Source organism: Ruditapes philippinarum, unplaced genomic scaffold, assembly GCF_026571515.1.
Source record: "Ruditapes philippinarum isolate M1 unplaced genomic scaffold, ASM2657151v2 ctg436_1_1_1_1, whole genome shotgun sequence".
NCBI classification, from domain to species: domain Eukaryota; kingdom Metazoa; phylum Mollusca; class Bivalvia; order Venerida; family Veneridae; genus Ruditapes; species Ruditapes philippinarum.
The window spans coordinates 8,454-69,401 of record NW_026856012.1 but is presented as its reverse complement, the minus strand read 5'-3'; the positions used below and the strand labels follow the sequence as shown (position 1 = coordinate 69,401).

Below are 60,948 nucleotides of genomic sequence, written 5' to 3'. Positions count from 1 at the left end.
TGCAAAGCATTTAACAAAAATAACTTTTATACATAAAGGAAGAGGACAAATGAAAGACAAATCTTACATACTTGCCTTATGGTAGTTTTGAAAATCAAACAGATAAATGTTCATTATTATTCCAGGTTATTTTCTTAAATTGTTTGACGTTTATATTATAAATTCTTTTAAATGTACGAGTATACTGATTTACTTCGAAAAACATATTACCAAAATACCAGTTTCATAAACACAATGTCTGTGTACTACTGTACAATCTTCCTTCATTTATTTCAAATTCTGATCTTAATTATTAACATGACAATTTGTATAATAAAAAAGATAAATAGAAAAACCCATTGTTTATTTGTTATCAATTTCAAAAAGAGAAATAGTAATAAGATAATCTAGTGTAATACTTTTTAGCAAATATATTTACAATATGTTGTATCTACTCATAATTGTCTTCATTTCTTTGTTTTTTTACGCTTCTTTCTTTCTCTTGATCTTGCGCCTTCATCATCAGTGCAATTATCGACGCCCGTTCTTGTTCTTGTAGGCGAAACACGATTCCTGTTACGTTGGGACACGCTTGAATTGATCGCTGATGCTTTTCTTGTGGGTGAAGTTCGCGCTTTTTTCTTCTTACGTGTATCTTTTTTAGTGGCTTTCTTGTAATCATTTTCGGAAATATCATCTTTCTCAAAATCATTGCCCCTACTTAAATCACTACCTTGATTGCTATCCACCCAAGCCTAAAATAGTAATGGTGTTTCAGTATAAACCTGTCTACAATATTAAAAAGACTTTCGCACTATTTTATGAAATGAACTTAAGTTAAGTCAGATGAATATTTTCAGAACTTTCCTTGAGTCACGCGAGTTATTTATCGATCGTCCGAAGTAAACTATAAAATCGAAAAACCATTATGGCAAAATTTAAACTTATTTTCATCTATTCACTCATGACTTTAAAGAAAGATTCGATGCTAGTCAAAAGTCACACATAAACTTATATCTTGCGACGCAATTATTTATTATTCCTTATATTCTTTGTGTACTTGCACATTATCAAAACCTATATTCTTACACATTCATTTTGCTTAACACATTGTTCTCATGTAAAATTGATTAACGTCAAAACAATGTTTGTTCAGACAGAAGTTCATTTTGGCGATAGTTATTTTCAAACATGTTCTTGAATTGTCTTATATTAATGTTGATTTAATCTTTAATAAACTTGTTGTTACCAAACATGCTCTGCATTTAAATCTAGTCATTTTTATCTCGCTTACCTGGTGTCTGTCATTTCTACGATATGGTATCTTAGGACCGGTTTCATTAGTTCCTGTTCTATGATCATCCTCTTGTCCACCTAACCTTTCTGGTGTGCGTCTGTCGTTGGACTCAGTGTCATTAGAAGAATTCTAAAAGAAAAAAAAATACATAAGCAAACGAAATATGTGTGAGTTAGTTTTGAAAAATCAGTAGCAATCTTGTTCAGTTTAATTATATTAAAAAAAATTAACATGATTATCAAGAAAATAGAATTATATTATACTGTGAGGTAACCTTGATCTTATTTCACTGACCCTTATTTGGTTATGAGACTGAAAAGGGGGTTTTCTTTTATTTTTATGTGAAAACATACTTCAAGTAATAGTTTTTTTTGTATTTTGATTGCTTTGAAGAAAAAAGAATATTTCTTTTACAATTTTTATTTGTCTCAAGTATTTTAACAAATTCTAAATTTATTTTTTTCCTTTTGGCATGACTGGATTTGAAATGATTTTATGTTTTGATTTCAGGAGCAATGCATCAATTTGACAAAGGTCTTCATCAATAACCTATTTTTTTGTGCAACGTTTCAGACGTTTCAACGTTACAAGCATTTCGAATTCCATGTTTTATGGCTTTTGGACCTTACAGTTCCTTTATTGTTATAAGACATTAAACTTTTAAAGATATTTTGTGAAATAAAAATGCGCGTGATTAAAAAAGATGTTACACATAAATGAATACATATACCAAAATAAACTTAGAACATAACTGTAGTAGACTGCGTTTACCGTAGCTAAATATTATGTATGTTACATTTAATATTTGAAATAATAGAGATATAAAATTACTGGTAAAACAATTGTCACTTATTTAACAGCCAGAATTACAAATTTATAAGTGTACAGTATGGTATGCTAATTAATTGTTTGACAATAATATATAATCTATATTAAATATTTGCATATTTCCTTACTCTATACGTGAATGTATTCATGTTAGCAAAAGAAACATCTTAAGTGAGCGTTCGTTCAGAAAGCAAGTGATGATGAAAGCAGGCCACTGTGCCATATGTCATATTTTAGAAATTTGATGTGCGGTAAAAAAGTTGTGATTTTCAATATCTGTATCAAAATTTTACAGATATGTATATTGTTACTTGTCTTTCTATTATCTTAACATTTTAATCAACTTGTGTCAAATAACGCCAATTACTCACCGCTTGATTCGTACGTCTTTGACGAATAATAAAGAAGACAAAACAACCAATCACGATAAGAAGAATTAGTCCCAAGATTATATAAACGACAATAGAGACAGATGAATCTGCAAAAAAATAATACCAAAGAAGAAAAAAATGTATATATATAAAAGTATTACCAGATTTTGTAATCGCAAATACAGTTACAGAATTTTAACTGTTTAGTACAAGTACTTCTTATAATAGCTAATTTAATTATAAAACGGTATTTCCCTTCCATCTTCTTTAAAATAATTTGATAAGGCCATAAGAATAGAATGACGAGTGGAAACCCTGATGTGTTTGATCTGACTCAAATTTAGATAAAAATAAAGGGATTTTCCGTCTAGAAAAAATTAGATTAAAATATAGAAAAGGAATATAATTTGTAACACTCTACTGACGCTCTTGTTTAAGTTATCTTTGTTTTTAGAAAAACAATTACATAAATGTATAGAATGTGGAACTTGAAATCTACATAATCATCATTTATTTGCACATCAAGGATAAATCTGAATAGTAGACTTCCTAAAAATGCGACAGGAGCAAACTATTAATTTTCGACTTTTGATTTTGATTAATAAATTAATACGAATTTATTGACAGGAATATCTGTATGAACAATATAAATGCTTTTTTGTCATTAATTTATTTACAATCATCTGAAGTTTGCAATACGTATCAAACCACCAATGTCACTAATAAACAGTCGCTCAATCACTCACATTTTATATGCTTGGTAAAACAGTGGAATCTGAAATTGTATAATGATTTATATATTTACCTTTAATTACAATCGTATGTTGATCAGACGATGCGTCTTTTTCTGATTTTGTTTGTGTTTGATTTGTACTTGTGCTTGAAATTATGTCTTGTGTCTCAACTGTTCTCGTTCCTGTTGAAAAATATAGGCCTTTTATTAACACAATATACTACAACAATAAAAGACAAACAAACAAACAGACAAAAACAAACAACAACAAATTAACAAAAAAACCAACATCATTAAAAACAAAACAAAATCAAAAAACAACAACAACGAAAAAAAGAACAAACAAAATTCATACAACAAACAAACAATAACAACAGCAACAAAATAATAACAATTATTATTGTTGTACGATGCTGTGATGTCACAATTAAATGTTTTCATTTAATTAACTTACCAACAGTTAGAAAAAATCCAACTAAAAGGATTGTTTTGATTATTTGTTGACCATTAAACATTTTGAAAACTTTCATAATCCATTTTAAAGAATACAACTAACTAAATTGAGCGTCAGTTTTTCTATACATCTGAATGGTTTTATATAATAAAACAGGAAGTGAAGGAATAATTCTTTTGTTTCTCTGATTTATATGTACGTATGATACATGTACTATTTAATAGGAATATAAAGATTTGTTAATTCGTTTAAACGAACCCTTACCTTTATATTAGTTCATTATAATAATGAGCAAATTATTATATTTGCAAAATATGGTTTATTGCTTTTATTTATGCTCAATAAAGATGAACGTGAGGTTTACAAGCTTACACAGTCCTGATTATATGAATTAAAACATATTTACATTTTATTCAGTTATTTTATTTAATATGTTTAAATATGATTTATTTAAAAAAATCTCTTACAGTATTGGCATTTACGCTTTTTTTCTTATTTCTGATAATGTTATTCTATGTAATAAAAATAGCATCGAAACACGAGAGTATCTGATTGGTACGAGGGGGCGTAGTCACAAAGTATAAATCAGATTGTCGAGTGTTTTCATGTTCTTTCTCTTTTATATCATAGTCAAACATAAAACACGTTCCCTGTTGTCACATTATGAAACCAAAGAAAAAAGTAACCAATAAACGAGCATCTGAATATGAATTTTTTGTCGCTTTCCTGTTGTTCTCTGCCGTCAAAATAAGACCCTTGCAAAAATGAGCCAATCAATGGGCATGCTCTGGAGTGCGGGTAACTAATACCTGCATTCCAGTTAACGCACTGTGCATTGTATATGTGTCCGATTTAACTCTGACACATTTTCAACAGAAAGGTCCCAAAACTATGAGGGTTGCACTTAAGCAAACACGGGTTATAGTATGGTGAATGTCTGGCGGGCGGGCAGGCGGGAGGGCTAAAAAAATCGTAACAGTTTTCTCAGCAACAACTTATCACAGCCTCTTGATAATTAGCATACATCATTGACAAATGGTTTTATACCGTGGGATTCGATTTCAGGTCTGTCGTTCATCCACTTCTTGTTTACCTACTTAGTAAGATTTTCAACATTCATGGTGAATGGTAGGAAATTTTCGTAAAAGATTTCTCAGCAACTACTAAACACAGCCTCTTGATAGTTGGCATACAGCATTGGCACATTATCCCATACCATGGGATTCTTTTTCAGGTGTGTAGCTCATCCACTTCCTGTTAACCCACTCAGCTAAATTTTCGACATTAATGGTCATTGGTATTTTTTTTCGTAACAACACAGCCTCATAAAATTTGATGTACAAATGCAACCCGGCCTTTTCTGTCTTTGACCCATTTTTTATTGTTTGACTCATCCTAGAAATGATCTTTCAAACAAGACTGCTTTATGAAAAAAAGTTAATATATAATATATATAATATGAGGTAATTATCATTGTAATGATTCTCTTCGAAAAACGAAAACCTATTTGTTATAATAATAGACGTGTCGCATGCCACAATTGTTTAGAATTTTGTTTGTTTTGGAAACGTCAACTGTGAAGGAATATATGAAAATATTGTTCACCATTAACGCCAGTAATCCCTTATTATGCTATTCTTTATTTTTTATTTCATTTTCTTTATTTTTTGTGTCATATTAAAGTCCTTTTCAGGTTTCAAAAAAGTTATTCTTCCTCGAGCTGAGCAATCCTTTGCGTTTTGCAATTTGGCGTTTGGTACAATGATATTGATTCATGTGATTTGTATGGATGTAAAATACAATTTTGTTTATTTTTGCTACCATTTTCTCAAATATGTCATTTTAAGTGTTATCTTCTCCAGGCGATAATAATCTTACATGTTCTTATTCTAGTGTTTAATGAATGAAGAAATATTAAAGCTTGTGTCATGTGCCTTTAAATTCAAACTATTGCATGGGCGAATATAACAGGAATTGTTCGTGTGCAACGTTCCATCTAAAACACATGTATCAAAAGTTTTCATATATTGCAGTCGAAAAGAAATTGAAAATATTTTTACATCTGTTTTTAGCACGAATCGTGTTGAACCGAATGTAAATGAACAATATTAAACTTTTAAATAGATGCTGACCCTATTGATACTAATACAAGGATTGTATTTATTTCAAATTCATTGCAAGAATATCTATAAGAATAAATATTATTAATATGTACAAGAAATATGACATATGACTGTAAAGAACAACACACTGAGCGTTGTTCAGGGGATGCAGCCCCGACAGTTTCATATCGGGAATGCACTAAGCATGCCGCATAAAGAAATAAACATGGCGTACATATAATAGCATACACTATCATGGTTATGACAAAGTCACGTTTTGTCGCCACGTGAAAGTTCTTACTAGCCCCGTGAACGTAATTGACAATTGACAAAATAACTGGTCCTTTGTTTGCTAACAATTATGGAAATAAAAGTGTAACTTAACAAGCCTACATTCCGATTATGTTTTAGTAATGCTTTGGAAAGACATGGGAATTTCCAATTTGTAATTGAACATTGAACAGATATATAACTTGGCATCAAATTAAGTTTGTCTTAATATTCTAGGGTATATAGAAATTGTATAATCAATTATACTCGTATATGTGTATAAAGAATCTTCTGCCAGTAGTTTACAAAATTATTGCTTGAATGATGGTAAGAAATGAATTCCAAAATATTTGAATAAAAGTAAAATGTTTGGATATGTCCCTACGAACACATAAAACAAGAAAAAACCATTGCTTAACGTTTCAAATCGGTCTGAGGATAGCAACATTACATCTTGTTCCGGAATATTTCATTTTACCTACGTACAATATTAATGTGTATAAATGAAAGGTACAATTCTTTCGATAATCGACCGTAAATTAGATTACAAAAACAATATAGTTTTACCATTTATAATTTTGATAAAACTATGTCATTAGATATAGATTCACATCCATTAACTTCATTTTAGCTATTTTGTTATGTATGAAAACGTTGCATTTTTACAATTCGGTACAAAGACATTTTCCTCGTATGGTTATATTTCCGTACAGGAAAATAACAAGAACAACAATAGTATTGTATTTGAGATTTAATACAGCATTCATTCAGGAAAAGATGTTGCAAGGAGGAAGAAATCGGGTCTGATAATTCTCATGAATGTTTGAGTCTGTTTATATCTTCTTATAAATTTATGATTATTTGCTTATACATTTATGTTTATTTTTTACTTGGGTCATGTATGATGTCATTTACTTGTCTGAGAAGACCTGCAGGTGCCCCTTCATGCATTAAATTGCAGGCATGACCGAAAACTCGTTAGTAGAACCATTGATGTCCTTAAGCTAGTTGAATAGCTTCCCTCCGGGCATGAAACAATCTAAAGTCCAATGAGGACAAGGGATTTGAACCCATAGGGTTAGGGCAAGTGGTTTGAGGTCAACGACTTTTACCACTCGACCTTGGAAATCCCAAATTTAAATCAAATGTTTTAATCACAAAGATGTTGATCTTTAATATATTTTATTATTGTTATGGTGTTAAACATTTGTTTCTTTAATCCAAGACGATACAGTTAAAAATTTATTTGTTTTAAAACTTCATTGCTTATTTTACCTTTGTGCACCCACCAGACATAAGGGAGTTAATTCCTGCATGCATTCTACAGTAAGGTCAAATTGAAATTATTACCGCAGCCAATTACACCTTAACAAAGTTTAATCTGAGTTTATCAGCGGGCAGGCAGTTGGGGGTAAAAATGCTATTCAGGTATAAAAAAATAAAAAGATAAACATGAATATGTTTAAGAAACCTTCTTTAACCTAGAAGTCATGTTGATAATTACTTTTCATAAATCATTTAGTTTGGCATTATTCTGAATCATTGAGGCAAATAACATATAGTGACTCTACGCTGATCATATGTTTCATAAGATATCTTTTGTTCCTATTAAAAGAAAGTTTAGTTTATGTGAACTACACAGATCAGATCAAAGATTATTGATTTAATATTGGCAATAAGCCATAAAATATTTAACGCTGATTTACAGAGCACAACTGTAACAATGCGAACTTGATTATGTTTTGTTCATAACAATGTAAATATACCAGATATACGACATATTCATTGAACCAACTTTCTCTTTACTGTTAACAAAAAGGGTTCGCATGTAAATAATAATATGACTTGTTCAATTTATCTTTATTATGATCAAATGTACATAATCAAGAAACATTTTAATAAACACACAATAAAAATAATCATAAAGGATCCATTTATTTGGATTCTATTCATAATCAGTGTTCACTTCAAAAAGTAGCAAAGGCAACGACGAGTGGAAATTTGGCATTTTTGACATCGTATCGTATGACTAAGATGGCAGCAATTTACCTTTAGAAGAATTTAAACTTTAACTTACTTTCATTTACATTCAATATGCTTATTAAATACTTCAGAGCTATTGATGGAGTCATACCATTCAGTATTATTTTTTAGACAAAATGATAAAAAGGCAAAACTTTGAACAAGGTGCTTGTTCAACTTCGTATGCATATTTTTTCGTGAACAAAACTTTATGATTCAAAAATTTATTTGATATCAACAGGTTATTAACCACTACAACATCACTACTTTTCGTTAAAATATACCATTAATCTTACCTCAATTTGCACACATTGTACAAGAATAAAAAAAACATCAAGAAGGTCAAAACAAAAAAGTGAATATAAGTGAAATTATACGTATACACACAATCAAAATATATACGAAATAAAAAAGGAAACAACAGCAAAGGAAAAAACCTACAAATTGCTTTCAAATATAGAACTTACTTAGAAATATATACAAGTATAAGCCGCTTATCGTGTCATTATCTCTTTAATACATTTATCAGACATGTTATCAATTGTTTTGATTAGATTGTTTTATTTCGTCTTCAAATTACATGTGCTATTTTCTTTTCTTTTTAGAGTGTCCCATACTCTCTTTTTTACGTTGCTTTTTACTCCTCTTTTTCTTTTTATATTTCTTTTTCGGTTGAGCTGATTTTTTTTTCGTGCACTGATGAGAAGCTATACCATAATAGCAGTCTAAAGGATAGTGTTCAATCGCATTTCTACACTGAAAGCATTTTAGTGTAATCAGGGTTCACTTATAATATCACAAAATTAATAAATAGAATAGAGTTCTATTATTATTTCAAGAGTTATTTTGTTATTTTTGTTGCATATTAGAAACCATTATCCATGTATTTGGTTTTTTTTAATCTGAACAAGTCCTGTCCGCGGACAGCGTGCTTTACTTTTCTCAGTTAATAGCAAACGCCATAAAATGTCTCATAATTCTACAAATTACTTGCCCTTGATGGCAGCAAATAGTTTTAGGATTATCTACAATGATGGCGTATATTTATGAAAATAATATTTACACAAAGTTTTAGGGGAATAGCTTTAACAGTTTTTGAATAGACCTAAACCTAAAGGTTAACCAACGCCGACGTCGACGAAGAGAGTGTTATGACAATTATTCAACTGTTTTTTCTCCGAAAAGTGGAGATAAAATTTCAGTGGTAATATTGATGTGTTAATATAATATTATGAAAATTTCAACAAAAACTACAGGCATTAATAATAGAAAGCTTGATGCACACGATATAGGCTTACAGTTGTATCAAAATGTTATAGAAAACATGGATAATGCACATTGATATTTTTATGCCTTTAGTTATATTTTTAAAATATATAAAAATGATTTAAATATTAACATTTTGGGAATAACAACTCACCGCTTGCTTAAAATATTTTCTTAGCATGAGATAACATGCCGGGATGAGAAGAATGATAACAATCAATCCAAGTAATATATTACACGACAATTAAAGTTTGGTGGACTCTGGCAAAAAAAAAAAAAAACAGTATCAAAATGTGAGATTATACCAATAATATGTTTACCCAATTTAAATATTTGCAAGTTTACAGAATTCACTCTCTATTACACCTAAAAGTGTATAAAGCTGTATATCTGCTATAGATATGTTACTTAATGGTTTTAAAGCGAATGACACGTGCACAGAATCATGCTAAATAGATAAAACCCTTCTGTTTAACGTTTTGGGGGAGTTTTCATGTAGACATATCGGCAAAACAAAAACTGTTCGACAAAACTAAAACTTTTCAATAGAATTCCTTAATCTTGGCATTCTAATATAATGTGGTAACAGAAACATTTAAAGTTAAAAATATGGAAGTCACCGTTCTCGGTTTTGAATTATCTGCCCCTATACTGGACCGTTTTGCTTAATTCAAGGGTGGATAATTCACCACGAAGGTATACAAACCTTGTTTTCTTTATATTATGAGTCATTGTATAAAATTACATGAAAGAATAAGAATTATATTAATTTTTGCTTCTTCTATTTTTCTCTAAAAGATTATTAAAGATTTTTTGTTGTAATCAAGGATGTAACTTACAGTTAGGTGAAGTTTTATAATGTGTATAATTATTCTTCCAAAACAATTTCCAAACGTCCAAAAATATATAAAATATGTACCCAAAATGTTTATATACATTCAAATCAAAAGTAGTATGTACTTTTTACAAATACAAGTTTTTGTTAAAATTTTCATAATATTATATTTACACATCAATTTTACCATGAATAAATTCATTTAAATTTTATCTCCACTTCTCAAGTATTAATTGAAAAAAAAAAAACTGGCGAAGACATTATCGAAAATAAACTAACTAACATTTCTTAAAGTGTTAAATTCGGTAAAATTTTTTATAAATAATGTTTTTTGAAACTCCCCAAATATTCTTTAAATTTTTCCCATTTGAGCACCCGTTTTGGGGGTGATATAAAACCTAAAAAATTGCACAAAATGGTTTTAAAGGGTTAAAGTCCCTTTTTTTAAAGGAAAAATTTTTTTAAAAAAAAATTTTCTTTGTTTATGAAATTTATATATTTTTATCAAAAACCAAAAAAGGAAAAAATATAATAAAACAAGAAAAGAAAGGGTTTTTTTGAAAGACGAATTTTCATGTTTTATTTTATCTGCTTTTGCCCGTAAAAATAATTAAAAAATTTTCTGATTCAAGGAGGACGGAATACACAATAACTGAAAATAGGTAACATCCACATGTTTTGGCTTAAAATGTTTTGTTATCATATCATATTTTAACAATATGCAAAGGCTTTTATGAAAATTCTATCGAACAGTTTCTAATCTGCATATATGTTTATAATGAAAATCTCGAAAAAAAAACGTCCTTTTTAAAGCAGCACGCCTCAAGATTAATGCTTATTTTCATGAAAATTTGAAAATGTAATTTAAAGCAATAATATCGTATTAGTAACCCAAAAGGGAAGCGATTTACACATTATCAAAGGCACTTATCAACCCACCGTTAATTATAAAAAGAGGTGAAAATTATGCAAAAATTGCACTTACTGCGTTAGTAACGCAGTAGAAATAAAGTTACACATTATGGAAAAATTAACCATTAATCGCTCATGTTAATTATTACTCGCTCCAGTCTTGAGTCTTTCTACTTTTCCAAAGCTCATAGTATATTTTCCTCAAGTTTAAATTTATTGAAATATTTTCGATCATCTGGAGTCATACTGCTTTAAAACAGAAGCATAATTATTGTATAAATATACTTTATAAAATGAGCTTGATGCCCTTTTAATATTTTTACAATACTTATAACTGTAGCTTTGGCAAAATCATTTGATCTGACAGGAAGAAGAAAATCTTTCTTTCAGGGTAATATTGCAAAATTAAGAAATACAAAAAAAACAAAAAAAAAAAAACAAATTTGTAACAATCATTCGCCGCCATAGGATATGTTTCGTGTTTAAAGAAGATAATTATATTAATGTATAGAATGTAGAAATTCAGCAACTGTCTGATTATCATTTATTTGCACATCAACGCTTGATCTGAATAGTAGACTTCCTAAATGCGGCAGAGGCAAAATTTACGTTTTTAATTATAAATAATTCTTATATAATAAATCTATACGGATTCAGTGACTGATATATATGTGTATGAACAATGCACATTTTTTTCTTTTTTAAATTCATTTATTTATTTACAAATATAAAGCTAGCAATACGGATCAAACCATCAAATTCACAGATAAACAGTTGCTAACATACATTATATGCTTGGAAAAACAACAAGAAGAATAAAAAATTCTATAATGATTAATATATTTACCTTCGATTACAATCGTCCTTTGGTCAGATGATGTGTCTTCTTCTGATGTTGTTTGCGTGTGTTGATTTGTAGTTGTGCTTGTGCTTGAAACTAAATTTTTTGTTGTCTCAACTTTTGCCGTAGCTGTTGAAAGATGTAACCCTTTGATAAAATATCCCCCCAAAAAATAACAAAAATAAAATAAAAATAAAAAGAACAAAAACAAATATAAAAAAATACAAATTAAAAAAAAACAACACCAAAACAAACAAACAAAAACAACAACAAAAATCCCCAAACAAACAAACAAAAATACAACAACAACAACATAAAAAAATATTAAAAAATTAATTAGAAAAAAAAACCCTAGACAAATAAACAACACTAAAAAATTGTTGTACGATGTCACAAATTAATATGTTCATTTATTTTACTTACCAACATTTAGAAAAACTCCAATTAAAAGGATTACTTTGATTATTTGTTGAACATTAAACATTTTGAAAACTTTCATAGTCCATTTTTAGGTATTAAACTAAAGTTTAATAGAAATGCAAATGTTCTTTACATCTGAATGATTTTAAATGAAACAGGAAGTCTTTTTCAATAATTCTTTCAATAATTCTTTTGTTTCTCGACTTATGCTTTTTACTTATATGAATATATATAATAATGTACATATATTTGCTGATTGCTGATTCGTTCAAACGAAACCCAATACCTTATTTATTAATTTATTATAATAAATGAAGCGAATTATTATTTTTTGCAAATATGGTACCTTGTTTCAATTCTAAAATAATATTTCATACAGAAGATCAACTTAACGTAAAAAAACTAGCATTCCTAACTATATATGATATAAAACATTTACATATTTACATTTTAAACAGTTGTTTTATTTGATATGATAAAATCAGCTTTAATTCAAAACGCAAGAAAAACTCTCTTTTAAAAAAAATCTTGTCCGGAACATAACATGAAAACCCTTGGAGATAATTTGTTTTAACTGCCAAAGTGGTAAAGGATATAATAGATAAACATTCACTTTACATCTTGAATTGTTTATGAAAAATAAAATGTGCCCACTTTTTGTCTTTGTCTGTATGTTCTTGCCTTGCACTTGTCCCTTTGGCTCCTGCTTCGGGGAGCATATATCGGTTTTACCCATCGCCATTTGATCTTACGAATAAATACTGTATAAACGAACTTAACTAAGCCTTTTTCTTTGAATATTACATGTAAACTAATATTTCAAGTTTATTCTTTTTTTAAGAGGAATTTAGGGCCTCTAGTGCATGTAGCAGAATCATAAAAAAAATGTTATTGATAACTCATACTTCCGGCAAGATATTAGAGGGCTCAATTTGGAAATTTGACTCATCCTAGAAATAATCTTTCAAACAAGGCTTTTTTATACACCAAAAACCTTAAATATGCGGCCTCTACCTCTATTATGAACCACTTTTGGAAAACCAGTTTGTTATAATAGAAGACATATCATCTGCCACATGGTTTAAAATATTTGTTTGTTTTGACAACGACAACTATAATGGATAGAAAGACTGTATTGTTAATGTTATTATTTATGTCGATAATCCATTACAGTGCTTATTTGTTGATTGATTTTCAAAATGTTTTCTTCTTCTTTTACTTTTGGTGTCCTATTAAAGTACTAGATTTAAAGTTTTCAAAAAGTATTTACGCTCATAATTTGCATGGATGTCAGAATATCGTTTTGTTTCCTTTTTGCTACCTTTTTCAAACAATATTTCATTTTCAGCGCTATTTTCTATACGCGATTATGATCTGACATGTTCTAATTCCATTGTTTAAAGACAGAAGAAATATATATAATATATATTTGGCATATATATAATAGGAATTGCTCGTGTGCAACGTTCTGTCTTATACTGCTGTAATAAAGATTTTCTTATATTTCCGTGAATAAGTGAGAAGGGTGATAACATTGTTTTACATGGTAGTTTAGCAGTTGTTAATTTGTTTAAATTGAATGTAAATGAACAACGTAAAATCTTCAAATAGATACTGACCCTATTGATACTAACACAAAGATTTTATTTGCAACAATATCTATAAGAATAGAAGAAATATGAAATATGACTGTAAACTTAAGAACAACACGCGGCTCATTGTTTATGAGAAGCAGGCGCCCGACAGTATCAAGTCGGGACTACACCAAGCAGGCCACATAAAGAAACAAAAATGGCGTACATATGATAGCATAAACTATCATGGTTATGACAAAGTCACGTTTTGTCACCACGTGAAAGTTCTTACTAGCCCCGTGAACGTAATTTATACACCGTTTGAGACAATTGACAAATTCACTGGTCCTTTGTTTGCTAACAATTATGAAAATAAAAGTGTAACTTAACAAGGCCTCATACATTCCGATTATGATTTTTTAATAATGTTTTGGAAAGACATGGGAATTTCCAATTTGTAATTGGACCTTGAACAGATATATAACTTTGCATCAAATCAAGTTTGTGTTAATTTTCTAGGTTATAAAGAAATTGCAGTTATCAGTTATATATATAAGTGTATAAAGAATATTCTGCCTAAAAAAATATTGCTTGAATTTTGGAAAGAAATTAATTCCAAAATATTTGAATAAAAGAAAAAAGGTACAAGCAAAAACCAGCATTACATTTTGTTCCGGAATATTTCATTTTACCTACGTACAATATTAATGTGTATTAATGAAAGGGACAATTCTTTCGATAATCGGCCGTAAATTAGATTACAGAAACAATATAGTTTTACCATTTATAATTTTGATATGTCATTAGATATAGATTCATATCCATTAACGTCATTTAAGCTATTTTGTTATGTATGGAAAAGTTGCATTTTTACAATTCGGTATGTATCAGTATGTATAAAGGATAATGGTAATAATTCCGTACAGGAGAATAACAAGAACAACAATATTATTGTATTTTAAATTTAATACACCATTCATTCAGGAAAAGATGTTGCAAGGAGAAGGAAATCGGGTCTGATAATTCTCATGAATATCTGAGTCTGTTTATATCTTCTTATAAATTTATGGTTATTTGCTTATAAAGTTATGTTTATTTTTTACTTGGGTCATGTATGATGTCATTTACTTGTCTGAGAAGACCTCAGGTGCCCCTTCATGCATTATTGCAGGCATGACCGAACTCGTTAGTAGAACCATTGATGCTCCTTAAGCTAGTTGAATAGCTTCCTCGCATGAAACAATCTAAAGTCCAATTGAGGGATTTGAACCCATAGCGGTTAGGGGCAAGTGGTTTGAGGTCAACGACTTTTACCACTCGACCTTGGAAGTCCCAAATTTAAAACAATGTTTTAATCACAAAGATGTTGATTCTTTAATATATTTTATTATTGTTGTGGTGTTAAACATTTGTTTCTTTAATCCAAGACGATACAGTAAAAATTTATTTGTTTTTAAAACTTCATTGCTTATTTTACCTTTGTGCACCCACCAGACATAAGGGAGTTAATTCCTGCATGCATTCTGCAGTAAGGTCAAATTGAAATTATTACCGCAGCCAATTACACCTTAACAAGTTTAATCTGAGTTTATCAGCGGGCAGGCAGTGGGGGTAAAAATGCTATTCAGGTATAAAAAAATAAAGATATACATGAATATGTTTAAGTAACCTTCTTTAACCTAGAAGCATGTTGATAATTACTTTTCATAAATCATTTAGTTTGGCATTATTCTGAATCATTGAGGCAAATAACATATAGTGACTCTACGCCGATCATATGTTCATAAGATATCTTTTGTTCCTATTAAAAGAAAGTTTAGTTTATGTGAACTACACAGATCAGATCAAAGATTATTAATAATATTGGCAATAAGCACATAAATATTTAACGCTGATTTACAGAGCACAACTGTAACAATGGAACTTGATTATGTTTGTTCATAACAATGTAAATATACCAGATATATGACATATTCATTGAATCAACTTTCTCTTTACTGTTTACAAAAAGGGTTCGCATGTAAATAATAATACGACTTGTTCAGTTTATCTTTATTATGATCAAATGTACATAATCAAGAAACATCTTTTAACAAACAAACAATAAACATAATCATAAAGGATACCATTTATTTGGATTCTATTCATAATCAGTGTTCACTTCAAAAAGTAGCAAAGGCAACGACGAGTGGAAATTTGGCATTTTTGACATCGTATCGTATGACTAAGATGGCTGCAATTCCCCTTTAGAAGAATTTAAACTTTAACTTATGTTCATTTACATTCAATATGCTTATTAAATACTTCAGAGCTATTGATTGAGTTATACCATTCAGTTTCATTTTTAGAGGCAAAACTTTGAACAAGGTGCTTGTATAACTTCGTATACATTTATTTTTTCGTGAACAAAATTTTATTATTCAAATATTAGTTTGATATCAACAGGTTATTAACCACTACAATAGCACTACTTTTCGTTAAAATATACCATTTATCTTACCTCAATTTGCACACATTGTACAAGAATAAAAAAAAATATGAAGAAGGTCAAAACAAAAAAGTGAATATCAATGAAACTATATGTAATGCGTGAAATCAAAATATATACAAAATAAAAAAATGAAACAACAGCAAAGTAAACACCTACAAATTGCTTTCAAATGTACCAATCAATGAACTTAATAAAAAAATATGCAAATGTTAGCCGCTTATAATGTCATTATCTCTCAAACTTGTTATAAATTGTTTTAATTAGATTGTTTTATTTCGTCTTCAAATTACACCTGCTTTTTTTTCTTTTTAGAGCGACGCATACTCTTTTTGTTACGTTGCTTGTTGCTCCTCTTTTTCTTTTGATATTTCTTTTTTGGGTGAGGTAAGTTTTCATCTTCTATCTCAATCTTATCGGAGTCATTTTCAACTTTGTCTCCACGTCTATCATCGTTACTTCTAGAGAAAATATTCGGTAAGCGGAAAACATTTTGTTGGGCTCCAGGACGAATGCTCACATAGGATTCATCACTATTTATGCTTTGTCTCAATGACGCTGGACGATTATCATTAATAGCACTTTCTCCATTTGACTCCACAGGTTGTACCTTGAAGCACATACATGCTTATATAAGTTTATTTATTTTTACAAAGGTTTAGCATGTATTTGTTTAGGTAGTTATGTAGCTAATATTTATTGAATAACTGATATTATTTATTTAATGTTTAAGGGCCTCAACTAGTCTACTTTTCAAAGTGTTACAGGTCACTTTTGTTTTGGATACAATTTGTGCATTTTATTTGAAGTTATACAAAGCTCTTGCATATAATGTACATCTATAATTGTCAGTACTGTCATACATCAACTTATATTTCTATTAAGTTGGAATTAATATAGACATGAATTAAATAATACCAACAACTCACCGCTTGATCGGTACATCTCTTACGCACCAAGAGATAGATAACTGCACCTGTCAGGACAGTGAGAATCAATCCCAAGAATACATACACGACAATTAATCCAGATGAATCTGCAAATAATGATAAAAAGACAAACATTTTTTGAGAAAGAGGGAATATACAATATATTGTATTTGTCAAAGGATGAGACAGCCTTACAGAGACTCGAACATTGGACTCTCGAGATACCGTAGTGAGCTATTCGGTCGCTTACACACTTTCTCCCCTATTTAGTGAACAGTTCAATTTCGTTTCATATCTTGTTAACTCACATAATTCCTAATACTTCTTCAATTAAAATAAGGATAAAAGTGAGTCATTTCTATTCGAAAAAAATATGGCGAAAAGGAAACACACCAAAATGACCACTGAAAACTCAAATTGTGTTTATAGATGCTAAAACTGCATTTTGACAGATTAAGACATTTTGAATTCTTTTTTATTTATTTCAATAATACAATAAAATGTGCAATACTCTTTTGATGCCCTAATAAGTGTTTCCATAGATTTGTTACAATGTAGATAGCCAATAACTGCATGACAACTAATAATTGAATTTGCATATAAGCACTTAATCTGTATTGAATACTTTCGAAAAGTGACAGGAGCGAAGTAAGAATAATTGAATGTTATGATTTTCTTTACAAAATTTTATAGTAACAATACTTGAATATTTATGACTTTCTAAAACGTGAACAATTATCTGAAGTAAGCAATACTTATCAACTCATCACATTAACTTTTAAATCCTCACTTATTAACACCCATCATATTTTTTCAAAATGTTAGAATATCTAATGATATATATGTATATATAAATCTTCTGACAAGAAACAAACGTCATTTATATACATGTATTTACCTTTGATAATAATCGTTTGGTGATCAGATAAGGTGCCTGCTTTTGATGAAGTTTGGTAATTACTGGAAGACGTTGTAGGTGAAATAAGCTCTATAGAGGTACTTGTCATCGATTGAGAGTTTGATGAGCTTGAAGACATGTCTTTAGTTAACAAAGAAGACCGAGATGTATTGGGTAGGTTGACAGAAGTTGAAGTATATTGAGACGTTGAAAACAGTATGTCAGTAGTTGTTCTGGAAGCAGTAAATGTTGGTGACTGAATAGGTGTTGTGGTTCCCTTGTTTGCAAGTGATGAATGTAAGTAAGACGTTGCCACTGATTCTTCTGTCGGAATGTACATTAAGCAAATATCGGTTAAAATCAAGAAAACAAAATAAAACAAATAAAAAATAAACATAAACATAAAAAAAAGAAACAAAAAAGAACAACAAACAAACGAAAAAACACACAGGGTTAGAAGAATGTGCAGCCTGACCGAACCTCGAGCATGGGACCCTCGGATATCGTACCGCTGATATACCCGGCCGCTTACACATTTTCTCCCCTAATAAGTGACGATTCAATACCGTGACGTATTTGTTGATTTACATTTTTTAAATTCTTCCAGATATAAAATACATATAAAAAGTCCTTCCTTCGAAAAATAATATGGCGAAATGGAAACAAACCAAAATGATCACTGGGAACTCTAATTGTGTTTGTGAATGCTAAAACTGCATTATGACAGATTAAGACATTTTACATTATTTTAATATATTTCAATAATACAATAAAATGTGCGATACTCTTTTGATGCCCTTATTAGTGTTTCCATAATTTTTTTTAGAATATAGATAGTCAACTGCATTATAACTTATAATTTGTATAAGCATATCAGAACTTAATCTGTATGGAATACTTCAGAGAAGTAACAGAAGAGAAGTATGGAATTCTTGACTGTTATGAATGTTCTAATGAATAATAACAATCCTTTCTAAAACGTAAACAATTATCTAAAGTAAATAATACCTACCAAATCAACACGTTCACTCTTAAAAAGTCGCATATTAGCTCCCATTATATTTTTTCAACATTTTAAAATATCTAATTAAATCTTCTGACAAGATACAAACATAATTTTATATACATGTATTTACCTTTGAAAATAATCGTTTGGAGATCAGATAAGGTGCCTGCATTTGATGAAGTTTGGTAATTTCTGGAAGACGTTGTAGGTGAAATAAGCTCTATAGAGGTACTTGTCATCGATTGAGAGTTTGATGAGCTTGAAGACATGTCTTTACTTAACAAAGGAGACCGAGATGTATTGGATACGTTGACAGAAGTTGTAGAATATTGAGACGTTCTGGAAGCAGAAAATGTTGGTGACTGAAAAGCTGGTGTGGTGATCTTTGAAAGTGATGATTGTAAGTAAGACGTTGCCACTGATTCTTCTGTCGAAGTGTACATTTTCGTTGTTTCGATTATAGTAGAAGTAACATCAAAGGTATCTGTTCGTTCAGATAATGTGTCAAAGTGACCGCTGTCACTTTTAGAATACTGATGAATGTAACTACCAGTGGGGGTTAAAGTTATTGAAGTCGTTGTTGAAGTTTGACTTTGTATTGCTGTGATTGTACCGTCTGGAGCAGCACTTGAAACTTCATTATGTGTTGAAGATTCAGTCGTTACTTGTTTCATTTGATATCCACATTCTATTCTTAAAGTCTCTTTCTCCTCACCTAGAAAACAAATTCCCGTAAATGAATACAAAATGAACGAATTCGTATTACTTATTTCTAGTACTTTAAAATAATGAATGAATAATCAATGATAAAAAAGATTTCTTAACAACATAGTTTATCAAAACATGCTTCACTTTAATAAGCTTCATCAGTTGATATTATACAAATGTAAACTGATTTAAACATTTAACATAGATGTTAATGTAAAACATTCAATATTTAAGTACATAGGGTATTAAGTATTTATGTACAAAAACTTACTGGAAAACCCAATCCATATGTTTCCACCATCTTCCGGCAAATCGTTTTTGAACGTCAATGTTACAGCGCGGGTCTTTGCAGCCTTGGTAACATTGAAGATTGTAGCTGACGCACAGTCCAACAATGTAACACCATTAGAATCAGTTATGTTGAGTGTTTGTTTACATTCATTGCCGTACTTCTCTAGACGAATGTCAATTGAGTAGAACTGAATGCTTTGTCCGGTCGTTGTAATTTGGCACTGGCAAAGGCCAATGAAAGATGACACGCTGTCAGGGTAATTGGTATTGTAAAGATAAAACACATCATCGCTTACAGAATAAGTGTTTGTGGAACACAAATTGCCAATCCTCGTGCCTATATTGAAAATATAATTTATATTTTATATTTTAAAAATTCACATCTGGCAGGCAAATCCCCGTAATCATTTAACTGTATAAAACTTATATCCTTTTGTGTTTACATAAATTCGCAAGATTACTGTTGTATGGACAATTACAATTACGACTTTGCATTTATAAAACTGATTTAATAAAGTAAGCATTATATCAAAACTTTCTTTCTTTCTATGACATTTTTTTTCTCCAAAAGGAAGTACTGCAAGGAATGGAATGGTCTATTTGAAAATCATTTTTCCATTCAGCTTCTGTTAATGACGTAATTTAAACAAATAAAAACGTACGTTCTATACAAGAGAATTCAAGGAACATGAAATGAGTTGCTTCTGGATAATGGAATTGGTCTTCTTGGCAATAAGTTGGCGCCCAGGTGACATCCATGTTTGGTTTGCTTTCTGTATACCCAGACGAGTTTTTATGATATAAGTAGTTAAGTCCTGAACTGAAGTTAAATAAACGTTTGGTAGACTATGTTAATATTTTATAAATGTCACGTTTTATTTTTGATAAAACGAGAAACAAAACGTTATTCAAAATGTCTTGTTGTTTGCAAATAAGAGCTATCTTATTTCGTTACAGTGTTTGGACATGTAAACACATGCAAACACGAACATACACAATTTCCTAAAATAGACACTTTACTTATGAAAATTTACGACAAAGTCACACAATATTACACAAAGTATCGGTTTCATTAATTATTTTTATTTTGGTATATTCAATTTATGTTCAATAATATCAGTATATCTTTGTTTTTTCCAAACTTAACTAAAATAAGATAAAGCAGAAATCTCATACTTGGCATAATTAAATTCCAATAAACAATCCACGGAGTCGTCTGGCAGGCAACATGCTGTTTCATTAAGAACGTTGGAAATATTTAAACTGTCTACTATCTGGTCATTCACTTTGGTAACAATAGATGGGCAACCACTTGAAACCGGTTTTGCTCCAACCTTTAACTTTTGAATGGCAATAATCGACTCGTTGTTTGGACATGATGGACGGTATTGACCATGTGTTGCTGCCGGACCATGGCATACAGAGTTGTGGCTGTCAAATGACACCAGTGGTTCTGGCAGGATTTGTGTGGACGTTGAAAATACTGGAAATTGAAAGATAAATCCTAACCTTTGTCAATTATATATAAAGTAACCAAATAAGTATGAATTCGTTGAAATATTTCTGAAAGCCTTCAGTCAAATTTAAAAAATAGATTAATTATAAATAGATGAATCAACAAATGAGTTGAATGAATAGAATAATAATGACTTGATTAATTACTAAAATATTTGTTTTATAGATGAATTAAAAGAAGGAGGTAATTGAATACATTAGAATAATTAATAATGTAATATGAATTATTTCGTTCATACATTTTTAATAAATCTTCAATTATATTACATCAATCAATCAATCAATCAATGATAAAAATACCCACCCACAATAAATGAATAAATAAATAAAAAATAAAGAAAGAAAGAAAGAAAGAAAGAAAGAAAAGAAAGAAAGAAAGAAAGAAAGAAAGAAAAGAAAGAAAGAAAGAAAGAAAGAAAGAAAGAAAGAAAAGAAAAGAAAAAGAAACTAATAGATAAAAAAATAAATACAAAAAATGAATAAATAAAATAAATAAATAGATAAATAAACAAATGAATAAATAATTTAATAAACAAATAAATGAATAAATAAATAAAATAAATAAATAGATAAATAAATAAATAAATAAATAAATAAATTAAAAATAAAATATAATCAAAAAGATAAATAAAAAGATAAAAAATAAATTTATAAAAATGATTTAATTAACAACGTTGCACATAAAGAGTTTGTGATATTTTTATTCGTTTCTAACTGATAATCAAGATTGTAAAATCCTGAAATGACCAAAAAGAATTAAAAAGGTCACTTGCATTGACTTTAATAAAGAAGGATGATCATCAATATCTTAATTATTCTCTCTAATTTCTCCACTAGTTTATTTTATTTAATACATTACTCAAATATACATTTTTAAATGACATCCGATTTATTTGTAATGCGAACAAAAACACAACAACAACCAACACAACTGATTTTTTTCATTTTTTCCGTTATATCATGGACTTTACGTGTTATTTCAAAATGTTAATCAGTTTTTTCAAACATTAATATGTACAGCGCGTATCTCGATGATTATGAAAAGAACAAATAATATAAGGCTTAGTAATTATTGAACTGTACAGTTAACAAATGAATATGAAATGGAATAAAATTAAAATAAAAAAATAAGGAAAGCGATGCATATACAATGTATAAAAAATACCCGATGGTCCCATATTTCTAAAGATTGTTCTTTCAAAAAACAACAACAACAACAACAACATCATCATCATCATCATCATCATCAACAACAACAACAATAAAGACAACAACAAAAACAAAACAAAAACAAGAAACAAACAAAACATGTACAAATAAAAAACAAAAATACAAACAAAAAACCAACAACAACACCCCCCCCCTCCAAAAAAAAAGTACAGACGTACGAATGAACGAACAAGCAATTGTTCTTATCCGATGACAATTCAACAAATTGTAAGAACGTTTTTTTTACCAAATTAACAAGATATAGGTCTTAAAAATATAAAAAAATGTTCTACTTGTGTCGTACTTGGTGTACTGTCAAAATTTTATAAGCTAATGAAATTTACTCACCCAAATTTAGATAAATTCCTGTAAAAAGGAATACTTTTAATTTAACGCTATAACATTCAAACATTTTAAAAAATATCTTAGTCCATAATAGAAAATTACGATTGCTAGTTCGACAAAGCTCTTCTACAACTGAATGATTTTATATTGACCAGGAAGTCAAGGTATAATTCTTTTGTTTTTTCTTATTTCAATTTACATATACTTTATGCAAATAATAATGTAAGGTTTAAAATTCGCTGAAAGTAAATCTTCTTTCATTTAGTAAGACGAGTTATTCTTCTTGCCTAAATAATATATTCTATGTTTCAGAATAAATATCTAATAAAAAATCGTGAAATAAATGAACTGAAGCTTCCTTAGACATCTTGTTAGTTTATTTTTGGTATAATGACCAACATTTAAACACTTATTTTAGACAGTTGTTATATTTAAAAACGTTTAGAATGAACATTTATATCGACAAAACAAAAGTTTGCGATTATTTGGAAACATGATATATATACGGAAGCGTATATATATACATGCTGTTCAAATTTATTTGTTTTTGCTAAATGCTGATGTGAATAAATAACATGAAATGCCCTTTTTCAGCATAATTCGTATCTTTTTTAATGTTTAACAACCGACAGATAGAAAATAATATTTGAAAAATAATACTCAGCTGGGGGCCGCTAAGAATTGAATTGACAGGTCAGCCAGCCAATGACCGAAGCTAAAGACTGAGGTCCGTTAAGTAATTGGGACCGACTTGTCACCAAAATGCTATGACGTATAAAGTACAGTGTGTTTTTTTTTTTAATTAAAGCACTTTACGGTATTAGTTCCACGAGGAAGGAAATCATATTGTTTAAAACTTGTTTGGCATTGCGCGTTTTTAAATATACCACTCGGTAACACGCCTCCAAATATATGAGGTGACGTCATCTTTAATATATATTACCCCAAGGCCCGCTGAATTTTGTACAGATAAAGAAGGAACACATACATGTATATGTACGGTACAATAGATCTGATTTCAACATATAAAAAAGCATTTTTATTTTCCTCACTAATTACAGATAAGCGTACTCGTACGATTACTTCTAATCACGACAATTTAACAAAAACTATATTAGTGTGTTTAAAACTATCAGAATTTAAAAAAGAAATTTTGGAAAAATCACATATTTTAATAGTGACTCTACTGGCGGCATATGAATTAATCCATGCCTCCAGTGCAGATTTAAAACCCCCGCAGTCTGATAATGGTAATCACTGTTTGGTATTCAGTCTTTATAAATATTTTATTTCACTAAAATAATCAATGATTTTGTCTAAATAAAGAGGAAGATATTAAGATTGACAATGCTAAAAATGAATACTTAGTACAGAAAATGACAAAGATGGCAACACGTGAGATAAAATAAAACTATGATATAATTTACAAATAAAATGATGCACTATCATAGACAGCCTTTAAGCATCTTGTATTTTTGTTAATCAAATCTAAAATTATAGAAAAATAGTTTGATGTCAATTCAACATGCAATACAATACTTCGTTTGACTTTTAATATTTCATTTAGCATAAACAGTGCGTGAATCCCGTTCAAAATATGCAGAATGTTGGGAAGTATAGTTAAACAATATCTATATTTCAAAACTTGTCATTTTTATATTATTTATTTTAAGTGTAAAAATCACATTACACCTAAGATAAGAAAATAAATTACTGAACGAGTCAACCATTTTGATTAAAAGGGAAATGCATAATTTTAAAATCTGGTGACTTATTGAATATAATATCAATTGTAATAAACCGCTTTAACGATTGGATAATTGAAAAGAAGACAAAAAAAACCCATTCAATTTTGACAATTACAAGTGACTTGTATGAGTAAAGCACATGTTCAATTGATCGTGAATTCATTAAACAATAGTCGCATACTCTTGAGAAATATGTATTGTTAAAACAAGGAAGTATCAAATTAATTATCGACCTACTTCCAACTAGACTACTTTCTTGTGATCGAAAACAAGCTTTCATTTAATTGTCGGTATTAATATCTAAACGAAAAAAAGACAACTTACAAATATATTTTAATGTATGAATAAATACTTAATACACAATTGGTCAATTTGAAGTTAATGATAGATGAATAAATAAATAAATAAATAAATAAATAAATAAATAAATAAATAAATGAATAAATGAATAAATAAATGAATAAATATGTAAATAAATAAATCAATAAATAAATAAATAAACAAAGAAAGAAAGAACAATAAAATAAAATTCGCTACAAAATAAGAAAGAAAATCTTTAATATCATTACCTTAAATTTGTTAGGTTAAAACGTATTTCTGTTTCAATCTTTGTAAAATGAAAATTTTAACATGTCAATTTTGACCATCAGTATGATGTTTCTGCCCTGGATGGTCTACACGTGTCCACGTGATCATGATAGCCGATCAAGTGATGTTAGCATTGCATCAGGTCTATCATTCTATTTGAAAATTTGTGGAAATCAAGAAAGGTCGGCAACCTAAGTATCATTTTACAGCCTCAATCATTATCAGCCCTGGATGTTATCAAAAAATTCAAAATAATGTTTAAAGGTAGATAACGCATATTAAATTGTTGGCCTTCCTGAAAATGCTTATCTATTTTTTGTTGCAAATATTGACCTTGATTTCAAAGTCTAGATTTAAAAAAAACCAAGCAATTAATAACTTAACATATCAATGTATCCAGTAACCAAATGTCACTTCACCTGGACTATCACATGGCATTGACATGTTCCCAAAGCTATCAATAGTATCAGAAATCAAGCGATAAGACAAATTTCATTATGTAAAATTAAACTGAATCAAGGTTGGGTAATCGTTTTGAAATCAGAAACGTTAAGGTTAACTTGCTTCTTACGGCAGAAATATTTAAGTGAAAACTACCTCATGCGCAGAAATTGCAAAAAAAAAAAATCACATGGAATGCTTTGTTGCAAATGCTTTCTTTTTTTTTATAAAAAAAAATTATAGGCAACTTAACATAGATGAACAGTGCAAGCAAAATGTTTAACTTATATTGCATTTTCGGATTCTTTTCGTCGTTTGGTAAGTTATTAGAAAAGTATACCAATTTTAATATTCTTTGTTGAAAGTTATAGCAAAATTTGCAAATACTGATTCGAATTATGGAAAGTCGTTTCAACTGTCAAGGAGTAGTTTGAACTATTCGAGAACTTATTTGAACCGTAATACTTTTGAAAAGTGAAAGATTTGTTTAGTTTAATAATTGTTTAATGTATATTTTGCACATGATTAATTTACACAATCTACCATCATTATCTTAAGCATATAAATTTAATGTACATACAAAAGGATTTGACCAAAAGTTATACCAACATTATCTTGGGTCCTTCCATAAAGGTCTATCTTGTTGGCGTAATATAAGTGTGGATTTTAGAAGTTCTAAGATATTTATGAAATAATTGATATAATTTACATATATTTCTAATTGGTAAAAAAGAAATCGCATACCTAACAAAAAGAAAAAAGACAAACAAAGAAATTACAAAATGATTAAATAAATTCGATTAAATGAAAAAAAAAATAAATATATCATATGTCATTAACAATTAGCCACTATAACAAACGCACCGAACCTTCATTTGCGCAGTTTTTCAATAAACCTAAATATGAAACTAAATATAGGACATCTACAAACATATTAAGGTAACCCTTCTACTATTTTTGATGAAATTTTGCACTTTTTGAAATAGTCTTATATTTCTGCTTCTGCAAGACCATCAATACTATGTAAGAATTTCTTACTGAAGAAAGGAAAGAATGATCTGGTATTCAAAAAAAAGTATACGTCTTTGCATTGTGTATAATTTACATCGAAAAAGCAATAGTGCTCCGCATTTTCGATGTCTGCGCCGCTTTGGTGTAATTGACTTGAAACAAAATAGCTAATAGAAAGATCATTATTTAGGTTGCTACAATTGTTTCCAATCCGGGTTTGGTTGACATTTAAGAAAAGCTCACCGTATAAGAAAAATGTTAAACTACTGGTGGTTTATATTACTGTTTGATCTTGTTTTTAAATGTAGCTAACGACTGTGACTTGCAATTTTTTATCGGAAGATTATTCCATAATTAAATAGCATATGGAATTACAGATTTTGAGTATATGTCAGTTCGTTCGGCTAAAGAAATGAAGTCACTATTATTTCTTAACGAATAATGGTTTTCTAACGCCATCTCGATAATTAAATTATATTTTCATTAATATATTAAAACTAGTTTTTGAATTTGCCGTTACTTAACTAGTATATAAAGAGGCAGTCTGAGCAATATGGGAGCAAACTGTATCTTAAGGACCAGTTTGAGATGTAAAAACATGTGAGAGTACATAGTGATGATGCTGTTTGAGTGTCAAAAGATCATTTTGAATCGTACGAAAGTTGTTCGAACTGTTAATGGGCAGTTTCAACTGTATATGAGCAATCGGACCCATAAAAAGAGCTGTTTGAATTGTGAGGGAGCTGTTTGATATATGACAGAGCTCGAGATGATGGAAATGGGAGCAGTGTCAAGTGTAAGCAAACTTTTTGAAGGAACAGTTTGAGCAGTTCGGAGACAAATTTGATTATTTAGGGCCCTGTATGAACTTTGAACCAGGAATAGCAGCAGCTTCACCATCACCCCCATCATCAACATATTGATAATACTACAATTTCTTTTTGAATAATACTTTTATCTATTTTTCAGCAATAGCATCTGCATATCAGATATTACCAGAGCCTTTGATCCCTTACGACCGACACAACTCTGCATGCTATGGTCCAGGCACACATGAACAGCTTCGGCTTTCATGTCCAAACAATGAAAGTGTCATTGCTGTACATGAGGTACGTGTAGGGTCTAAACTAGCAGAAAGCCGTTGTCCTACAAGCGTCTCGAAGGTCACGGACGATACTGGAAGTTATCTCGTGGACAGTTCTAATACCTCGATCCTTCTCAATGAAACGGCTTGCTGCTTTCCAGATGAGGACAACGACTGTACACTTTTGTACAACTACGTAAAGTAAGAACATAATCAAATCTTGAGGTGTTGTGAACGAGTAGGTAAGAAATTATCTTTCCATTTGTCATAGATATAACAGTATCATTCGTGTAGAAAAAACCCGAACAATGCGTTTACTCTTGAAATACAGAATTGAAGTTGTTCTGTCTACTTTTCAGTCAAAATTATTTAAAATTATTTATAAATCAATCGATGAATCTTAAAACCCCCGATATTTTTAATAATATACTTTTGTCAGTATACTCAAAGACAGATTTAATACATGTATTATAACGATTCAAAACCCTGATATTTTTAATATTATACTTTTGTGATTTTACTCAAAGACATATTAAAAACATGTATATTTATTATAACGATTCAAAACCCTGATATTATTATTATTATACCTTTGTCATTTTACACAAAGACAGATGAAATAATGTATTTATTATAAGTATTGAAAACCTTGATATTTTAATATTATACTCAAAGACAGATTGAATACATGTATATTTATTATAACGATTCAAACAGAACATACAATCAACATCATAAACTACATCTGCCAGTTATATGACAGCCAATATGATTTTCTATTTCAAATGAAATATTTCAGTTCTGGTATAGATTACAAATATCATATAATCTCGTCAGGATATTCTGAAAGTAAAACAAGTATGGAAGTTTCTTGGCAGACGACAAATTGTGACAACTCGTCTACATATCAAACTGGCACGAATTTCATGTACTTTGACTACTCGTGCATTCCACGTATGCTTTGTATTTTAAATTCAATGCAAATCAATAATCTGATACACATCGATTTTGTTCGGCAAATATTGTATTGTTTATAAAAGTTTCTATCATAGGTCATTCCATATTGATGATTCATCATTTTACCTATTAATTACTTTCGTCACTTTGACACTTGCCTTTTAATAATATATATGGCAATTTTTCAGTTTTAATTACAAAAAACAAAATCAAATAGCAGAGCGTTTGCTAAATAAAGTGTTTATTTTCTTAAATCTAGCTTAAAAACACATATTCTTTAACTTTAGTTTTATGATTACTTATTATTGAGATTATTTGTTTGCTTGGTTGGGTGAAAAAGTGACAGACATAAAATGACATTTTAACTATTTTTGTAATGGTATGTTTCCGTGCATTTTCAACCTCAATATGCTAGCCTAGCGTGACAGCTTCTTCGAATTCAAAACACTTGGCGGCGTTCGATCCTAAAACGATAAAAGCAAGTGATTTGACCATAGGCCATTTAAGATTATGATATAAAAATTATTAAGAAAATAAGGAAACATTGTGTATATTTTCATATTGCATAGGGACCAGAATCGGCAATATCTGCTCAAACCGTTCATTTAAGTTCACGGACGAAGCATTTTACCTCTACAATGGCAACTACCCGGACAACGTACCATCAACAACGGATTTTTGCACGTGTCAAATCCAAACAAACGGAACAACTATAGAGTTCTATTCAATAGATATGCGTCTTGAAAAGTACAACAATGAATGCAAGCAAGCACTAAATGTGACCGATTCTAATGGGACAACTGCGTGGGACTGCGATTCAGCCCAAATCTTTAACGTTACAAAGCTTGTTATGGGACAGACAGTAACGTTGGCCTTCGAAAATGATCTACCTATAGACGGCGGATTTGTTTGGATAGGTTTCCATGGTATGTTGTTACACAAATCTTTTATTCTTTTATAAAATGAGCAACCATCAATAACAATACAATGAATAAGCATAAAACACGTTAAATTTAAACAAGCAGTTTTTATAAACATACACTGATATTACTGATCGTATAATATAAATATTAGCAACCATTGATAATGGATAAATAAGGGAAATATGTTTGTCAGTACCTATATTTGAATGGCGTTCGGATATAAGGAATTCAATTCGTACAAAGGAATCAACCATCGAATACATGAATAACAAGTAATAAATTAATTGATATTCATTAATATGAAATATATTTTAAACAACTAATTCAGTCTAATGTTCAATAAATATTTCTGTTATTATAAAATCTTTACAAATTATAGGTAACAGAAACGACACACTAGAAATTGAATGTAGTTACGAAAAAAAGGTATTGTCAACAACGCCTGTTGTTTTTACCGCAACGATTACACCAAGTGATACTCAATCTGCCTCAGACATCACACCAAATCTTCCCGGAATACATTCAGTCACAAGCCTTTCTATAAGTACCACTGCATTTTCCCCAGCTGTAACAAACTCAGCTTCAGACATCACACCAAATCTTCCTGAAATACATTCATTCACAAGCTTTTCTATGAATTCAACGGATTCAACAAGTAATACTCCTCCCACGGCTATTATATCAAGTACAATCGTTACTACATTTGAGCATGAATCAACTAATGTTAATATTTCTGTCACTAAGTCTTTGTCAACAAGTACTAGCATATCTGATCAGCCGCATCTTGAGATTATTTCAACCGCAACAAATACAAGTTTATTTTCACAGCCTCATCTGGAGATTATTTCAACCGCAGCAAATATAAGTTTTTTTTCATCAGCAACTTCTTTATCTGCCACGGAATCAATATTATCAACTACACACACAAGCAGCAAAATATTCACAACACCTCATCTTATGACGACGCCTATGATTAATGCAACTGACACAACGACGGCATCAGAGCAAACCCCACAAATGAGCAGTCTAATTTCAACAACTCTCTCACCTACCCGACAAAAATATACTAGCGTTATTCCACAAACCGCATTCCCTGTAACAAGAACCACAATAGTTCAGGAAAAAATTGTTGTGGTGAAAGGTAGGAATTTTTTATAATCATTGAATTCTTTATGACAAAATAGGAAAGCTTAGCACACATGTACGTAAATCTCACAATAAAACAAAAATATATTATATATGTTATAACAAAAATGCCCAATATTGTTACAGCTTACTTGAATATATTTTGAATATATATTTTTCTGGTTGTATCCAAATTGAATGCAAATAGTATTACCTTTGACAGCACTCATATAAAGTAAATACTTTTTAAAAGATTAAATACGTTCACATCTGCTGTTTGTGATTAAAAGATATTATTTAGATTTTGAAAAAGAGTAATTCTAAATATCTGTATGAAAGAAATATGTTTATATATTTTTTTCAGAATTGATATTATACTTCTTAAAAGTAAATATTTCATTCACAAAATTATTGCTAAACGGTTATAACAGTACTCATCTTCTTTATGTAGCTGCATACATTTTTGTTCGAGAATATTTTGTTTTGTGTAAGCATGTATATATGAGTGCTAAGTAAAAGAGATATTCTATGTTACAACTGTTGAAAATTGACAATGAGATAAGTGAAACAGCGCAATTTTACCTTTTAGAAATTTTATAGATTTATTTCATGAGATAAAGCTTGATTAACTTTAAGCATGCACTAACTGTGTTGAGTCTGTTGTTTTTGACAACAGATACAAAGCTAATTGTTATCGTATTGGTGATGTGTGGAGTTCTGCTACTTCTGGTGATAACACTTATCATCGTCATTGTACGTCTCCTAAAGAAACACGGAAAACCACAAGTATGTGATTGAGTTTTTTATAAAGAGCCTTATGATGGTATTACAGTCTCAAACACTAAAACAGTGTTACTGCGCCGTAAAACCAAACAAAACAGCAACATAACTCTATTTGAGAGTAAATGCTTTTCAGTTTTGCACATTTAAAAGGATCCTTTGAGAATAAAATGAGAGAGTGAATGATCTTAAATTTTGCATACAAGTTATTTGGCCAACATCGAATGTAACATAAATCTCGAAAAACATTTTCATTCACGCCATGTCAAAGAGAAATCGCAGTTGTTTCCCTTTTATTGATATACATTTTTATTTGCTATTTGTACCTTTGTTTTAAGTTAATCTTACATATTTCTTAAAATTGTTCTTTTGTACCTGAAAAATTAAATAAAAGAGTATGTTCTGTTATGTTTTTCCTAAAAAATCAAAGGCAAACGATACACATAATAGAAATCTAAACACTTTAAAGAAAAAAGATAAATAACTGTCTTACAGTAACAATTAAAAACTTTCAAATTAAAAAGTTGTTAAACATAGAATTATTATCCTAAAACTTCATGTTTTAATTTAACTCGATTTTCAAATAAGGTTAAGCCTGATGATAACATGGAAGATAATATTGAAGTGAAGGATGGTGATTTAAATAGACAAAGTCGTGTTGAGACTGCGGACGAGACTAAAGATAAGAACACGTATCTTGTTAACAAAATAGATAACAAAGACGCTAAAGATTCACAGCAGAGCGGTTTTGTAAGTAAAAGGTTTACTTCATACATGCTCATATGATTTAGTTTTTCATCGTTTATCGCTTTCCGTCGTCTTCTATAATCGTAAAAAACAAGTGTAGGTCCTTTGTAATGAAAATGAAATGTTTGAAATTACACATATTTTTTATCATTTCTACTTTACTATGAAAGCTTCCCCCATTTCCTCGTCGCGTAAGAACTAAAGTAACTGAAGTTCAGTCATACTTTGACCTGTTACATTCTTGCTCTAGAAACAAACCAAGTTAATCAGGAAAAAAACCAAACAAGAACCTATTGTTTATTGCCGTTGATGTATGTCAATACTGACACTTCCCTTTAAAATGTTTTAATTAGTAAGACTATGTAAATGGGAGAATACAGGTCAACTTAAGTTAAAGGTTTAAACTGTATTATTTTATTTAAATATTAGATTATGAAATTTGTTATGTACATGTCTATAGGTTTTACCCGGAGGAGTAGTAGGGCAATCCGAAAATGTTGAAGCGGATGAAGATGTAGACAAAACAGATGATAGAAAAGTACCTTCTGATATTTCTGTACATACTTTATTCATTAAAATGTAGCAAATAATTTTTATAATTACAGTTGTACATTTATTAATAACAGAAACAACTGTAACTTGCAATGAAATTAACATTAATTAACAAGTAAAATGACCATTTCGAACCCATGTTATACAAATATAGTTAGACCTGAATTGTATGTATCACAATTGTTATCGGGAATTATACTTAATGTTTGCACATTGATCTATAACTTAATTCGACAAAACTGTGAATGAAATTCCGTAATCCCTTTAGCAGACATTGCTGTAACATCAAGTAGAAAAATATATATCACATCATTCGTGTTATCTTAAATTTTCATGTTTTCATTTTGATTTTTATCTCGTAGTCAAAGGAAATATGTAACATGCATTGATGTGATATATAATTCAAACACAAACATAGTGTTATGGAGCAATACACTACCCATTTATCTGTTTATATTGATATATTATATATCTAGAATATGAAAGGTAATACTCTTGCCTTGCAGGTCAACATCGCTCATGATAATAAACAATTAAGGGAAAATCGTGCTTCGAAAGTATCTCTTCCAGATATTGCAAAGGAAACAAAATATGTGTCCAATATTGGAGATATGCTAGGAGCAGCACTTGGTGAAACGGACCAAGACGATGAAAATGAGAAAGATACGTTGGAGGAGACAGAACATATCCCAGGACATACACACTCGGGGAAAAGACATCATACTCGAAAGTGGAGAAAGAAAAAGCATACAAGACACTTAAAGAAGAAGGAACACAATCTTTAAATTGATGTGGTGGTCCATTTGGATCATAACAAAAGATGATTATTAAAGATCGGGTAAAATATTGGTTGTTTTTGTGATTTATTTTGGTTATAGGTTATATAATATCTTATATTTTGCGTGAAGCCATTTTAGAAGTGCACGTGATCGACAAAGGTATTTCAAACCGACATATATACCTGCTTTCCTTCAAAAGTGCTTTATTTTCGTTCAACTTTATTATAAAAATGTGCTGTAACGTATTAATGTGTTAATTGTACAACATACATAAGGTTAAGAAATAAAATCTTGACATCGTCTATTTCAGTATTACTGCTTTAGACATAAAAAGTCACATTTTTGATGCCAGAAATCCTTGTTATTGATCTATGTTTGTTTGTTTGCATTCGTGTTATTGTTACTTCTTTTTTTCCCCTCAAAACTGGTTGCCTTTCTTTGCGTTTAATCATTAATTTTTGAAGTTTCCAGATTTTACTAAAATATAAAACGTTTATTTTGTAAACATTTGTGTTTTTGTAAAATTTGTAGCATGAATTGTCATTTTTGGCGACGATTTATTTTGTAATTTTGACTTGAAACACACTTTAAGATTTTACCATTCATTACAATAACCAGTTATCAAAACACTTTAACACTTCTCGGAACGTTGCAAGCTTGTATAATCTCTGACTTGTAATTGGAAATAAAATTCAAATTTTCCGGGCTGATTTCTATAAATTTATATGAAGTATATTAGAGCGACAAACCTTATTTTAAATATGCATTTTTAAATGATGCTGCAACATGGTTTTGTGTTTTTCAAAATGAACTAGTTCTGTTCATATAATGATGTTCAATATATGTTTAAAATGGTTTCCATCCATATCATGTTCACACTTTTGATTGTTCAACTTTAAGATTGGCCACATTTGTTGTGCATCTACGCATATATACATGCATAACATTTTTTCCGACTTATACTTTTACTTGCATTTTGTTTGAAATAATGTGTATTATCATGTATGTGTGTTTAATATTGGATAAACAATATATCGTTTATACCTACTAATTTGTTATGTTATACTTATAATTTAGTTGAATTCGATAATTCTGCAGTTTCGTTTCTTGCGTTGAGTCTAAGGTTGTGCAATGTACTCATCTAGCATTTACGAAGTATAGTCAAAGCATTCCCGGACTGGAACAAGATCCCAACAAGTTGACGTACTTTCACTATGATAATACACATATTGTCATCTTCCGTTGATACATTTATGTTTTCCCCACGTTCCTTTTCGTAAAATATTCACCTTTGAAACAGCAAAAATCTGAGGCTGTAAAAATGAGTATGATGTTAAAGAAACACTTTTTCCAATGCCTTTATTAAATTTTAGCATCATATTTCTATTCTGTCTGTCAAACTAAATATTTTGTTTATAATAAAGTATAAAAGCATCGCAAAAAAGTACGACGCGCAAAAATACGATGCCTATTTTTGTACATTGATAGAGAAGACAATAGTTGTATGGCGAGCATCATTTCGAAATTTGTATTTAAAATGATTTAAATTTCAAAAAGTGAATATCTTTGCGTAATACGTTAACATAACATCAATTTTACACAGTTAAATTTAACTAAACTTGAAAAAGAGGACTTATCCCGTTCAAATTTCTCTTTTGTAATGAACGTAATATCAATATCAATACTGCACGTAACGCATGGCGTTGAAAAACAATAGAATGGTGCAATGACAATGTAACAGTCTTTTTCAGTTTTTGTTAAGTTCATTTATTTAGGTTATTCGTAATGTTAATCTACCGCATAACATTTCTGCTATGCTTCAATGAGATTTGAATGAGATAAAATTAGATTATTCCAAAAAGCTAAATATATATATACACAGGAAATTCATTATAAATTTGAACTATTATTCAGCTTTGCAGTTTTATTTATAGATAAGAGTTTAAAGTAGATTTGAATTGAAATGGAGTTATATGTAAGGATGTTACTAAAAACAGCGATTTTAGTGTTTCAACTTAGTAAGTATACCTAAACCGATGCCCACAAACCATGCACAAGTGTGTGATGTATTTCAAACTAACGCGGATTCGAACTTGAAATCTTGTAAGACGATCAAAAAGCCTATAAATATTGAACATTATTAATTTGGAATTGTCAAGTAATTCAAAGTTGTCCCATGTGGCATGCAGAGGCCAGCTTTTGTTTTGATTAAGGTTTTTTTTCTGAAATATTTAAAAATAATCGTTCAAAAATGAATAGAAAACCAGCAAAATACTTCATAAATCCTTGAAATAATGGAAGTGTATTTGAACTTAAACATCATTGTGTCAACACAAAAGCGTATTAAATAAAATTCAATAAAATCACGTTAATGACATAGAAATTAAATGCAAATATAAATATACTTAGATTAATAAAAGGAATGTCTTTAATAAACGCATGTCTTTGTTGTATTGTCAAGTAGTATTGCATTTCAAAAAATTAACTATATAGCTTACATTGTAATACCATTCACTAAGTTTAAATCAAAGTAAATATAGATTTCAAACAGACGTTTAAGTTACATGTTAATTTCGTATCATGATTTGTCTCTGTTCGTTGTACGACAGTATGTCAATAGTTATTTTTGTACAATAAAGGTGCATGTAGCTGATATCTAAATACAAGTCAAAGTTTAATTTGGAACACAAGTCATTGCATTGATAAATATGCTGACCTTAGAGTTATTGCTTAAACAATGACGATTTCATTTACTACTGACCATGAAAACTGTTTACATTAAAACAAAGGCACAATGACATCAATTGATACAAACAACGAAATAGAAACATAATGTCTACATATCAAACGGGTATATAAGTACGTTAAAGCTGTATTTCTCATAATAAGAGATAATTTCCTACCGTTTAACTGAAAATACATGATTCAAAGAATACGATAATAATGGACCATCTAATAGAATAATGACATAAAGATTATATTAATATTTCAAATCGTTTTAATCTATAAAAATTAAGATTGATTACACAAAATGAATTTAAATGGACTTAATCAATAATATTTTTTGCTGAAAAATCTTGAACTTGAATTAAAATGAAAAAAGATACATATCCATGCATTTTAATTATGATTCTTTATAGATTTAGTCAGATTGGCATCATTGTCCGTTTCTCCAGACAACAATCTTTTTGCTTCGACGGATTCTATGGTAACGAAAAACATAACAACTGTTGTAACAACAAGAGAACCGCTTACTGTATCTACCACTTCAATGTCGACAGAAACAACAAACATTCTAAAGAATGAAACAACAGCTTATACATCGACAGAAACAACAAACACCTTACAAAATGAAACAACAACTTCAATGTCGACAGAAACAACAGAAATGTTAACGAATGGAACAGCAGCTACAGGTTTTTTATGGACAGACACAACAAACATCTTAACTAATGGAACAACAGATTCTCTGATTACAGAAACAACAAACATCTTGACAGATGAAACAACATCTACTATGGCAACAGAAGCAACAAACATCTTGACAGATGGAACAACAGCTACTCAAAAGACAGAAGCACCAAACATCTTAACGAATGGAACAACAACTTCTATGACGATAGAAACAACAAACATAATAACGAATAAAACAAAAGCTACAATGGCGACAGAGTTAGCAAAAATCTTAACGGATGGAAAAACAGCTACAATGCCGACAACAAACATCATAACGAATAAAACAACAGCTACAACGTCGACAGAAACAACACAAATGTTAACGAAGGGTACAACAATTACCGTAACGAATAAAACAACAGCTACAATGCCGACAGAAACAACAAACATCTTAACGAATAAAACAACAGCTACAATGCCGACAGAAACAACAAACATCTTAACGAATAAAACAACAGCAACAATGCCGACAGAAACAACAATGCCGACAGAAACACCAATACCACAACGAATAAAACAACAGCTACAATGCCGACAGAAACAACAAGCATCTTAACGAATAAAACAACAGTTAATATGTCGACAGAAACAACAAGTATCTTAACGAACGGAACAACAACTACAATGTCGACAGAAGCAACAAGCATCTTACCGAATGGAACAACAGCTACAATGTCGACAGAAACAAAAGACATCTTAACGAATAGAACAACAAGTACTATGCCGACAGAAACAACAATTATCGTAACGAATAAAACAACAGCAACAATGCCGACAGAAACAACAAGCATCTTAACGAATAAAACAACAGTTAATATGTCGACAGAAACAACAAGTATCTTAACGAACGGAACAACAACTACAATGTCGACAGAAGCAACCAGCATCTTACTGAATGGAACAACAGCTACAATGTCGACAGAAACAAAAGATATCTTAACGAATGGAACAACAAGTACTATGCCGACAGAAACAACAATTATCGTAACGAATAAAACAACAGCAACAATGCCGACAGAAACAACAAGCATCTTAACGAATATAACAACAGTTAATATGTCGACAGAAACAACAAGTATCTTAACGAACGGAACAACAACTACAATGTCGACAGAAGCAACAAGCATCTTACCGAATGGAACAACAGCTACAATGTCGACAGAAACAAAAGACATCTTAATGAATGGAACAACAAGTACTATGCCGACAGAAACAACAATTATCGTAACGAATAAAACAACAGCAACAATGTCGACAGAAACAACAAGCATCTTAACGAATAAAACAACAGTTAATATGTCGACAGAAACAACAAGCATCTTTCCGAATGGAACAACAGCTACAATGTCGACAGAAACAAAAAAAATATCTTACCGAATGGAACAACAAGTACTATGCCGACAGAAACAACAAATTCCTCAATGAACGGAACAATAGCTACTTTGCCGACTGCAACAACAAACACCATAAGAAATGGAACAACAGATAGTGCGAAACACAACGGAGGTTATATTTTTCTTCTAACATATTTACATATCAGTTCTTTTCATACCTTTCGTTCAGGCGTTTAATCATTTATACTAAGTTATGCCCTTTGTTATGTTATGTTTTAATATTTGACAAAGGAAATGCTAGTAAATGTTTGAATAGGTTTTAAAAACTAAACTATTCTGATTATGAAGGTTTCAGAGAAATATACAATTTATAATCCCGCTTAGTTTGATTAAGAGCTTAATAACATTGGCCATTTTAGGGAATAAGCAATAATATAAAATAAGTCAAACTTCATATATAAAAATATATGCTAAATTTCATATTTTTGTAGTTTTTTTTAAATATTTACACATAAATTGACATTTTGGTTGTATTGAAAATATTATATTTTAATTGTTCTTTTCCAGTTTTTATAGAATGGATCACTTTGATTCTTGTTCTTGGTTGTTTTATAATTGCCATCGTTGCATGTGGGGGAATATGTTGTTATTTATGTCTTTGGCGCCGACATCAAAGAAACTCATATGTAAGTAATTAAGGCAATGACATATTTATCTTTTTATCTAAATATTATACACATATTTTATATATTTCAATGTAATTATCCATAGAAATTGATATTTTGATAATGATAACGTTTTATCATGTCGAATGGTATTTCAATATACATTTATACTTTCAGGAAACGAATGTAGGAAACAAGGAGAACGAAGATAGAGAAGTATATGGGCATAAAAAACCAGTTGCACACAATTCACCATCCCCTAGCAATACCCCTCAATTTCGAGGAGGGCGGTTCTATTTACGTAAATCAAAACAACGTAAACATGTAAGAGAAACATTTATTGGAAATGCCTATATTCCACAGGACAATGACCAACAATATTCGAGTTCTAGAGTTAAATCTTCCAAACACAGTACGGTGTCGTCCACAAGTTCCGATTATCTTTCTGTAAGAGAATCTAGAAGCACACAAAATACTTGGACCTATAAATATAACTAAAATGGTTAAAGTATCTATACCATTAAAAATACAGATAAACACACACACGCGCTCGCGCGTTCACGCACCCACGCACGCACGTGAAAACTGAATTTTTGTTGATTCTAACATAATTATATCAAATTCATTTATGTGACTATATGTGTTGTTCTTATAATTAATAGAAAAATAACAAAAGAATTAATGTTAACCGTATAAGATATGGAAAAGGTTTCAGAAACCTTAAATGTTTTGTACACTTCATATATATCTTTTGATGTACACTTGTTTATAGAATGATACACTGGTATAACATTTAAAGAATTGCAATTTAAAGTAATTTAAACATTTGAATGTCCATTATTGTTAAATTATTATTATAATCTTTATACACTCTTTGATTGTAACATTTGTTTCATCTACACATGTATTTATTTTTTTTTTTAAATCATGTTAAGTTTGAAAAGGATTTAATTAATATTGACAGATAAACATAACAAAACTTTAATATGTGTTTTCATTTTATCTTGACACACGTTATAAATGAAGTTTTGACTATTAACGCTCTGCAATAGATCATTATTCTTTATCCAAATACTACTCGGCTACAGTCAACCACAAAACCCATTTACTGAATTATTAGTTTTTCATTCTTATTCAAGTCGCTCAAGAATTTGATATCAGTCAATTCAAATCGTTCCCAATCTTTTAATAATTCTATTTGTATGTATTTAAAGTTAAGTAAGTACAAGTAAACGTTCTTTCTCTAAAACTCTATAAACCATATTATAGAGAAACCAATAAATATGTGCATTGATCAAATTGAAGGTCTTTTCTATTATCATGTATGAAACACGTTCTTTTCTCCTTGAGTTATCTTATGAAAGCTAGACAGTCATATAAAAATAGAAAGCAGTATTTGGGGAGCTTACATTATATATTGGTCTGTTTCTTACGTGTATTCTTTTTTTTTTACATCAAAGTACAGTTAATGAAAATGTTGTTATATAGAGTGATTTACTTTCGAAAACTCATTTTCACAATTTTGTTAGTTTATAACTACGATAGAATATAAAACTAAATGTGAAAGAAGCCAATCACTGGATCAAAAACGAAAGTATGTAGGCAATAAGCTGAAACAGAATGTTTCGATTGTGTAGCAATTTTTAATATCATAGACGCCATCTTGAATCTGCTCTGCGAAACAAACCAGTGGTGAGCGATGAGTGTAAAAATCCCTTCTACAGGAAACAACAGCTTATCCATGGCCGGGGATGGCGAGGGGTTTACGAAATCCATGGGTGTTTTGAGTACAATTAAATTACTACATTATTCTATAAAGAACCTTATGATGAACCCTACAGTCTCTAACACTGAAACTGTGTTAGTGTGCTGTAAAACCAAACAAAACAACAAAAATAATTCTATTTAAGTTTAAAGCGTCTAAATTATTTTCAGTTTTGAACATTAAAAGGATTCTTCTGCAAAAATATTGACACTGCGAACGATTTGAAATGTGCATACAAAATATTTGGCCACACCTGCATGAAATGAAACACAAATCTCGAAAACAAGTTACCAGTCACGTCATGTCAAAAGATCCCGGTTGTTTCCCTTTTCTTTATTATTTGTTCACCTTTCTCGAAATTAAATCTGACATATTTCTTAATACTGTTCTTATGTATCTGAAAAATTAAATTAAAGACTATGTTCTGTTATGTTTTTCATAAAAGATTTAAGGCAAATGATACAGATAATATTAATCTAAACACTTCAAAGGAAAACGTCATATAACTAAGAGACGCAATTGAAAACTTTTTGCAGTTTTATTTCTCGCATTGGATCCAAGATTGTACAATTTACTCAGCTAACATTTACGAAATATAGTCAAAGCATTCTCGGACTGGGACGCGAAATCTCAAAATGTTGACAATGATTCTTCATATGTAGTCGAATCCCGTTAGTCTGCATTGTTTGATACATTTATTTATACTCGAGTATTACCATTTCTTAAAATATTCATTTTTGAGACAGCGATAATCCGAGACTCGGGGCTCTTTAGAAATGTTAAACATTTCAGTCTCATTTCTTCTTAACGAAACTTCAATTATTTCAAACAAAATTTCGCTTAAACGTAATGAAAATGAATATGATGTTAAAGAAACGTGTTATCTCTAATCTGTCTCTCATTTTTTGTTTCGACAATGAAGTTTTAAAGCATCGCAAAAATGTACGACGCGCAAAATTCGAAGCCTGTAATATAATGATAATAATGAATACAATCTTTATCTAGAGAAAGTTACAAAGTTTACACAGGGGACATGCATACTTATTTTTGACGGCTTTAGATTTAACAATAACAAAGAAAAAGAATGATAATTGTTAAAAAAGGAAAATACTTGCAGATCTATACAAACAGATATTATATAATCTTCAATGTAAAGGTAAGATATTTTCATTCATTCACCCGACTGACACTCGTATTTATCATAATTATTATTATAGATAAACTAATAATGATTTAACCCTTTCCCTCATGAGCATATAGTAAAAAATGGCCGTTTTCACTGAAAAGCCTCCTGTTACAAGTTCAAACTGCTATGAAACTATGAAAAATGTTTCAATACTAATCAAACTTGGCACAAATGTTGACTGAACCATTGCCTTTGTAACGACATGCTCAGTCTTAAATTTCCTGTTACCATGGCAACGAGGGGACATCTCAAAATTGCCAAAAATCACTTTTTTGCTTCGATTTTTTTCATCAAAATTTATTTCAAAGTGCTGCAACTTCTCAAGGGATTGAGATAGAGTCAAAGGCTTTTCAGCGTTTGTTACACGTCACCTTATGATCGACATGGGGTCATTTTTAGCCTCTCACCACAAATCCAAAATTTTCTTGGCGATGAGTGGGACTCCGCCCCCTTCAAACCCCCAAACAGAAGAGGGCTCATCCTGGCAACCCCTGATGTATCTTTTGGATGGGGGCGGTGCCGAAAAAGTGCTCACTTTTTTTAGCAATATTTCTCAAACTAAAACATGTGTTTGGGACCCAAATAGGACATTTTTCACTATTTCAGGCTTAAAAAAGGGGGGGGGGGGTCGAAAGCGCGTTGTTTCGCGTATATATGAGGTAAAGGGTTAAAATGTAATAAATATCAACATTAACAACAGTTACAATATATAGTGGTCAATTTTCATCATGTAATCTAATTGTAAAATTATAAAAATGATTTAACAGCAGTTTTTGAAAAATTGTAATGTCAAGCATTTTTGATAGTAATAATTTATTAATTCCAATCATCAATACTGAAATAGGAAAAAGAATTATTTGAATAATAAGTAGGAATAGTTTTCAGAACAAGATTCTTATGAGAGATTGAGCGAAAATATGTAATTCATTGTGAAAGAAACTAAATATGTCTCTCATATACATATATAACGGTGCCAACTTGTTTAAAGATTTATAAACCATTATTGCCGTGAGCTATTTCACCTTAAAATTGAATTTGAGACATTAAAGTTTATTAAAAAGATATTCTGTTTGTGAATGTATCGGGCGGATAATTATTATTGGCAAATCTTTTTCGGATTGAATTTACTTTATAGATATATGAATTTTTACCCCTTCCCAATACCCTACAACAATTATAAACCACTGGAAAGATGTATGCGTTATAATATAGTTTGTACCTTATACATGTATATTAATAGTTTAGAGAATAGTTCTGGACATGCATCATTTAGTAATTTGTTGGTTTAAATAATTATTTAAATATCCAATAGTAAATATGTTTACACATAACTTTAACATAATTATAAACATCAGTATTCCACAGTTTGGTTTAACTTAATTTGTAACGATGACCATTCCAGCTTTGAAGATTCTTTTGTTAACTTAATAGAGCCTAACGACAACAAAATACTGCACGGAACGCATGGTGATAAATAATTAAAAACAAGTGTGCAGTGAGCTTTGAATCTTTTTATGCTGTACACTATTTCTTCTTTGCATGCTTATATGATATTGAATGTTTTCTTCTATGCTTCAATGATATTTGAATGTTTATGCTGTGCACTATTTCTTCTATGCATGCTTCAATGGTATTGAATGTTTTCTTCTATTCTTCAATGAAATTTGAATGTTTATATGCCGCAAACTATTTCTTTTATGTTTTAATGGCATTTGAATGATATATGCCGTACACTATTTCTTCTATGCTGAATGACATTTGAATGTTTAAATGCTGTTCAATATTTCTTCTATGCTCAATGAGATTCGAATGTTTACCTGCTGTACAAAATTTCTTCTATGCATGATTCGATGATATTTGAATGAGTTATTATTAGTTCATTCTACACGGCTAAAAATATATACAGGGAATTCATGCAATAGTTTGGAAAGACAAACTTATAAAATTAAACTTTTATTAATGTTCAGCGTTGCTGTTTTATTAATAAATAAGTGTTTACAAATAAATTTGAAATGAAATGGAGTTATTTGCAAGGATATTACTCAAAACAACGATTTTAGTGTTTCATCTTAGTAAGTATACTTAAACCAAAGTCCACAAACAATGCAAAATTTGTGATATCTTTCAGTCTCACATGGGTTCGAACTTTAAGCCTAGTAAGACGATTAAGTGAGCTAAAACCTTTTGAGACCAGCCGTTTTTTTAAAAGGATTAGATTTTTTTCTTAAATACATTTTAAAATTATCGTCCAATAATGAAATGAAAACAAAAATTACTTCATAAATCATTAACATTAAAGTTAAGGACCATCGTGGCAGCACGAATCATAAATATAATTCGTCTGAAATTATTTAGTAACATCTGTTATTGTCTTCATTCCCGGAGCTTTCCAAACCTTGGTAATTAGACAATAATTAGATTTGAATATAGATTTCAAAGAAATCCCGTAAATGACATAAGGATATAAATTAAATATACAATGTACTTGAGTTATTAAAAGGAATTGAAGACGCATGTCCTTGCTGTATTATCATATAGTATCGTATTTCAAAATATTGACTTTGCAGATTCAGTTTATATCAAAGTAAATATAAAATATAAACGGACGTTTTAAGATATATTTTTTGTTCATGCCACGGTTTATCACAATGTAATCACAATGCAAGTAGATTATATTCCTACCGTGAAATTGAATTTCTTTAATCAACTTCAAGGAATATGACAATAATGAATCATCTAATAAGATTACTACATAAATTTCTGTTTCAAATAGTTTTAACATGTCAAAATTATAAACACATATACAAAAATGAACAAAAGATACATATATTTGCATCTTAATCATTACCTTTTTATAGATTTTGTCAAATTGGCACCGACGTCTGTTGCTACAGACAACAATCATCTTACCTCGACGGATTATATGGTAACAGGTGATATTTCAACAGAGATAGCAAGAGAATCGTTTACTAAATCTACCACAGCAAGAGTATTTCACAGTTCAACAACCATACAACCTGACTTAATAGTGTCAAATGCTAGTGTTACAAAACCTTCGAAATCAACAGGATCAATGATGAATAATCCGACTACTATGCGATCAACAGAACATCGAGTATCAGTTACACAAGCGATAGCAAGTGGGAGTACAGATGTTCAGCCAACAAAAACAACAACTATCATTATAAATGGAACTATGGCAAGAGTATTTAACACAAACGAAACAACAGTTACTCAGCCGAGACAGACAACTCCATCAACAACGCATATACTTACAGCTACTATAACAACAGCAACACCAGTATTAAAAACAAACATAATAACAGATAAACAGCCAAAGGAAACAACAGTATTTAAAACAACTGGAATTCCATCTACTGAACTGACAGAAACAAGCCATATGAAATCAATCGAAACTACTACACAGCCGACAGAAACAGCTGTATTAAATACGAATGGAACTACACGCAATGTGTCCAAAGAACCAACAGATTTCAACACAAATATAACTACAACTACTAAGTCGACAGGAACAAAAACAATCTTAACGAATGAAATAACACATTATATTATGTCGACAGAAACAACAAATATCTTAACAAATAGAACAACAACTACTATGCCGACAGAAACAACAAACTTCTTACCAAGTGAAACAACAGCTGCCATGTCGACAGAAACAACAAATATCTTAACGAATAGAACAACAACTACTATGCCGACAGAAACAACAAATATCTTACCAAATGAAACAACAGCTACTATGCCGACAGAAACAACAAACTTCTTACCGAATGAAACAACAGCTACTATGCCGACAGAAACAACAAACTTCTTACCGAATGAAACAACAGCTACTATGCCGACAGAAACAACAAACTTCTTACCAAATGAAACAACAGCTACTATGCCGACAGAAACAACAAACTTCTTACAAAATGAAACAACAGCTACTATGCCGATAGAAACAACAAACTTCTTACCAAGTGAAACAACAGCTGCTATGCCGACAGAAACAACAAATATCCTAACGAATGAAACAACAGCTACTATGTCGACAGAAACAAAAAACATCTTAACGAATGAAGCAACAGCTACTATGCCGACAGAAACAACAAACATGTTACCAAATGAAACAACAATTACTGTGACGACAGAAACAACAAACTTCTTACCGAATGAAATAACAGCTACTATGACGACTGAAACAACAAACTTCTTACCAAATGAAACAACAGCTACTATGCCGACAGAAACAACAAACTTCTTACCAAGTGAAACAACAGCTGCTATGTCGACAGAAACAACAAACATCTTAACGAATGAAACAACAACTACTGTGACGACAGAAACAACAAACACGTTACCGAATGAAACAACAGCTACTATGCCGACAAGAACAACAAACCTTTTACCGAATGAAACAAGAGCTACTATGCCGACAGAAACGACAAACATCTTAACGAATGAAACAACAACTACTGTGACGACAGAAACAACAAACATGTTACCGAATGAAACAACAGCTACTATGCCGACAGAAACAACAAACATCTCACCGAATGAAACAAGAGCTTCTATGCCGACAGAAACAACAAACATGTTATCGAATGAAACAACAGCTACCTTGACAACAGAAACAACAAATATCTTACCGAATGAAACAACTGCTACAATATCGACAGAAACAACAACAAACTTCTTATCGAATGGAACAACAGCTTCTTTGTCGGCAGAAACAACAAACATCTTAACGAACGGAACCACAATTTCTATGTCGACAGAAACAGCAAATATCTTTACGAATGAAACATTAGCTACTATGCCGATTGGAACAACAAACACAACAAGAAATGGAATACCACATAATACAAAAGAAAAAGGAGGTTTTATTTTTATTCTAACATTTTAGATAAAAGTACTTTTTATCAATTTCGTTCATTTGATTTAATCATTTACATTAAGTTATTTCCTGTATGTTTTAATATTTGAATATGTTTCAAAATTAAAACCTATTCTGATTATGAAGGTTTGAAAGAAAGACACAATTTATAACTCCGTTTAGTTTGATTAAGATCTTAATTAAATTGGGCATTTTAGGCAAGTAGCAATAATATAAAATTAGTCATAACTTCGTATATGCTTAATTTCAAATTATTAGAATCTTTTTTATTGTTTACACATAAATTCACCGCCATTATTGACGTTTTGGTTATATTCGTAAATATAATCTTAAATGTATTCTTTTCCAGTTTGGATAGAATGGGTTACTTTGATTCTTACTATTACTTGCATTGTAATTGTATGCATTTTAATTGTTGGAATATGTTATGGTCGATTTCTATGGCGCCGATATCACAGGAAATATGTAAGTAATAAATGACATATTTATTTCTATCTTAAAATATATAAGTATTTTATATTGTTCAATGAAATAAGCCAAATTAATTTGATATATTGATATAATAACTGTTATGTTATGTTGTATATTTGAATTAATTCTATACCTTCATGAAACGGAAAGAAAACGACAGAAGGAAACAAGCTGAACGAAGACAAAGAAGCACCTAAGCCCAATTCACTTACCTCTAGCAATACCCCACAACTCCGAGAAGGGCGGTATAAACGTAAATCAAAACTACGTAAAAATGTACAAGAAACATTTTTTGCGAATGACAATATTTTACAGGACAGTGACCAACAAGATTCGAGTTCTAGACTTAAATCTTCAAAACACAGTACGGTGTCGTCCACATTTTCCGATTTTGTTTCTGTAAGAGAATCTAGTAGTGCACAAAATTCTTGGACCTATACTGATATAGATATAACTAATTTAAAAGTGGTTTAAATATCTATAGCATTCAAAACCAAATAAACACATGGAAATTAAGGATAATAACAATGCCTGGTGGTTCATTGTAATGTGTATCATATGATACATTGCCTAGTATGATAAAAAATTAGTATTCATTGGAAACTTAAACAAATTGGAGAATGTTTCTTTTAACCAGACAATCAGAATGTCTCAAAAAGCCGGGTTATAATGTGATAACATTTATCTTAATATATGTTTATTATTTTAATTCTAGTAGGTAATAATCTTGTACTGTTGTATCATTGGTGTGTTTCAATTACATTTTCTACAAGCAAAAACTCCCACCCATGTGTATGGGAGACAAATATCCGTTTCAATTTGTTTTTGTAGAAATAGATCTGAATCAATTTTGTTTCTAACATTATTATATGGAATTTAGATTGTGTGACTATATGTGTTGTAGAAACATATAAAAAAGTCACTGTAAATGAATATGGAAACACCCTTAATTTTGTTTACACTTCATATAAATATGAAATATATATATATATATATATATATATATATATATATATATATATATATATATATATATATATATATACATCTTTTGATGCATAATTGTCCCCGCCATTTCGAAGAAAAAAGGGGGATATAGCTATAGGCTCCGTCCGTCTGTCCGTCTGTTTATTTTGAAATATATATTTCATAAAACATAGTACAAAATCGTTATTTGTGTTTAAAGTTGGTGCGACCTCGTGATATCTGGGTTGTCTTTCATTGGAAACCCTTAAATGACAAGAGTTAAAAGATATGCGTTAACAATACATATAAATAAAATACGTCGTGTTGGTATTATATTTCATAATGATGAAGGCAATTACATTGAAATAGCATTCAACTGATAAAATTAAAGATATACTATGCTAAAATTTAACATTTGAAAATATTGATCATTGTTACACTTCCTTTTTAAGATATAGAATATTTATAACATAAACATGTTTTGACATTTCACAAAGTAGATATGTTTCAATTCAACACGCTATAGGAGTGTCATTAAAAAGAACCTGGCAGCTCTTTTTAAAGATCCTGTAACACATTTTTATGGTTTTATATAAACAATATGATGCTCAAATAAAGATTTATCAATATTATAAGTTCCAAAAAGCATTATTTATAAAGATATTACCAAATTTAATATTTCATGCAAATAGAGGGAGATAATTAGAAATTTATTTCTATAAATTCTAAAACTAATTTTCCAATAAGAAATGAATGCATATAATATAATGATTACATTTAATATGTACAAATATTTGCAGTCCATATTTTACATATTCTTCGATGTTTGAAAATTGTTGTATTAGCATAATTATATACATATATAATTTCACATAAGAGTGGTATACAATCTCAATTACAAAACATACAGGAATTTAAAAAAAATACCAACTATACGTGATCGGAAGAGGTGAACGCAGCTTCCCATACATAGTTTATTTGTGTTAAATTCAAATTAGACAAATTTATTTAATTTAATTTAGACACATTTACTAAGAATTTCATAGATTTTAATAATATTTTGTGATTAAAATATATACTCAAGGATGAGTATAAAGTATATATTTATATATATTCATTCTTTTAGATAGAACTTAAAGGTAAAATATATATTTTTCGGTCCAGTTCGTATTATGGTATGGTATCGTCCGAACGTCTATTCAAAGTTAACTTTCCATACGTTCGAGAAAATCATAATTAAATAGAAGCAAAATTCAATCTTCATTCATTGCGACTGTCATAATCAATGTGTTTTAGAAATAATTCAGCAACGACGATAACAATTAACACAGCACACAATGCGAAGACTATCAATAAATGCGTATGAGTAAAACTAAATAAATACATTATGTGAATGCAGTAAATTTTGCTGGCATTGAAGTCGCGGTTTTGACACAAAGGAAATTTGTGTTGGTTCTTGAATTCATAAATGATCTGTTTAAGCTAAATAGTAAAATACTTATGATGTTACACAAAATAATCTTTCGTCTTTCGTTTCATAATAACTTCTTGGATTGATTTATCAACAAAAAGATCACAAAAATTAGTGTCCGACAAAAAAATAAAATAATTTTGAAGTTATTATATTTTTTGAAACCTCAAATTTTAGTTTAAACATATTTTATTGCATTACATACATGTATACAAACATATCATACAAATGATGAGTATATATCAAAATGCAAATAGGTTGGGCAACAAGTTCTTACAACATTAGATTAAGCCCTTCCCAGAAATTAATTTAACAGAAGAAAATACTTTAAGGCAACAATGATTACTTTTAACATGCATATAAACTTTAAAATATGCATTTCATTTTTTAACAGTTCCTTAAAATTTAATGTACAATTTTGATTTTGAAGTGCGATCAATCCACAGGTTGCCATCCCGATCTCACTGTAGTTGTTAAAATAGTTGAAGTTTGTTTTTTTGGGGAAAGATTGGTAATGAATATTCGTTTTTAAGTAAGTTAGATTAGAACAAATAAGCCAATATAAATGACAAATTTTAGATTAAAAACAAAATGAAAAGTCAAATATTATCAAAACGATGGGTCGTCTTGATAAAGTTTTGAACTGATTCGAAAATGACAACGTTACCTTCGTATTTTAATTTTTCACGACCGAACAATAATGTATCAATGTTCAATGACAATATATTCAAATGTTAAACGAAGAATTTCAACATCAGCATATAACAGGACACTGATATTGAAAAGCTTTTTGAGATATAGAATTGAAATTATTTATTATTTCTTGACAGTAGAAGAAGGAAACATAAATTGATTCTTCTTTATAAGATGAACAAGAGCCATGTCAACATGGCCATCCCCCGCCGAAAGTGTTTGCTCATTGGAAGAACGTTTATATAGTAGAGCAGAATAATTCAAGTTTAAGAGGTCTTTTGGTAATGAAAACTGATGGCTGAAGTGATTACAGATTTGAAACCTATGTGAATACTGATGTCTTAAAATAACAAAGGGCAATAACTGAAAAATAATGCAGAGTAGGTTATCATTCTTGTATGCTGCACCCCTCCTCAGTAAAATCTATCCACCTATGAAGTTTCAAGTTAATACCTCAAATACTTTTTGAGATAAGCTCCGGACAAAATAATATGAAAAATAACAAAGGGCAAAAACTCAAAAATTATATAGGGAAGAGTTTTCATTCTTGGGCACAGCATTCCTCCTCAATAAGATCTATCCACCTATGACATTTCATGTTGACATCTTAAACACTTTTGAGTTATGCTCCACTCAGGTGAAAAATTAAGTATGAAAAATAACAAAGGGCAATAACTCAAAAATTATGAAGGTAGAGTTATCATTCTTGTGCACTGCACTCCTCCTTAATGAGGTCTATCAACCTATGAAGTTTAAAGTTGATACCTCAAATAATTTTTGAGATAAGCTGCGGACAAGATAGTATGAAAAATAACAAAGGTCAATAACTCAAAAATTATATAGGAAAGAGTTATCATTCTTGCGCACAGCATTCCTCCTCAATTAGATCTATCCACCTATGACATTTCATGTTGACATCTCAAACACTTTTTGAGTTATGCTCCACTCAGGTGAAAAATTAAGTATGAAAAATAACAAAGGGCAATAACTCAAAAAATTATGAAAGGTAGAGTTATCATTCTTGTACACTGTACACCTCCTGAGTGAGATCTATGCACCTTTGAAGTTTCATGTTGATATCTCAAAGGCTTTTTGAGTAATGCTCTGGACAAAAATTAATTTTGAAAAATAACAAAGGGCAATAACTCAAAAATTATGCAGAACAGAGTTATCATTCTTGTGCACTGCACTCCTCCTTAATGAGGTCTATCCACTTATGAAGTTTCAAGTTGATACCTCAAATACTTTTTGAGATATGCTCCGGACAAAAATGTCGGACGGAAGGACGGACGGACGGAAGGACGGACGGACGGAGACTATTTCTATATCCCCCGCCGAAAAATGGACTCTCTCCTGTCTACCTCTCAACTATTATCCCTCCGTCTGTAGGTGTAACCACACGTTATCATTTAAGAAATTCGAACGATATACAAGGCATTCACACAAGAACATCTTTACACTAATACGCTTTTCTTCCTTCAGCTCTCAGAGAATGGAATGAACTACCAATTGATGTACAAAATGTACCTACATTATCTGCTTTTAAGTGTCTTTTGATTAGAAACATAAAAAATGTTCAAAATGTTTCTATACAGGTGTTAGAAAATGGCAAATATAGCATGCACGTCTACGAACAGAGTGCAGTTCCCTAAACTACCATCTATACAGAAAAAATATTGTTAACTCACCTCTAGGTCAATGTGGATTGCCAGAAACTAACCATCATCTATTCTTTGAATGCAAACACTACAGTAGTATCAGACACAGCCTTTTCCAAACTCTTTCAGCCTAGTGCAATGTCACTCTTCACACATTTCTTAACGGCGATACAAACTTAAATGACGATATCAATATCAGCATATTTCAGCCAGTTCAAATGTTTATCCGAGACAGCAAACGATTTTCATAGTCTTTGCTACATTGCTCCTCCAATTTTCTAACCAAATAGATCTTCTTATTTTCTTCTACCTATTTAATTAAGTTTCTTTGTGTATCTTAAATTATGAAATTCCAAATTTTATACATTTTAAACAGACAATTATTGCATCGTATATATCAAGTCCCTATTCATACATCTTTGAGATAGAAACTTCTACTCAACGCCCCTTTTTGTTTGTATGCCGCTAATTTGACTTAGAGACGAAAGTGACGAATTTTCTTCATTTTTTTTTAATCTACTAGTATTAACAATTTCTTTTCTACCTAAACTTCAATATTTCATACATTTTCAAAACCCGTCATATCTATAGTAATTAATCTTATGTCAGGAAAAGGCCTTTATAAGCATTTTATGCTTTGGATCTAATCCTTTTTCAGCATTGTATTGTATTATTTCACCATAGTATGTAAATCTTGTATGTGTAAAATTTTCGAAATAAAGTATGTTTAAACTTAAATCATTTACGCGGCTCAATGGGCATAAAGGCCTTAACGAATCTTTGGGTTAACACAATTATTTTCAGTTTTTGTCAGAGCAGCGCCGTTGTCACTTTCCCCATACTACAAACCTTTTATTTCGACAGATTATGTGGTATCGGAAGAAATCCCAAAAGAGGAATCAACAAAAGAACCGTTGACTAAATCTACAACAAAAAAGTAATATCAACAGCACACAGTGCATCAATTTCATAACGGGCAGGTCTTATAGAATCAAAAACTTCGGAATCAAATAAATACTGGTAATGAAACAATTATGCAGTCAACAGAAAATCAAGCATCGGTAACAAAAGCAAGAGCAACAACTCTATCCAGAGCAAGTGAGAGATTTGCTGTTCAGCCAACAGAAACAACAAACATCTTACAGACTTAAACAACAAGTGGAACCATATGTCATGTTCTTTGCAGAGAGAAACAACACACACAATAACAAATGGATCACAAAACCTATGCCTACAGAATAATTAAAATCAAAATAAGTAGAGCTAATAATTCCGTGTCGACAGGTGTGTGTAAGACAAACGTCTTAACAGCTGAAACTACACCGAAAGAAACAACAATCTTCAGAACAATTGAAACAATCATTACAAATGAAAAACCTTCTACTATGGCTACTAAAACAACAAAATTCAAAAGAGTAGAACTGCAGCTTCCCCGATATTGTGCCGACAGAAACAACAAATATAATAACAAATGAAAGAACAGCTACTGATACGATTGAAACAACAAACGGAACAACAGCTACTTTGCCTATAGAAGAAACAAAGTATGTTGCAAAAGCAACTACAGCCACTATGGGGACAAAACAATTTTAACAAAAGCAAGTGGAAATACGGCTTCTTTCCCGGCAGAAACTATAAACCTCACAATAGAGGGGAAAAAAAGCTACTGTGTGGACAGAAATAACAAACATCAAGACAAACGGAGCAACAGCTCCTTTGCTAACAAAACTTTCAAATGAATAAATATACTAACAAATGAAACAACTTGTACTATGACAACAAAAACAACAAACATAGAAACAATCAAACCAAATGGAACTTCAACTTTAATGCCGACAGAAACAGCAAACATCAAAACAAATGGAACGACAGCAAATTTGGCCACAGAAACAACAAAATTAAAAATAAATCGAATAACAGCTACTTTGTCGACAGAAACAAACATCAAAACAAAGGGAACAATTTCTACTATTCCGACTCCAACAACAGATATTATAGTCTGTCCCATTGAAAATGGAAATGAACTTTTACCTGGTATGAATTAACAAAACGAGGTTGAATAAAAATAAAACTATTTTTGTAAACTAAAAAAAAGTCACCCTCAAGATTTTTCAGGATTTTTCTCTAAAGTGCCTACTTTTCTTGTGAAAGCAAATTTTGATTTCTCTATGGCAAATCTCTGTTGTTTATTTTCCGTGGCTCATTGCCGAAGTACTCTTCATTTGAAGATGAACGGGAGAGAGCACGTGTCATGTTTCTAAAATATACATGAGGTTGTCGGGGTCGTTTCATGATTATTTTACAAAGCATGATCTACAAGATGTAACAGTTTAGTTGCAATGCATGATGGAAAACTTTAAAAAATAAAAAATAAGCAACAAGTACATCGAGTCACATGAAGTAAATCTAGAAATTGCACTTACTTTTAAGCTGAATAGAATCCTTATGAATTTCGAAATAGATCTTTATAAACGTCACGACAAATTCGCATTTTGAAGATTCCTTCATTACCACATTCTATCCAGTTCGTAGATCCCATTTTTTACTTTGTCTTTGAAACTCCTAAATGGCATGACTCCTACACTTTAGTCCAATATATTAGACGTTACAGGCTTGTTATAGTTTTTGTCGGTCAAGCCTGACGTCTAATAGTTATTGCTCAAAAACGCATAGCATCATAAAAAAGTCAAAAAATGTCTATTGTCCTGCCTTTCAAGCTTTATTCAAAAGCTTATCATATTTTCTTTCAATTTCATGCTCAATCATACACAAAAACTCTCAAACGATGAACTTATCAATTTAAAATCAAATATAAACATCAATCTATTTTTGTCTATCAGCCATACTGGTTAAGCAAGGTTCTTTACAGATTGATTTTAAATTTTTGAACGGAAAAATATATTCGAACACACTGACGGTGCATGGGCAATTATTCCGTTAAAAAAATATTCCGTTAGATTGTTCTGACTCAGTTAAACGCTTGCATTTGAATTAGCCAATCAGATTTCGCGCACTTTACGGCCGCCATTTGTTTATCGCCTGTAAAAGGAATTGAAATACATGAGAGGATTTAATCATGATTTTTCGGATGTGACAGTTTAATTATTTTGACAAAAGGTATTTATTTTTTAGTTTTGTTCATAAATAGGTCAAAAAATATGTAAATACACGCTGTCTTCATTGTTTTTCGTTCCGCCCGATTTTCTGGCGGAACATGCTATGGGTTTTTGAGCAATTTCGATATGACGTTGCTTTGCCCAGAAGCAAAAATATCTCAAAGCGACGTCATATTTATAGGACTATCCTACACTTATGATGATCCAGACTTTTTTAAACTGTTAATCCGTCTCAAAAAAACATTATTCAATTTGTGGAGTTATCTGGGTTAGCAAATGAAATATGTAAATGAAACACATCATAATTCAGTATGTTCCAAATCCATAATTCAAGAACGGCCCATCAATTTTACATGTCAACATCACAATGTTTATAACTCTTGAAAATGGATTCCTGACGAAAAAAACTTTATTACGTCAACAACAATTTACGAAATATATGACGTAACAAAAATGCCTCGCGCTTTTTATAGATGATTCCAGTTGCGGCATTGACAGAGGGCGGTTAGGCATATGTAACCTCATACAGATAATTTTAAGCGTTGAGATAAATTTGTCTTGATGGCATTTAAAATAATTTTTGTATACCCAGATTTTGCAACTTAACTGTTAAAATTACACCTTCAATTCATATATTAATAATAAAACTTTTGATAACATTTAATTAATTTTAAACACACTTAATGACATGAATCTATAACAGTACAATACTTCTTCCATTAATTACATAGATCTATAACCTTCGTTTTGATTTTATGTTTTTAAACTATTTTATATTTTTCTCAGAAATGATTTCCCTATAAGATATATTATCTCGTTATTCAAGACTTCTTTAAATCCTACTCTTTTAGCTACAAAATATACAATACGCGGTATTTTTTCTCCCGCGAAAAATATGCTTTTGTTTTTTCACTGAATATTTTTAAATTTTAGGAAGGCTTATATTATTGAGGAGGTCACTGGGTGTTTCTCTTTGACTCGATCCCCCCTTCATTTTAACATTATATGTAACACTTTAAGTCTACAAAAACACACACTTATTGCCGCTTATTGAACGCTCCAATTCAAACTTATTCTTAATAATATGAGCCGTGTCACGACAAAATCAACATAATGGGTTTGCGACCAGCATGGATCCAGACCAGCCTGCACATCCGCGCAGTCTGATCAGGATCCATGCTGTTCGCTTACCAAAACTATAACATGTAGAGAAACTGATAACGAACAGCATGGATCCTGATCAGACTGCGCGGACGCACTATGTTGGTTTTGTCGTGACGCGGCTCATATCAAATCACTGCCGGTATTTCTGGACATTTTGTTGAATTGTGAGACGGAAAGTTAAATCTGTATTTACGAGCTTAAAGTGTATAGGCCTACGTTTGATTGCTCAAACTAGAAAGCATGATATTATATATTCTTATAATTTACATTTTCCTCGAACGCGAGTCTGTGTTCTCTCATTAGCGAGGGAGTTAGTTAAAGTAGACACTGTGGTTACAAGCAAACCAATGCTGAACGTATAGTGAATCAGTTCTCCTTTCTATATATTTCTTGTCAGATTTGCATGATAATGTAGTATTTGTTGGCGATTTCTTGTGAAAGTTGAAACCTACGGAAAGTTTTAGCGCACGAACATCGCACCCGAAATAAGAAGGGTAACATATTTTTGTATCCCATCGAACCTGATCAATTTAATTATTTTTTAATAGACGTGATACATACTAATGCACAGAATTCAGACAACTACAGAATTATGTAAACCTACGACGCGTTGCGGTATTCAAGATACGCGCTTGATCGAAAAGCTATCTACTCAAATCACTTCATTGCTCCTTTTCTCTTAAAAATAATATAAAATACGACAGTATATCATGGTAGTTATATAAATCATTGTGTTTTAGAATTTATAAAGCGATTACTGGTATTTTTTACTTCAAATGTTTTTTTTTATTATTTTAAATAATGGTTTGCTAGTAAAATTGCCTTTTTGACACCAACTTTGTCCTCATTTTTTTTTAATGATAACATTTAGCTATTGACCAGTAAGTAAATAAGAATAATCAAATTTTTTTTATAATTACCAAGTACATTTCACGCTAATTGTGAGACGAACCCTAAATGACGTCTATATGGGCGCCGCCATTTTGAAATGGACGTCACGTCAGGTTACAACGTAAGTCAACGGGAAAAAATATAATTTTAACATTGTGACCATATTACTGACGTTATGAAAAAAATGAAAAACATGCCTAGAGATATTGACGTCAGGGTTAACATGACATTAATTTAAATGATTTTACAATTATATTAAATAAAAAATGGAATATTCAAATTTGATGGGACAGACTATAGTTCGAAAGAAATTGTTATAACCGAAGCAAGCGAAAATACGGCTTCTCATTCCACAAAACCTGGGACAGAAAAACAATGTTTACAAAACTAACACAGCAGTTGCGCAAGTGACAGAAGACAAATCAAATGCAACATTTCGATACAGACGATAGAAATACGAGTAAATGTAACAAAAACTAACAGAACAACTAGAGAATCAAATCATATTTCTTAATACTGTTCTTATGTACCTGAAAAATAAATTTAATAGTATGTTCTGTTATGTTTTGTAAAAACATCTTAAGCAAGCGATACAAAAATAGTAATCTTAACACTTCGAAGAAAATGTTCATATGACTGACAGTCATAATTAAAATCCCTAATTTAACTATTCAAATCACAATTAAAAACTTTAAAATTAAAAAAATTGTTACCAATCCAATGATTATCCTAAAACTTAATCTTGTTTTTTTTTATCTTACTTGACTTTCCATGATGATAACGTGGAAGATAACATTGAAGTGAAGGATGGCGATATAAATAGACAATGTCACGTTGATACGGCGGACGAGACTAATGATAAGAACACGCATCTTATTAACAAAATATATCACAAGGAAGCTGAAGAGACACAGCAGAACGGTTTTGTAGGTAAAAGGCTTACTTCATACATGTTCATACTATTTAGTATTTCATCGTGTTACGTTTTCTGCCATCTTCTATTACCGTAAAATGACAAGTGTAAGTCCTTGTCAATGAAAATGAAATGTTTGAAATCAAAACAGTTTTATTATAATTTTTACTTTATTGTGAAAGCTTCTCCTTTCTCTTACCACAAAAAAAATCTGGAAACAAAGTGATCCTTCGGAAGCATTAATCACAACAAAATTACAAGAGAATTGCAGACTCGGTTTGATTGAGTCTGTACATGAGGGATAATGAATACGTGCAACATCCCCCACTCTCCCTAGCACCGGCTTGAGCGGTACTCAATTCTCAACACTTAATAGTGCTGGCATCAATGATCCGGAAGGACCAGCAAAATATGACAACACTGAAGTGAAGTACGAAAACTATACTAACTACAGTTAGTCATACAATGACATGTAACACGTTTGCTCTAGAAACAAACAAAGTTAATCAGGAAATGCAAACATTGCAGCTGATGTACGTCAGTACCTACTGACACTTCCCTTTAAAATGTTTGTTATACTTTTAAGTTAGACTTAATTATTTAAATAGTAAAATACATATCAACTTAAGTTAAAGGTTTTAACTGTATTATTTTATTTTAAGACTAAATTATGAAATTTGTTATGTACATTTTTTTAGTTTTTACCTAGAGCTGTAGCAGGGCAATCCAAAAAGGTTGAAGCGGATGACAATTTTAACAAAACTGATGGTAGAAAAATATCTTGTGATATATCTGTATATACTTTATTAAATAAAAACGAGTAAATAAGTACAGTTGTATAATAATAGAAACAATTTTTACTTGCAATGAATAAGTCGAATCAAATAAGTATCAATAGCTGTCACATGCAATGATATTAACATAAAGAAATGTAAAATGAAAAATGAATATTTCGAAGCAATGTGATACAAATATAGTTAGTATCGCATTTGTTTTCGGGAATTATACTTGATATTTGCACATTGATCAATAACTTGATACGACAATACTATCATTCAAATTCCGTAATACCATGGCAGACAATTTTGCTATATCATGAAGCGAAATTTACCTCAGATTATTTGGTTAATCTTAAAAGTACCTCTTTTTTTATAAAACATGCATTGATATGATATATAATTCAAACATAAAAAATAGTTCAATTGAGCAATACACTGTCCATTTGTCTGTTTTAATTCAATTCATTTCTAGAATGGTAATGCTTTTGCCTTTCAGGTCAACGTCGCTTTTGATATTAAACAATTAACAGAAAATCGTGCTTCGAAATTATCTCTCCCAGATATTACAAAGAAAACAAAATATGTGTCTAGCATTGGAAATATGCTAGGGGCAGCACTTGGCGAAACGGATCAATACAATGAAAATGAGAAAGAACATTTGGGGGAGACAGAACATGCCTCAGCATATACACCACACACTGCTTTTCTTCAAAAGTGCTTTATTTTCGTTCAACTTTATTAAAACAAAATGCTGTAACGTACTAATTTGTTAATTGTACAACAAACATAATGGTTTTGAAAACAATCTCGAAATCGTCTGTTTCAGTATTGCTACTTTGGACATAAGAAGTCACATTTGTGATGTTGGAAATCTTTGTTAGATCTCTATTTGCTTGTATTCGTGGTTTTTTTCCAGTTTTTTTTTTGTTTACCTTTTTCCCCAAAACTGTTTGCATTTTTTTCGTTTGAACATTACTTTTTGAAGTGTCAAGATTTTACTTATACGTTTATTCTGTAGAGGATAATACACATTGTCTTGGTCTAACATTTGTGACATGAATTGTCTTTTTTGTCGTTGATTTATTTTGAAATCTTAACTTGAAACACAGAATTATGTTATTTCACCATTCATTTTAGTAACCATTTAACAATACACTTCTGGGAACGTTACTAGCAAGTATATTCTTTGACTTATAAATGAGAATATTTTATCATCTTCTGACAACTTATATGAAGTTTATTTAAGCGACAACCCTTTTTTAATACACTTTTGAATAAGATTCTGAAACATGGTTTTGTATTTTACAAAATGAACTTATTATGTAATATACGTTTAAAAATAGTTTCCATCCATATCATGTTCATACTTTTGATTGTTTAACTTTATGATTGTCTACATTAATTCTGCATGTAAGCATATATATATATATATAGAAAACATTTTCTCTGAGTTATCCTTTTACTTAAATGTTGTTTGAAATGCATATTA

General features: G+C 30.3%; 5 protein-coding genes and 1 long non-coding RNA gene across 7 annotated transcripts; 3 read left to right on the top strand and 3 right to left on the bottom strand.

The window, feature by feature from the left end:
* Positions 1 to 446: 446 nt before the first annotated feature.
* Positions 447 to 3,784, bottom strand: LOC132745117 (uncharacterized). The gene is made up of 5 exons (XM_060733946.1): positions 3,663 to 3,784; positions 3,281 to 3,391; positions 2,476 to 2,582; positions 1,274 to 1,405; positions 447 to 734 (listed from the first exon to the last, which is right to left on the bottom strand). Exons 1-5 carry the CDS (start codon positions 3,736 to 3,738, stop codon positions 447 to 449), a joined length of 714 nt encoding a protein of 237 aa, XP_060589929.1. The 5' UTR covers positions 3,739 to 3,784.
* Positions 3,785 to 7,887: 4,103 nt separating this feature from the next.
* LOC132745109 (uncharacterized) lies at positions 7,888 to 9,568 on the bottom strand. Its single transcript, XR_009627796.1, has 2 exons — positions 9,477 to 9,568; positions 7,888 to 8,812 (listed from the first exon to the last, which is right to left on the bottom strand). It is a non-coding gene; the product is annotated as an uncharacterized LOC132745109 (long non-coding RNA).
* A 6,452-nt stretch (positions 9,569 to 16,020) lies between these two features.
* Positions 16,021 to 23,449, bottom strand: LOC132745111 (uncharacterized). The gene is made up of 8 exons (XM_060733935.1): positions 23,297 to 23,449; positions 21,401 to 21,707; positions 20,887 to 21,044; positions 20,205 to 20,561; positions 19,356 to 19,940; positions 18,220 to 18,543; positions 17,322 to 17,428; positions 16,021 to 17,002 (listed from the first exon to the last, which is right to left on the bottom strand). Exons 1-8 carry the CDS (start codon positions 23,358 to 23,360, stop codon positions 16,682 to 16,684), a joined length of 2,223 nt encoding a protein of 740 aa, XP_060589918.1. The 5' UTR covers positions 23,361 to 23,449; the 3' UTR covers positions 16,021 to 16,681.
* Positions 23,450 to 26,255: 2,806 nt separating this feature from the next.
* On the top strand, positions 26,256 to 35,062 carry LOC132745110 (uncharacterized). Of its 2 annotated transcripts, none has more exons than XM_060733934.1 (9): positions 26,256 to 26,388; positions 28,051 to 28,366; positions 28,965 to 29,119; positions 29,692 to 30,048; positions 30,425 to 31,186; positions 31,847 to 31,956; positions 32,539 to 32,700; positions 33,158 to 33,235; positions 33,756 to 35,062. In XM_060733934.1, exons 1-9 carry the CDS (start codon positions 26,328 to 26,330, stop codon positions 34,032 to 34,034), a joined length of 2,280 nt encoding a protein of 759 aa, XP_060589917.1. In that variant the 5' UTR covers positions 26,256 to 26,327; the 3' UTR covers positions 34,035 to 35,062. The 2 variants fall into 2 exon arrangements, with proteins under 2 accessions (XP_060589917.1, XP_060589916.1); XM_060733933.1 differs by having other exon boundaries at positions 33,158 to 33,253.
* A 2,171-nt stretch (positions 35,063 to 37,233) lies between these two features.
* LOC132745116 (hepatitis A virus cellular receptor 1-like) lies at positions 37,234 to 38,040 on the top strand. The gene has a single exon (XM_060733945.1). It carries the CDS (start codon positions 37,234 to 37,236, stop codon positions 38,038 to 38,040), a length of 807 nt encoding a protein of 268 aa, XP_060589928.1.
* Positions 38,041 to 45,298: 7,258 nt separating this feature from the next.
* On the top strand, positions 45,299 to 48,731 carry LOC132745108 (mucin-2-like). The gene is made up of 2 exons (XM_060733932.1): positions 45,299 to 47,802; positions 47,959 to 48,731. Exon 1 carries the CDS (start codon positions 45,358 to 45,360, stop codon positions 47,344 to 47,346), a length of 1,989 nt encoding a protein of 662 aa, XP_060589915.1. The 5' UTR covers positions 45,299 to 45,357; the 3' UTR covers positions 47,347 to 47,802; positions 47,959 to 48,731.
* The last annotated feature ends 12,217 nt before the right edge of the window (positions 48,732 to 60,948 follow it).

What these genes read in the sequence shown, in the direction of transcription:
- LOC132745117 (XM_060733946.1), bottom strand. Translation starts at nt 3,738, where the DNA reads ATGAAAGTTTTCAAAATGTTTAATGGTCAACAAATAATCAAAACAATC. An exon ending in TGGATTTTTTCTAACTGTTG is followed by an intron (nt 3,392 to 3,662) that starts GTAAGTTAATTA and finishes ATTTTTCAACAG; the next exon opens with GAACGAGAACAGTTGAGACA. An exon ending in ACATACGATTGTAATTAAAG is followed by an intron (nt 2,583 to 3,280) that starts GTAAATATATAA and finishes ATTTTTTTGCAG; the next exon opens with ATTCATCTGTCTCTATTGTC.
- LOC132745108 (XM_060733932.1), top strand. Translation starts at nt 45,358, where the DNA reads ATGGTAACAGGTGATATTTCAACAGAGATAGCAAGAGAATCGTTTACT.
- LOC132745111 (XM_060733935.1), bottom strand. Translation starts at nt 23,360, where the DNA reads ATGTTTGAATGTTATAGCGTTAAATTAAAAGTATTCCTTTTTACAGGA. An exon ending in AGGAATTTATCTAAATTTGG is followed by an intron (nt 21,708 to 23,296) that starts GTGAGTAAATTT and finishes TTCAATTTCCAG; the next exon opens with TATTTTCAACGTCCACACAA. An exon ending in AGAGATGTACCGATCAAGCG is followed by an intron (nt 17,003 to 17,321) that starts GTGAGTTGTTGG and finishes ATGTGCTTCAAG; the next exon opens with GTACAACCTGTGGAGTCAAA.
- LOC132745110 (XM_060733933.1), top strand. Translation starts at nt 26,328, where the DNA reads ATGAACAGTGCAAGCAAAATGTTTAACTTATATTGCATTTTCGGATTC. An exon ending in AAAAATTGTTGTGGTGAAAG is followed by an intron (nt 31,187 to 31,846) that starts GTAGGAATTTTT and finishes TTTTGACAACAG; the next exon opens with ATACAAAGCTAATTGTTATC. An exon ending in AGAAACACGGAAAACCACAA is followed by an intron (nt 31,957 to 32,538) that starts GTATGTGATTGA and finishes TTTTCAAATAAG; the next exon opens with GTTAAGCCTGATGATAACAT.
- LOC132745116 (XM_060733945.1), top strand. Translation starts at nt 37,234, where the DNA reads ATGGTAACGAAAAACATAACAACTGTTGTAACAACAAGAGAACCGCTT.